General features: G+C 40.0%; 1 protein-coding gene across 1 annotated transcript; it reads left to right on the forward strand.

The window, feature by feature from the left end:
- The first annotated feature begins 633 nt into the window (after positions 1 to 633).
- Positions 634 to 50,975, forward strand: ephb4a (eph receptor B4a). Its single transcript, XM_028031516.1, has 17 exons — positions 634 to 1,548; positions 28,973 to 29,043; positions 31,599 to 31,886; positions 34,097 to 34,487; positions 37,352 to 37,504; positions 40,474 to 40,809; positions 40,916 to 41,040; positions 41,914 to 42,079; positions 42,359 to 42,458; positions 44,936 to 45,000; positions 45,138 to 45,251; positions 45,622 to 45,869; positions 45,961 to 46,176; positions 46,308 to 46,457; positions 47,340 to 47,533; positions 49,493 to 49,651; positions 49,765 to 50,975. The coding sequence occupies exons 1-17, from the start codon at positions 1,455 to 1,457 to the stop codon at positions 49,871 to 49,873; spliced, it is 2,979 nt and encodes a 992-aa protein (XP_027887317.1). The 5' UTR covers positions 634 to 1,454; the 3' UTR covers positions 49,874 to 50,975.
- The last annotated feature ends 557 nt before the right edge of the window (positions 50,976 to 51,532 follow it).

A 51,532-nucleotide genomic window follows, 5' to 3' on the forward strand; every position in this document is an offset into this window, starting at 1 on the left:
GTGTCTTTTTTTAATTATCATTTTTATTCCAGTAAGTTATGTTTCACGTAATAGAGGCCGTCAGTTACTTTGCATTCTACCTTGAAATGACCAAAAATGCAAATTTGCACTTGCGAAGAAGTGATTGTGTTTCCAGCGACTTCATTAGTGTAGGCGTGTACCTTATGGCCAAAATGCAGTGTTTATCATAAAGTAACTAATAAGTAATTAATTCATTAATTGATTAATAAATATGTATTTAGCTCAAAGTAACACGCCTGAAACAGAGCGATCAGCCAACATGCTGCTGTAGGACAGAAATGTTCAAATGCAGCGACCACCAAGGGAAGAATAAACTCAAACACAGTCCTCCATTCTGCCTTCTGCAATCATCCTTAAGTTTCTGTTTGCAATATTATTTCTAGAATACGTCCGGTTAGAGCTTAGATTACCCTGTTAAAACGTCAAATGTTAAAAATGCTCAATTCAGTGGGTATAGAATGAATAGTTCCGTCAGTCCCTGGGCCGTTTAACATTTCCCCTGTAGTTCCCCCGGTGTTGTGTTTTATTTTGAAGTAGCCGGACGGAAACGGAGCGTCACGTCGCGAGCTTGTGACTCTTGCTGTTATGGAAACCAGGGTGGGAGGGGCTAACTGATGCCAGTCGACTGGAGGTTTGATGCGGAGATGTCGTCCTCGGTGACCAGCTTAAAGCTCCCCGTCCTGCGAGCTACTTCAACATAAAACTTTTTGAATCTCGCTGCGGTGTAGCCTTTTTTGCCTTTTGATGAAACCAGACGTTTTCCATCGCGTCTTGTTTCATTTTCTCCTTAAAACTAGGCCAGGCTAAACCTGTCGCGCTGTATATCCCCCCCCCCACTTCTCTCCTTTAGATTTTCCCCCTCTCTCTGCTGAAGACAACAATTCTGGTGTTTAAGGGAACATTAAGAAGAAAAACACTCACTTTTCTGGACTTTTTTCTTCCTTTCTTCTCCAGAAGATGCGGAATAACCTGTAAGGCGATTGAAACTAATCTCTGCAACTATCAGACCCTGCGTTGATGTCCCCTGGTTGCGGCGTCTGGCTGCCCGGTCATTGGGCTGAGGGGCAGATTTTTGTGGTCAAGTCGTGTGGAGCACAAAGAGCTTTTTAATGCCGAGCAGTCAAGTTTTTCACCGTGTGTTGACAGAGGGACTGAGGTAGGAGTAGAGTTACAACGCTGGGGTTTGCTTTAAGACCTACACTGCAACACAAAGTTAGTCAACTTTTCAGTTACTAATAAAGTAACTACGTCCAGAAAGGTTTTTTACCAGCTTCCTTTGGTCCAGGGTTTATAAAAATCATCACCGTCTGATGATTTTTTTCAATCAGGAGGCCGATTTAAATGCAGACTGGTTTGCGATCACAGCCGATCTGCCAGTGCCGCTGGGATTTTAACCCACGTCCATTCATTTTTGACCACCCGGCTTCAACACTATGGAGGTGATATTAAGGAACATGCTGCTGCTGCTGCTGCTGCTGGGATGCATCTTATTCCTGGACTTGGCTCGTCTGGCTGATGCAGAAGAAGGTGAGTCTGTTTTTTTTTGTTTGTTTTTTTTATCTGCAGATTATGCGTGATAAAATGATTATGCTGTGTAGAAAATCTTCAGTAAAAAAAATACCGCAATCTCGTAGTATCACCACCAGCACCTAAAAGCGATGTGAGCCATGTAATCAGCCGCTTAAGGCCCTCCCGACCAGCAGAGGGCGACGAGGAGCGCTGTGTGTATTTAGATTTTTAGCAAAAAAGTTCGAACACTAAAAAAACTCTAAAATAAAACCAAGTGTGTGCTTCTTTCCACTCTTCTTCTTAAAGTTAAACCGAATCAACAAAGTCTGAGCTGTGTTCATGTTTCTTGCCTATTTCATAAATTTTTTCCTGCCCCCCCCCTAATATACACAGTAAATAAGATTTCTTTGGCAATAAAGCAAATAAGTTAATCAAATTTGGTTGCATCAGTCATGCCAAAACTTCAAAAGTTAACAAAAAAAGATAGAAAACATGACATTCAGTGTATCTTTACACTGAATATTGCTTTAAAAATAAAAAAGCAATCACGATAAAAAAAGAAAGCTCCTTTTGAGGGCTGCTAGCATAAACACATATCCAATAATTGGCTCAAAAGAGGCTCCATTCTCTCTCATAGTAACATAACTTAGCATGTTAGCAAGTGTTTTTATTTTGGTTTATATTCTAAATTATGAGATCAAACCATTTATTTTCATCCACTATAGCAACAGGTTGGGAAGGGGAAACTGTGCTCTGTGCTGCAAACTCTCACACTTTTCCAACAGGGTCTTAGTAGAAAAGAAAGTGGTAGACAGGAAATCTTTGCGGTTTTGAAACAGTAAATTAAAGAAGAAAAAGAAAAACCTAAGTATACCTTGTTACATATTACTGGCCCGTTTAAAAGGCTGCCATTTTTATACCGAAAGGTCCAGTAAAGAAAGAGCTGAGGCTACCATAGGATTTACGAGCATGTAGTGGTTACAACGCAAAAGTCATTTACCAAAATCTCAATGTAAAAGGACACAGGTGTGTCATAAATATCTGGCTATAAACTTCACAAGGTGGATTATATGTTTCATACCAGTTAGCACTGAAGCCAGAAATGCTTGGTTTTTGTACCCCTTTTAAATGTAACACAAAGGGCCTTTCTGAGTCCACTTAAACTGGATCCAATTCCACTTCCTGTGGGAATATTAGCCAGTCATACCCTAAAATCAATATTAAAACATTCAGGGGCAAATATTGGCCTGGTGAGATGTTTATTGGGCCAGTGCAGAGTGCTGCGGCAAGCAGTAAAACATCCAACCCTCTGTATCAAATGTGCAGTTTGCCTTGTAATTTATATTCATTTCTTGAAAGCTGCCTTGACATTAACAGAGAAATTGTCTCGGATCAGTTTCGTGAAGCATTTCTAATTACACTGGGGAAAATGCAATTTTTGGTTGACTACGCAGGTGTAGTCACGTTAGTGGCAGTTGTCAGATAATTTGCCTAACATGAGAGTGGATAGATGAGTACAAGTGACAAACAGCAAGACTAGTGGGATCATGCTTGTGTGTAATGCTATCGTATGATCCCAAGAGTAAACAGCTTGGAATAGTCTCAGGAATCAATTTTTATCTCCTGTTTGGCTTTGCTTCGTTTTGTTAATAGCTTAGTTTCTCTACATCTGTGCATTGGAGTGAGTAGAAACCTGCCTGGAGTCTGTTAAGAATGCAGCAGGATCACCTGTCTGCAAAAACCTTTGATATGAAATGATCTTTTGGAAATAATAGTCCTGTGTTTACTGCAGATCAGATAACCACTGCTGGGTTTTTTTTTTTGTTTTTTTTGTAGCTGCAGTGTTTTTTTTGGTTTGTTTTTTCTATTTTCTATAGAAAACCTACTGCTGTGTGAGCTGATTATGGTCCTTCAGATGGGAATGCCAGTTTATAAATTTTTTTTGTTTTGTGTGTAGATTTTCATCCCCATATGCCAATGCTTAGGCTGTAGAAGAAGTAACATGATCAGCCTTAGTAGCTACCTATAGCATACATTTCTGTGGTGATTTCCCTCCTCAAGGAAGCTTTTTCATTTGCCGAAAAAAAGAAACATTTTCCATGAAAACAATGTTCCCTTTAACAATGAATGTACAAAAAGTTACTGTAAACAGGAACACAGTGAACATGCATGACTTCACATCTTGCGTGGCAGGAACACAAATCTGTCAGCTGCGTCTGGTTAGGAGGATTCGGACCTTTCCTCTTCCACAGACTCGCATTTTGTTTTTTTCTGCTGCTGTGCGCTGTATAAACAGGCAGCACATGAGGCATTACCACTGGCTTCATTAAGTGCGTCTTTTAGGATGTGTGCATACACACCCACGAGAGAAGCGAGTTAAATTACGGTGGCTGAATTCTTGCGGGGAAGACTTGTTGACTTTGTAGTCCTAGAGAGAAGCTTGGGATTTTCCCAGACACTTAATTTTGGTCAGTTTTCTTAAATCTGGAATACAGGTTGTTAGAGGGGCTTCTTCTAAAGCTGGAGCTGGAGGCTCTGCAACTTAAGATTAGAGTTGTAGCTTTGAGGTTTTGTTCATTCGGCGTGAGACAAAAATGCTTAACCTGAGGCATTTGTGTGGATTCTTTGTCAGATATTAGAGATGCACTGATGAGAAATTTACAGCCAGTAGGCTTAAATAAATTTTAGCCTATTCATATTTCTACAAAAGTAACAAAAAAGCACTATTTGTACTTGTTGCATAAATTTAAAATTGAGTGGTTTAAACAGTAAAATGTTTATAGTTAAATTAAACTGCCAAAAGTAAAAAAAAAAAAAGATATCAAAAACCAAAACATACATTATTTTTGTCAAAGAAGATGGTCTTCTACTCGTTTTTTTGAAGTTTGTTTGCTACCAACTAGAAGCAGAAAGATATTTTTAAGTAATGTCTGATTTGTTTTACTGCTCGTTACATGTGTTTGTTTGGTTTTTTGTTCTGTTGTTGTGCTCCCACCAGCTGAAAGCACCTCATCTGATTCCGAGCCAATTTCTCGCTGCATCTCTAAAGAATACGAGCCGCTAGAAAATCACAAATTGTCACAGCTAATCTATTTCCCCCATTCTTTCAACGATCATAAGCTGGTTGTTCCTAACAGGTGCAGCCTTAAGTGGAAAACAGGGATTTAGGCGGCAGCCAAGGAGTCGGAGCACCTAGTCGACTGACTCCAGAACATCTGCGTTTTGCCAAGTGTGAACAAGATGTCTGGTTTTCGTTTCTTGGTCTGCGTCCCACTCCTCAGTCGGTGCACTCAGGATCATTCTCCCCCCACTTGTTCTCCACCTATTAGGGAATTCTGTAATGAACTGATGGGAGGGCAGATGAAGCTCTCAGCTGCCAAATCTCTCCTCCTTTTCCAACTAAAGGATAAATGAGTCACTTACACACACCGCTTGCTTGTTCATTGCTTGGATCTCTCACGCTTCTGTCTCTATGAAGATTAAAACACAGACCTCTTGATCAGATAATTACTTTGGCTGGAAATTAATAAGGCGCTTTGGGTGGAAAATTGTATCGGGTCCACACATTTCACCATTGCGCGCACACACCCTTGAAAACCACACTTTTCTCTGCTTCACTGTGCATATAAAAAATGTATAATGCACAGAATACTATAACCAACGCATTGAAGTAAAACTGCATATTCTTTTTAACCACTATTAATAATTTGTACCATCAGTGTAGACTTACTACGATTTTAAATCATGTTTGACTTTATGAATGTTAACTCTAAAGATCAAACTTAACCTAAAGTCCTCATCTTGTGAGTTTCTGTGCCTCGTTCATGCAGTTTTCCATAATGCAGCCAGTGGCACAAGCACTGCAGTCTTTCCCAACTGTTCAGATTCTTTTGCGACGCCGGCACTGTCATCAAAAGTAGTCTGTGCTATCAAATTCACGTGGCTCCAAGTCGTTTTTGGGAGCCCATGTCAAATTGGTCATTTGCTTAGCTGTATGAGGTGTAACAGGTTCGTAGAAAGCCGTGCCTCTTCGCAGTTTGTGCATTTATTCAGAGCAGATTTTATCTAAACAACCAGAAAATCAGGGGGAAAAAAACAAAATGCAAATTATTGTTTTCTATTCTCTACCTCAGTGCTGCAGTTCTCCTGTGGGGTGCCATTAAACTATAATTAAGTAATTAAAGAGCTCTTTCATCTGCAAACAAATGAAAACAATTTGGACAGAGTCGTGGAATAATGGCATTGTGGCTTTGTTTTTGTAATAGTTTATTTTTTTTCTTTTCTTTCTTACGGAAAAGTTATACTGATAAGGAACACAAGACTTTTTCTTTTCTTTTCCGAACACTTTTGAAACTATATTTGCTGGACACGTGGATACAAGCCTGCAGCTTGGCTTTGCATTCAAAATTAAAAAAACAAATTCAGCGCTTAGGGAAAACTTCCAGTTGTGAAAACATGTATCATCATGGCATAGAAAATATGGGAGGGAAGGTCAAATGCTAAATTATTGTTAATTTCACAATAAATATAAATTCAGCAGGTGTTTTACCTGTAGTTTTGCTTAGGTCACTGTATCAGAATCACATAGTAAATAAATGTTTTCAATAACATTAAAAATGTAGTAATTAGGTACGTACTAGATTTTTTTAAAACAGTAAGTACACGTACTTACACGTTCTTACACTTAAATGCTTGCCAGCACCGAGTACCAATACAAAATCTAAAAAATGTCTATATGGTCCTTATAATCAATTATTAAATAATTTTTTTTATTTTGTATTATTTAGCATTTATCTATTTTATTATTAAGTGTTTAACACTCGATTTTAGATATTCTGCTGTCAGTGTAGAATAATCTGTTCTAGTTTGAAGCGGCTACATATTTCATGTTTTAAAGCAAAAGCAGATTAAAAATATTTTTTAGAATCGCCCTTTAGCCATTCCCTAAATTGGAAACTGCAGTCAGAAGCCAACTTCGGCTTTGTTCAAGGTTGTCTGTAACGTGGTGGCAGCTAATGTCATCAATGCTGGATAATGTCTGGTCCAGAGCAGTGTGTTGGCTGAGAGCCTCTGTGATTTTCACTGCCTCTAGTTGTCTTCAGAGTTTGATCCAAAGTTGGTTGTTGCTTGTTTCCTGCTCCAGTGAGAAAACCGCTTGAACTCAACGTCATGTTGGTTTTTTAGACGTTCTATCCAATTATATCGGAAGTGATTGGTTTAGTTTTTCTCTTGACAACTTTGCTGAACATAATTTGCAGTTATCCTGGAAATACCTCCATACTGCGGACATGGCTCCTCCTCTACTAGCCGTCATGCTGCCGCTAAGTGGTTTGTTCATCTCAGTTGCCGTACGTTGTTGTGTTCTTCGTTTTATTTGGCTCCTATTCAGTTTATGGTGGGTTAGAGTGTTTATGTACAACATAATACTGTTTGCTAGAGGGGAAACAACACTAACATCATTCTGGTATCGGGTTCTGTGGTATCGGAGAACTTTTCTGAATACTAGTACACACATCGTACTGTTACCAGCATCCCTAATAATAGCCAGCAGAAGAGGAAAAAAATAGTTACTTTTCTGTTTTATAAATAAAAGCAAATAAATCATTTTAGTTGTACTTTCTTTGCGGTAACCGTTCTTTATCTGGGTCAATGTCCACCTGTAAGTCTGCCATTTTAGTGTTTGTATTTCTGAATGCAAATCCTTTCTTTACACATCGATACCTTGGATTATGCCCTGCAGCTGCTAAACCCATCAGTCTTCAGGTCATCTTTTTATTTTCTATGCAAGGAGAGAGTTGCAGCTGCCAGCAAAATTTGTTTAGCTAAGACCCGTCACGATGCAGTGATGAGAGACATCCACAGCATTTTTTAAGATGCTGCTGATGGATGGATGGATGGAGAGGTGAAATGTCATCCTGTTACATTTGCTCTTTGCACAGCTGTAGCGCTCTGCTCCACATTACTCTTACTTAGACCAAAGCAGCCACATGCACAAAAGAAGTGGCATTAACACGTTTTGTTTGGCTCCTGAAAAGGCGCATGTGCAGACTCATTGTGAACAATGAGCTCACAGAGCTCTCAGCTGGTGGACTAAAGGAAAACCAAGACAGGTTTTATACATACATTTTCCAAACTGTGTTTCGATATGTTAACACATTGTTAATGGACAGCTTTTATTGACCCATACGGCTTATTGTTCAAAAAGAATGTTGTGCTTTTTGCCTACATTTTTGCTAGAAATGCATCAAACAGGCCCTGACTGGCCAACACAGATTTCTGGATTCTTGTTTTTGTTCCAATTAAAACTTTAATTCATACAAACCAATAAATAGATGCTGAATAGCATCTATTTATTGGTAGTTTTAATTCAACAATTACATTAAAAACCCATTAAAAGAAGCAGTTTCACAGGTTCTTTGACAATTGTCGCAGTTTTAAAATCAAACAGAAAAGGAAGGGATTTCAATGTTATCCTCATTTATGCACGGAAGCATATGTCTTTATCAGAATCCTTTTCTAAGATCAGACAAGATGTACATGGAAGAAGTTTACAGCTTTATTTGCTATTATTTTAATATCAATTCCATAGGAAATTCAAAAGTGAGAAATTCTATAAACTGTACATGTACTGCTAAAATTTCAAAACATTAAGTACTAAATCTAATAACTGCAAAACGTTTTTTGGTTTTTTTTACCTCAACCCAAAAGCAGCTGCCCTGTCTGGAAAAGCAAAGATAAATCCACAGGCAACTGGAATCTAGATCTGCATTCGCCATCTTGTTCCTATCAGTGAACAGGCCAGGCAGAAGTACTGCCAGGTCTTTGGCGTAAATTAAGAATATAGTTATATAATACACAATACAGTCATATTTGACAAGTTAGAATATGCTTTCCGATGAGCCCCGTTTATCTGACTAAACGTACTAACAAACTTAACTAAGCTTATTTTTACTGTGAAGCCAACGTTTCTGCTTTAAAATGTTTTTTGTTGGTCTGGTGTATTATGCTAACCTTGAATGTCATGTTTTTATTATCTTTAAGTAAAAAAGTATCAGAATTAACAGAAATTAATGTTTGAAAACATAAGTCTTTGTGGCTTTAATATATTTAATGTGTTTCACCATATGGAATGAGTTACTGAAATAAATGAAGTTTTGAGTTCTATTTAGATTTATTAAATATCACTGGCGTATGGCGCGACGTCGCCTCTGCTTCTAAAAAGAAATGACCATTAATGAGCTCTTATGGCGGGAACATTGGAAGAGATATTGTGTGAAAAACAAAAGTGGTGGGTTCTTTTCACGTCCTAACTTTTAAAGAGGAATCAGTATTTCCCAAAATCTTTTTGGATCAAGTCAAGCAGAGATTCATCACAAAACTCTAATTAGACCATCTCTTGTTGCAACGTGTCTTCATGCTCACAGTGGCTTCTTGACAGATATTGTTTTTGAATTTCACTGAACCAACATGCCATAGCATGATTTTTATTCAGCATCTGCTTGCTCATAAATTCATCCTGAGAAAGTATCTGGTTTCTCTTGGCGCTCCAGAAACCATTCCAAATGTGCCTGGTGTAAGCAGGGAAATGTGCAGCTTAATGCCAGCTCCAGTAATATGCCGTAGCGCCACAAGGACCCGATGCACTGGAGGAGCGTTCCAGATGGAAACCATGCAGGGCGAGCGTGAACGTGACAGTTTTAGGTGAGGTTTACCATCTAAATCCGGATTCGCAGATGTTGTTTCTCAACATCACTCTTCCGTTTATCTTTTCACCTCCCGACACCGTCGTCACGCGGCCAACACGAAGACGCTATGCTGCTGATCGGTGCAAACTAAACCTCACTTAGCGCCACAGATGCAGAAAAGAGAGCTTTTATCTAAAGGACCTTACTTTAGCCTCAATCCTGTCTTTCACAGACGTGTACCCTTTTCATTTGCTACTCTTTCCACGTCCTTGGTCTCCTTGATGTTTGACTGGTGCTATTCTGTTTTCTCTTGCTGACTGTCTCCCCTACCATGGAAATGTGGATCGTTTCCCAGAAATCCTTTTAAATGGAACCGATTTTTATAAGAAAGGGATTTGCATTTAAAGCACCCTCCCCCCCCCCTCTCTCTCCCACTTCTGAAAGCCTGTAGCCCTATCATCCTCAGCACCTCAATCCGATGATTAGCTTCCTCAAGAGTTAAACAGGCATCCGAGTGCCACAAGTACTCTCAGCCCGTGTCTCTCTCTCCTTCTCTCTCCCCCTCTGAGAGGGGATGCATGTGGCAGCTGGGAGTTGCAGGTGGATGATAGCTCGACTCGGTGAGAGGATACACCCCGAGCCCATACATTCATGTCAGGCACTCACTTTGGAGAGCCAGTCTGTCTTCCACCCACACGCTCCTCTCTGAGAGCGGGACACAATGGGGACAGGCTGCAGTGGTGAGGGAATGAGGCCACAGCCTATCAGCCATAAGCACCAAGGAGAATGGCACTTTTAGAGGGATTGGGGAGGGAGTGAGGGGGTCCTCTTTGAAGTGAGTCAAGGAGAAACTGGGAGACTGGCACGAGTGAATGAAATAGGCAGAGGGTGCGAAGGTTGCACGCATGTGCACATCAGCACGCCGAATAACAAGCCAAACGTGCATGCCGTCGATTTGCAGTCTTTAGAAGGGCGCGCTGTGAGCCAGATAGATGAGCCACAATGTAATAAAGGGGCTAAAAAGGCCTTTAATTAGGAGACAACAACAGAGAGGAATGCATTTATCTCAGGTCCATCTTCCTCATTTATCTTCCACACACATCGCTGCTGTTATCAGAGGCACGCCGAACATTGTGTTGGGGGGTGGACGGGACACCCTTTGTGAGTTTTTTCTTTTTTTTTTTCCCTTTTAGCGATCTATTGTTGTGGTATGCCTGATGATTTCTATTTGTTGCTACATTCAAAAAGTAAAATGAAAGCCACACGAATGACGAGGCTGGTGTGCGAGGCTTTATGCAAAATAAAATAAAAAAATCTCTCAGCTGGAAGTGTTCGCCATCAGCAGGCTTGATTTGGGGTCTGGGAATATTTTTTCCTCCACGCGTCATCAGCTGACCTACATCTCGCTTTTGATATGGCCGTTTTTATGTTAAAACTGCAATTCATTCGGTTTCAACATCAGTCTGGAGGATCCGTGCATATTTGCATCTCCTCTCACCTTGAGGATGTCTCCCAGGGCCTGCGTTCATACGTCGGTCTGAACCACTCGGGCTCGGCTATAAACGGCATGACAGAGACATTCCCGAGCGCCGGCTGCCTTCCTGCAGCTTGCACGCAGCAAAGAGCTCCAAAATGGAGCGGGCCACTTCAATTAAAGCAGCATTAAACACCTTTTTGGCAGCTTGCTGTATATTCCTCTCCTTTTTGCCTTCCATCAAGCCTTTTAGATCACCAAGAGATTGCTGTCTAAAGTCAACCACTTCCTTTTCATTCTAAGATTGGACAAAAGTGAGATGCAGACATTCAAGCCATTTGTGAACTACTAAATCCAACCACCCGCTGAAAAGCAAATACGTCTGGGCTCTGAAGGCAAAATTATGCTCTTTGTTCTCTTGCAGGCGGCTTCATATCCGACAATGAGTTTATCTATATTCTAGATATATCGGTCACCGCCACACAGACACGCAATTGCAGGCTTGTAGAAGCAATGCATGGACCGATGAGGAGAATTAGCTCTCAGCTTGTATGTTGTCTGTTGAATATAAAGCAGTGTGCTGCCACAGAGTAAAGCAGGGGAAATTCTTGCACAGAGTCGGTCCTCTCGTGTCTTTACTTAGATGTGTCAATCCTTAGATGGTTTATTTAGCTGGAGTCTGCGTCGACTTCAAGCCGTCCACCTCCCACTGCAGATTAGTCACTGAAAGCTTTGGGTGTGTGTTTTCATTTGCCTTTGTACCCCAGAGTAAATTGCAGATTGGAAGTGCATAAGCATGACACTGTATGTTCGGGAGTCAATGTGAGATTGTATGGTGCATCGGTCCTGCGGTGCCTTTTTTTGGAGGGGAGGGATTTTATTTTATAAACCAGCACAACATCGTACGTAAATATAAGGTGGAAGGAAAAAGTTGCACCACTTTCAAAATTTTTTACAAATAAAAATGAGAAAACTGGGTCATGCATTTGTTTTCTTCGCCTTTTACACAGACTCCTTTTAATAGCATCCAGCTAAATCAATTACCTTCAGAATGCGATTTATTGCTGCTGAACGAAAACTGTAGGAGGTAACGTTTGCATTCTGCCAGAAGCCGTATAGAGGCCACAGCAAACATGTGGCATACATCACTCTGAACTAATCACTATCATGCTGAAAAATGGTGGTGGCAGTATCATGCTGTGCAGATGTTTTTCTTAGGGTCAGGAAAACTGGCCAGAGTTGATGGGAATTTGGGTAGAGTAAATGCAGCCCAATCCTAGGAGGAAACCTGTTAGAGACTGCAAAGCCAAAACTGTAACTGATGGTCTATCGCATTAAGTTTTAATAAAATTATTGAAGTCTGTGCTTTTATTGTGACGAAATGTGAAAAAACGCATATTGTGCAAGGCACTGCATGCATTTTCTAACAAGACAATTTTTAAATGGAGCACACCACGTCTCGGTTTTTATTCTGTCAACATTTTCCTTTGTAAATTCTAATTGAGCCATAGCTTAACTGGCCAGGTGTCTGCTCTAATTATTAAAAGACATAGGGAAGACAAGGTTGGAAGAGTTTCCTGCTGGGTAGGAAGATCATCCCAGATTTTAGCACTGTGTGACTCCAAAGTGTTTGCTCAGCAGGGAGTCCGGTTTTATGACTAACCGGTTTTATGACTTACCCAGACCTCAACCTTCCTGATGGAAGAAGACAAGTGGATAAATATCCTCTTCAGACTGAGAAAGTGTCTGAAAACAGGCGCATAACCTGCATTTTCTTTTATTGCCTCTGCCTTCAAGCTTTCTGTAAAGAGGATGGCTTAACTTAGGCTTTTCCAGTTTATGGAGTGCCTCAACGATCTTTGATTGCTCCGAGGTATAGTAGATAGTGAAATGTTCATATTAAGATATCAAATTTGTTTTTGAGAGGATTCGGCACTGAAGAAAGACGAGGCCAATGCAATTACTGATGATTTCTGTCCTAGCACATGTGTTAAATCTCTCCAGGATGGCAACGCGTTTAATTTTCTGTCATGTAACAATGTTGTGTGGATGATAAATCGATGAGTTAATCTCATGAACAGTGTTCATGAGTGGTAGAGATGTTGTTTAGCAAACTAAGATTTTAACATTTATGTCTTTACGTCAATTTTGATTGAAATTAAGTATACAGAAGAGAGGGAGAATTGGCCTTTAAAACTGTTCACTAATAGATCTGTTTTTAAATGCTGAGATGTCAAGGTGTAAGAAAATAATGTATGTTTTAATATGAGAAGAAAACATCAATCATGCGAACAATTGTTTGCATGAGTTTCCTATTTTTAAAAGTAAGGCATCCACGTTGACCCATCATTGCTTGTGTTTTCTGTTCAATAAAAATGTTAGTTGGAACAAGGTAACACCTGGATTCATTTTGGTTTGAAAAATATGTTTAATGTCAAGTTTAAAAAGCATTAAAGAAAACACAGTCCCTATAGAGCCCATCTAATGCATCTGAAGTGCGTAAATTTATAGGTATATTATTGTGGCATGTCTTTATGTTTGTTAAGCACAGTTTGTTAATGTTTAATTTGAAAAGTTGAAAACATGGCTCCTGGTCATTTTCTTCTCAGATAAGAAATTAAATTTTTGGCCAGTGTGCTTGTTTATTAATATTACCAAACACAGATTAGAAGCGGCTGTACACGTATTTGTAGTTTCTGATTGACTCAATTAAAAGGTAATGAACATTTTGAAAGTTAATTGTATATCTGGTTTGGAAAAGTCTTGAATTTCAAACTTTATAATTAAATTTTTGAATCAGTGAGTAACCTACTTAAATAATTACTGCAAAGTAGCTCCCCCCCCCCACAGTTTCCAGCACTATAACAAATGTTAAACTTGTTGATACCAGCAACATTTCTTGCAACCTGAGTGCACACAAACATTATATAGAGAGCCATTGCTTTCTAACATATAGTTAAGGCAAAAATATATAAACACAGCATAGGAAACACAAACTTTTTCTCCATTGTTTGACATTTAATCAGTCTAAACTTTTCTTGATTTAGGCCAGTTACCATAGTGTAAATATGCTAAATGCCAGAATAACTATGATTTACAAAATGCATTTCTTCTAATTCAGCGGTATGGCTTTAATCAATTTTTTAAAGCCCAAATGTTTTTGGGGATGAGTGTTTTTGGTGAAATGTATCAACCCAAGAACAATTCCTGAACAAATCCTAAATATTTTCTGGCGATGCTGGTAAGAGAGTCCTGAACCCCATGGGTTGAAATGCCACTGAGCATGGAAGAAGCCGATCTCAACAGCAAGATAAAAAGCTAGATCACAGTTTGCAAAGGCACTCAGAGATACGTCCACAATTTTTGGCCTAATTCAGAGCTGAGAAGGTGTGTGCCAGCAAAGTGGCCTAAATAATCTAACCCAGTTGCACCAGTTTTGCACCAGTTCTAGCTGCTGTGAGAGAGAAATCCAGAATGTTTGAACTAACTCATACGATTTGAAATGGAATTCCACCAAATACTAAAATATTTTACGTGAAATTTTGAATTTGAAGAAAGTAGAAAAATAATATTTTATTGTTCTACCATTTAGCAAATAAGCATAACCCTTACTGGCCTAACACGGGAAGAGATTAGTCTGATTTAATGGCAGACAGTGAAGTAACAGTGTGTGTTAACATGTGGTGTAAAATATTTAGATTTTTGTTTCTTGTTAGCTGTAGATGTCTTCAGACAATGTTTCTGAGAAACAAGCAGCCTTAGTTCAGATATCAGCTATACATTATTTAGGTGTCCTGTGGCCACGCTGAAACCCAAGAAAATTGCACTTTTCTTTAGAGTCGTTCTTATGAGACTACATGAATTAGAAAACTGACATTTTGATAACTAATGGTTATGGTTTCATTTTTCAACAGACGATTTAAAGCAAATTTAGAGATTTAGACTAAAGATATAAATGTTTCAGAAATGTGTATGTTAGATTATAAAATGGATTTTATTTTTCTGGTGTGGTTTTGTTTTGAAATAAGTTTTTATAATTCAAAAGAGTAGGTAGCTATATGAAATGACACCACGCTAACATTTACACTTCAGTTTAACTCTGCAGTTAGCTAAATATGCTACCTTTAACACTTACATTTTTAGAATGTAAAAATCTTGACAAATCAGGTTCCTAGTTTTATTTCCAAATATGTTTTGTGTATTTATTCTCTAAATTAAGTTGGAAAACAGCCTCCGAAGTTAAGTAGTGTTGAAGTCAGAGATGCTGTAAACTCCAATCTCATATGGCTTCCACACATATGAACTTTTATAACATACGGCAGGATTTCCCACAGTGTATTACAAGCCTGGCGGGCCACCAAGCTTTATTTGTTCTCCCATCAGGCTAAGCATTGTTTATTTATTTTAGGTTTTTTTTATTATTGCCTTTTTTAAGACTTTCTAGCTGGTGTTTAGGTATTAGACTTTCAGTCTTCCAATAACGCATCAGGTGATATTTTCAAACTTCCTGTCAACTTTAAACATTTCAACATGACTGTCCTTGCACCCCGAGCACCAGACTTAGCATGTTTTCTGGGGGAAACCCTGTACGAAATTAGTTTTTGAGCTTTTGATGGTTTGTACTGGAACATTTTTAATTAGTTGTATTTAGCACTGTACCACTGTTTTCTGACTTTCTACTGGGGTGCTGATAAGTTGGGCTTGTTGTCATTCAGAGATGTTGTGTGTAAATATTCTCTCAAAAGTTGCCTGACTCTGGTTCTGTTCCCAACAAGCTTGTTCCAGTGTTAAACTGGTGCTAGAACTTGCTTAGAGCAAGTTCTTCCTGTTTCTTCCACCACAAACACTGGATCTGAAATGAGTGTTTTAGTCAGTAGACCAACCACTAACTCAGGTGTTGTGAGCATCATCGTTAAAACTCTTGAGTTAGATTTACTTCTAATCTACCCTATTTGGGGCAACAATAGTTAAAACATTGAGCTTTGACATAATAATAGAAGAAGCAGAGCTTGATGTCTCTTCTTCTGCTGTTTCTGTTCATGCTGCCTGTCATGTGAAATAAAGTGATGTTTGAATCTAAAAGTATCTTTGTGACCCTGGTCATAAACACTGTTAGGTCCCTTCATACCACAAAGCAATGTTAATTATGTGAGATGTGTGTGTGTAGATCCCATTTGCATTACTATCATAAATACAGGTTTGGATGGAGCGTTCCCAAATACCAACTTTGATTTAAAACAGCCTTTATAAATGAAGTTGGCAACACTATGGGATCTCTTAACAGGCATGAGGCAAATACCTTCACTCTGATCCTCTCCAGAAATCCTCCCAGGGAGGATCTGGCAGTTACTCAAGGAGACGTTTTTAGTGAAGTAATGATGAGACACAGGGCTAGCTTTAAAACCAGACCAGTCATTTACCTTGTTTTTATAGAACCAGTTTAGAGCTTTGTCCTGCCCTGGTCCTTGGAAATTGCTTGAGTGAAACCTTACCTTTGGGGGATTATAGGAGACATTTGAAGAACTCCTGCAATGTGAGGAGACTGAAGGTTCTGAAAGAGCAAGAGTCATCAGAGTTAAAATGCCAGCGTCGCACCAGTTTTTGTATGTGAGATAGTGGTCACTTGAAATTGTGTGTGATTAAATTGCAAGGAAAGTTTATATTTTAAACTTGATGTGACAACAGCCTTGAGGAACAGAAATGGGAGGTGATATGTTTCGTGTTACTCTTACTCCCAGCCTTTCTGTAATGCTCTGAAAGTCTTGCTCTTTCTTTCACATCTACAAACTCAAGTTTTATTGTTACCATGACCTTGTAGCACAGGGGCAACACATTCACTGATCAGAAAAAGATTAAATTGTAGAAATTTCAACCTGTTGGTTGCCAATCATTGAAAGCCAACCTGAAAATCGTCCAGTTCCTTTCAGCAGGTAACTTCTTTGTGCATTTCCCGTTAGTTACTGTCACTTTTTTTCTAACAAACAAAAAATAAAAACTGAAAAAGGAATTGGCAATTTTATAAAACTTACTTATTGTGTTATTTCTTGTTTAATTGAGTTTTTAAGCTACATTGGAATTTAAAATCGGTAGTTTTGGGCAAGCCAATGGGCAAATTGGACACTAATTCATTTCACACTAGGACTTCACATTAAATTAATCAGTATCCTAAGAGATCTCTCTGCTTATCTGGTAGTGTATTTGATTGTGAATTTAAAAAAGTAATTGTAGAAAATCTAAATTAATTTAAAAAATAAAATTGAAATTCAGTTGTTTTTCACGTCTGAGGATTGTGTATCAATGAGCCACCAGGGAGCTGTTGCAGCCTGCAGCCATGTCCTCAAGAAGTCCCTGAGTTCAGTTTAGCTGTTTTTGAAGAAGAGTTGACAAAGGGATTTCATAATTGAAAGCAGCAGGAACTAAATTCTCTCAGTAGCCGATCAATATTCCAAAGAAGCACAAATTCACAGTAAGTCAAATCCGTTTAACTAATCATGATGTAGGAGACAGATACTGTGGGTTTAAGCCCAAAAGTTAAATTCCTGATTCATCTAGAAAGAAGAACATTTTCTTCTCTAATTATTTCCTTTCTGCTTATAATACATTTAAAAAAACCTTGCTCTTGCTTTTCCATGATGCACAAATGCGGTTCAGCAGCTGACACCATAGGTCAAAACTCATTATTGGTCGCGGCAATATAAATCGGCAGGGAACCAAGTTGAAGTCTCATAAGGAGACTTGAAGCCTTTTAACCTTAATTTCTTGTTTTATAGCAAGGTCAAAACTTTTTATATGTATGTAATAAGAAGCTGATATTCACTTTGGTCCGATGTGACTTGAGTAATGCAGCAGTTTTTCCCTCCGGTTTTCCACTGTTAATTAAAAGGCAATGTAAATACATCGTGGATGGCTCTAGCATTTATTCATCTCAAATTGTTTTGTGTGCCAATACCTCAGATAATCTATTAGTAAATCTTTGCTTGTCACTATGGGAAATTAAAACATATTTTTAGGAAAAAATAAACCAGAAATGAAAGCTGTTTTGATGGGGATTTTTTTCTGTAGCTCTGAAAGGCGAAAAGGATGAACTACTATAATTTCTCCTGGTTGAGACCTTTTAAAGAAAATGTACTTTTAACTGTAAATACCTAACATTATCGAAACATGTGTTGCCCAGAACATTTTTTCTGGAATATTATTGTTTTACCCTTTCCTGACTTGGCCACTTCAGAACATGTGAAGCTCCTTTGAGATCTTGACCATGTTTTTTGAGTCGTTGTCCTGCTGAAGACTGAAACGTCAGTCCGGTCTGAAGTCAGAGGACTGAGGGGCAAGTTTTCATCCAGGATATTTCTGTTCATTACTCCATTTGTCTTTTCCTTTATTCTGACTAGTCTGTCATCTGCTGCAGAGACAGTTATCCTTCTGGAAGCTTCACCTCTATCCACAGAAGATTGCTGGAGCTCTGACAGGGTGACCATCAGGTTCTTGATCACCACCCCGACTAAGGCCATTCCCTCTTCCGATCACTCAGTTTAGACGAGCCACCAGCTCTAGGAAGAGCCCTGTTGGTTCCAAACCAATGATGGAGAACCCTGAGCTCATTGGGACCTTCAAAGCAGCAGAAATATTTCTGTATCTTTCGCCAGATTTGTGCCTCAAGACCATCCTGTCTCAGAGGTCCACAGACAATTTTATGGATTTCATGCTTGGTGTTTCTGCTCTGACATGCACCGTCAACTGTGGTACACAGCTTCCCTCCCCATCTGGGGAGTTGGGATCAACTTCCATGTTTACACGCCTTTGAAGCAAAAGGACACGAGTTAAGATTACAACCCCGTGCCATAACCTTTATGATAATTCCCCAACTCTTACACACTGAAACTGAATTTAAATCACTCAGGTTTGAACATTACTACAGGTTTAAAATGGTTGAAACTAGAATGCAACAGTTAAATTATTTTTTTAGTTTACAACAAGATTAGCTAACTAGTGAATGTGATCAATGGAAAAAGTGATTAGGGTGAAATGTTGTACTTGCAAACCAAAATATCAGTCCTGTTTCATAATTTACAGTGAAAATACCTACTGTTGTTGATGAGTGTTAACCGTGTGATGAGTGAAACAAAATGGACCAAGAAATGGTCAGCGCTCTATTATGAAACTCCACTTTTGGTTCAGGTCACATACAAAAAGTGCTACCTCCCTCTGGGGTAACTTTCTGCCCTGCCAATCGGATTTAACCCTGCTAGTTCCTGCAATGGAAATGACATCGGTAAAGCTACCGTTGTTCTTCGAGAATGTTCCAGCCATGGAAATGCACCTTCGTTCTCCCAGTGTTGGCCTCCTTCCCATTCTAGTCGCACAACAAGCACATCATCATGAGGTCAACATTCTGGATCCTTCATGTTTTAATATCATCAAGGCAGTACACATCAAGGCTGAATGCCATGTGAGCATTCTGCTTATATTGCTGCAGTTGCCGATTTAAATGGCAGAGACTTGCAACTTGTAGCTTTTGGTTGTGGTGATTTCCCCAATGGGTTCTGTGTTGTGATGCTCTTGCAGGCTCACTGTCCAAATGAATTTAGTGTTTTAAATACAACCCAGCGTATGTGTGCGCCATCCTTAGCATGTTATTGTGCATCGAATTTTGCCGATGGACATTGGAGTATCATCTGATTTCTCACTTCTGTGCTCACCTGCAGACTGAACAGCTGCTGCAGCTGCTATCTTTGCTTGGTAATAAGTATGTGCTCTACAATCCAACATTACCCCTTACTGTTTATAGTGGTTACTGGTTTATTAATAACTCCTGAGATTGAGCGTGGTTGCAATATTAGTGGGCAGTTGTAAATCCCCGTTCATGCCTGGACCTTTCAGTTGGACAAAATGTAATAAACAAAAGGATGATCTCAAAACGGGGCTATTTAGAGGTCAAGGATCACAGACCGGGTCTCCATTGTCTTTAAAGCATCTGTTAGCTCTGTTGAGTGTGAAGCATCCTCCCTAACCAAGCCACATCCTGTCCTGGGAAAGATGCAAACCACAGCCCTTTTTTAAATGAGTCCCTACAGACCAGAAAAGCACGACGTGTCAAACATTAACACCTCTTTCTCATCACACCCTCATTCCTTTGATCTCACTTTTCCAAGACCTACACTTATAGTAGCTAAGGCCATCCACATGTACCCACAAGAAGCTTTTTGTCATGCAGCAGACAGGGAGGGCGTCCATGTCCCGCTTGCTACTGTGCATGTGAAAGATGTGTGTGCTGGCGGCCGGCCCCCACCAGACCAGGAGACAGGAAGGGGACAGGAACTACGGGAAGCCGAGGTCTAATCTCCCTAGACACAACTCTGTCAAAGACACACAAACACGAATTGCACTCACACATTCAGCTCTGTAGCTTCTTGGTATTTCTTTTTGTTCACCACACTGAAGAGCAAGCCCATTACGGAAATCACTTTTGCTTTTCATTTGCACTGAATGCTCAAAAATTAAGATTATCTTAAAGTGTTTTGCAGCACGCGGTTGGCAATATCGGAAGGATCTACTAACTCCTGAGCTGATTTTACTGTGCAGGCTTGATAAAAGTATAAATATTCCTTTCCAAGGATGGATTTGGTTCATCTGACATGCTTGTGGGGAGGTTGGTTACATTCAATAAGCTTCTTCACTTAAATCCTTAAAGTAGAGTGTCTGTGTCAATCATTATCTCTGTCTTTACAGAACCAGCAATCCTTCATTACACCCCCATCTCTCCAAAAACTCAGACTTACTCACCAAGAGAGAGCAGCTGCACTCACCATTCTTTATTTATTTGTAGCTCAACAATGTGTGGGACTTTTGATGTAACTTACTGAGTGCAAACTGTCGATGTGCACCTGGAGAGAGACTGTCTGAAATTGGGCGCCATCGTCCCCATCTTAATCAATATTTCAATGTCTTCCATTGAAAGCGGGCCTCTTGCTGTGAACGCCGACTGTACGCTCCACCTCCATGCAGCTCTGATATCTGGTATGCCCTAAATTGACGTCTGGATGTGGAGTGCTGGGAAAGCGTAACCTAGCCCTAAGTCTTGGCGAGAAAGCAGTTCAGAGCATTTTTCCAAACCCTGAATTATTGAACTACAGTCTATTCAACATAAAAACATAGAGTTGTCAAAATTGTGCAAGGTACTGGAAGATAGATACATGTTGTATTTTAAAGCATTGGAGAATTAGATTTGTTAGCAGGAATCCCAGATGAACAGGGAAGTCCGAGTTATAGCTGAAGGATAAATCTCTTATCAAGACATTACGAATTAATATGGTAAGCCAACTTGAGACATTCAATCACTAACCTGATGCAACGTATATGAGGACATATATCAGCGAATTGAAATATAAAAAACATAAAGGGAATAAGTTATTTGCAATGCAAGTAGGAGGGTTGACCTTTTTAAAAACCTTTTAAAATGTGGACGCAAGGTTATCCAGTTGCCAGAACCATGTTACACAAGGTTTTTTCAACGGTATTCAAAACCACCAAAAATTTCCATCATTCTATTCTGCTTTAAAATCCTTTCAATGAATTGCAAGTGGCAGAATTTAGTCCAGTTTTAAGGAAAACGCCGCTGCCCTCCCCCAGCTGTTGCTGCTCACTTCCATTTAGGTGTCCACTACTCTTGTTACACATTTCCCACTTACAAGCAAGACTAATTCAGTTGTCTGTAAACATTTCAAGTGCTTCTTAAAAAACACGACCATCAATTTTGGCAGTTCAAAAATGGCCAAAATAAAAGGTGTTTTATTCTGTTCAATAACCTCTTAGAAACCACTTTCAAACTCGGCAGGGATTTGTTCCATATTTTATGTTTAAGGCTATATATCAAAATCAAATACATTTTCTTTAAGGACTATATTATAAGAACAGCTTTGAAAATATATATTTTCAGCCTTCCTACTGTGACCTAATCTCATTAGCAGCAGAGGTGATGGCACACTGTGTGAGAGATCAGCTGCTAAAAACAAAGACACAGCTTTGCTTAAAAGAAAATCCAAATGATTGCAGGGTTGACATTTTAACTGACTTCAGCAGTCTATTTTAGCACATACCACAGCTAGCATTACGAAAACAACAGTCTCCCTGTGTGTTTCCCAGAGAATGTAGAGCCTTACATTACCTCAAACTTCTAAAAGGCTACACATATTTCCAAGTTGTGCATGTTTTATTGTAGGCAGATCTTAAAAGTCCAAAAGGATTAAAAGAGCAACTTTGCTGTAATACTTCAAGTACTTAACTCAGTTAGATTACAAATGTAGACTCTAAAAATGCTCACTAATATATTTCAGCCTTCCTGTTATGCTCTGAAAGTCATGCTCTCTCACAGGAAAAATAATCTGAATGGTTGTTATTCAGATCCCATCAACTTCAAAATCACTCATTTCCAATCACCAGTACATGCCTGTGCACCTCTAGTAGTAATCCATTTATTAAAGTATTCCTACAGCATTTTAATTTTCTGTTTTTAGATTATTTAAAACATTGTGCCTTTACCATGGTACCTTAAAAGCTGTGGTGCATTGAACTAAAACTTATCACACCATGAGAACGTGATATAGATGGACATTTTTAAGATTTCCATATGTTTTCAAAGGCTAAGCTAAGCCGCAGGTTGTAGTCGAGGAAGCAGTTTTCCAAACATTTTCTAGACATTTCATACAAAGGCCTGTGTAGCAGAATGCAAATGCCTGTATCAGTTTGAGGTTTACCTTTGAAGTGTAAAGTTCAGGTAGTTTCTAGTCAATCCCATGTGTGAACACAGCAGGTAATCCACCCGAGAATTCACGCTGAGCCAGTTTGCATGCCGATAATGGTTGCTGTTTTATATTCCGTCTCAGCTTCCCTGCGTGTTGATTTCCATTGCCTTCTTTGAAGAACAGCAGATGTATCAAAAAACATAAGGTGTTAATATCAAAACAAAAAACGGTAATCGTTACTAATAAGTTTTTCTCTTGTATGTTTTGTACAGGCGGCAGTCGTGAGAGCACAAAAAAATGTTATGAACGCAAATATGATCCTCGGATTCGTATTTCATCAGCCTTTCCCTGTGTGTGCCTTGTATTGATTATGGTCATTTGTGGGCAGAAATGGCACAAAAGCTTCTGTCAGTCACACATTTTCTGGGTAAATGTAAAATGAAAGGAAAGGAAAGTACAAGGTGTTCAGACATACGTGGTAGCAGCCTGGCTCTCCGTTAGTGGACCATACTCAATGTCGAGAGTAATATTGTTAAAACCCACTGCAGCTCATCAAGATTTTTTAACATTTTTCCTGTTATTTCCAAGTCCTCTGACATCTTTTTCCCTTCTTGAATTCCTCCTTGTTATTATCCCCCCGTCTCTATTTCTCTATAGGTGCATGAGGGTAATTGGCACTGTGTTTCTTTAATTAAAATGAGGTCTAATTGTAGCTGAAGCAGGCCAAATGTTCTTAGGCCTATAATTTCCCTATCACACTCCAGAGACACACAGAGAGTGGAAAACGGGGAGGAATAGAAGGCATGTCAAGAAGAAATTAACATGCAACTTAAGAACAGTAGATGTTATTAAAAGAAGAGTTTCATGTCAAATGGGTCAGGTTTTGCATTTCTGAAGAGATTTGTTTACTGCGTCTTCAGTGCTGGGGGAATTCCTTCTCACAGATTTCTTCTATTTTTGCTTTTTTTTAATGACACTTCACTGTTATCAACAAGAACATTTTAACACCAGACGAGACAGTCCAATTAAATGTGATAATCAATTTTTAAATTGTGATTTAGTTTTTTAATAAAGCTATTCAAACCAAACTCGTTGTGTGTTTAAATATAAATTTAAATACCTGTGATTAACCCAGTATCACCAGACCATATTCCTGGCAGTCATGGAAGTGATTTACAGATCTGTTTCTTGGTGATGTCTTTCTTTTTTTTTTTACATCTCAGACACTAAAGATTCATGTCTAAATTAGAAACAGGTTTTGATGCCAAGTCCAACCTGAAATGACAATTGTACACACCGATTAATACCCAAAGAAATGCATAACAGAATCATTAAACAATTCTAAGTAAATGTTCTTATTGCACACAATATTATATTTCTTTATATTTAAATAAGTATTAAATAAATAGCAGTAATAGCAGCAGGTCCTTTCTTACAGTGGTAGGAACTAAAGGAGTTTTCTTTGACATTTTAACGGTATTTTAAACTGTGAGAATGGTTTGATAGAAAATTTAGATTGTTTTATAGCTGTAACATTTTCAAAACTGAGACTAGTGACTGACCGTACTATGCAGACTTGTAAAAAAAAAAGTCTGCATAGTACACAAGTAGAACCTGTCTGACGGCTTGAAGTATGAACACTCTCAAAAAGCAATACCCAAAATGCCCTAATTGTTTGCCAAAAAACAATTTGCTTATCTATACCTTTTAAAAAATATATTCTCTTTCTGATTGGTGTACGTATGTGAAAGACTGAAGCCTTGTTCACATGGGAATGTTTTTTCTTACTAAACCAGGAAAGTTAATAACTGTTTATGCCACACATCCGCGCACAAACAACAGTGTATGTGATACAAAACTTCTTTTTTTTATTAAACAGATTCCAGAGTAAAAGTAGTTCCCTAAAATATTCATCTGGACAATGAAAATCCATCCTTTGTGAAAACACTGACTGATTAGTCCAACCTCTAACCAAGACATATAACCCCGAATACATTATACATAACAACAACAATGGCGGATTACATGTTTGTAATGTTGCATTAATCAACTTTAAGAAATCCTGTGTACACAGTGCCATTTAACTCACACTTTTTATTTTTTGCTTCACCTGTGTTCATCAAGAACCACTTGTGGATATAGGCATCTGGTGTCTATCTCCAGCGGTCATCAGGCGAGAGGCGGGGTACGCCCTGCGCAGGTCGCCAGTTTGTCGCAGGCAACACAGAGACAGACAGAACAACCAAACATGCACACACACACACCTAAAGACAATTTAGAGACACTCATTAACCTTAATGGTAATGGTTAACGTGGCTCAGGTGTAAAGCTCTGAGTGGTCACTGTACAGCATTTATTCAGTCCATTTAACATTTAAAACCCCTGGTGGTTTAGCGAGCTTTTTCTATTGTAAATGAACTTATTTGAAAAGTGCAAAACTCAGGTTTTCTTGTTTGATTCTGAGGGGAACATACTTTTTATATTCTTGTCTTGTAATGAAAACCCAATACTATTTCTCTTTGTTTTAAAATAATTAAAATAAAGCTATCTCTGCCAGCTGTGATATCAAACCCACCAACTTATCACTAGCTTCTCAGTTTCTCCTCTATTGAAAAAAAAAAAATGGCATGGGCCCACATGTAATAGTTTTCCACTATTGTAATTCCAAAGCTCCGACGTAGTCTCCTCACTTGCGCCTGTATCAGTTTAGACTTCTCGAGTGTCTCTTAATGTTGACAGTTGTCCTGTAATTACTGTACAATCGCTTGTTGTGGGTGTTAAATGCGGCCAGATGACGAGTTTCCATTGTTCCAACATTTTCTTGCACCCGGGGCAGTTTTCCGGCAGTGGGTGGCCGCCACCGTCGAAAGAATGCAGAGGGGAAAAGCCGGCTTCCTCTTACCAGGGCTTAACGCTGTTTTTGCTCCAGTGAAAGGCATGGCCGTGCAAGCACATAATAGAAGCCCTGGCTGCCTCATAGAAACACTCGCGCTCACGCATCCTGCCTCATAAAGCTTAATGATGGAGCAGTGATAAACAGTGATTACTGTACCTGCGGGGTGGGTTGTTTCTTTTCCACCCCTTAATGAACACCGAGGCAGGTGTGCATCCAAAGGCAGAGACGAGGGGTGTCCTCCCAGGAAGGTTTGAGGTGGTGAAGTGTAGTGTTTTGTTGTTTTTTTATAAGTATGCCGTAGCGACCTCAAAGTGGAGTATATGCAAGGAAAACACCGAACTGAAATCTGTCACCCAATTATCCTCTTTACCCACCTCGCTTTTTGCAGGCTCGCCTTTCTTCCTCTTCTGTGGCTGTTTTAAAGTAGTTGGGCTTCTGTGGTTTTGTAGAAAAGAGGCTTTAAGGCATGCATGTCGCTGTTCATAAAAAACAACACACACAGCGAGGAAAATCAGAGAAGCAGGTATTACAGAAGGAAGAAGTCAGTGATTAGAGTCCAATCTCATGTACTGTTTTACTCCGTGGTGTGATTCTGTGACAGACCTGCAGCACATGCAAGCCTATAAGCATGATTAGCGACTCTGTGTCATTGCTTTCATTTGCAGGGTACCTGAGACAGCTCAGTTAGATGGTGTAGATGGAAAAATGTCGCCAAGGTGGAATGCAGAAAGCTGGATGTACGTAATGCAGGCTGTGTGTGGCGGGGAGAGAGGAGTATAGAGATGGATTGCCTCTATTTTTGAAGTCTTGTTGTGAAAAATGCATGACACCAGAACAAGTACAATTATGATTTACTGTCAGAATTGAATAATCATTTCCCGTGTCCTTCACCGTTATTGACACGCCTGGTAAAGTCGTGCATAGACCTAAATTAACTTGTGTGTATGGAGTCTTTGTGATTTTAAAATGTCAGTCTGCTGCAGAGAGAGCAGCTTTTCGGATTTTTTTTTTTGGGATCTCTCTTCTGTTTTCCCAACTGTGTGTGGGAGGAAGATGTACCTGGGTATTTGTCCAGCCTTGTTTGGCAAATTTAAGCAGGTAGCAATTTTATTCTTGCCATTTCCTGACTCATGAAGACCAGCATTGCACGTATCTTGTTTACCTGCCTTTCTCAGTCTTTCACACTTTAAAGAGTGTAAGAGAAAATGGAACTCTGTCATGTAGAACTTGGACGTTTGACTGCATGATAATAGGAAAACATGATGCTACTAAATTGTGTTGATCAAGGATGGGTAGTCGTTTATCTTTATTGTGGAAATTTTCCTCATTCTGTGATAAAGATAATAAGCTCTAATTTATTATCCCCAAAATGCTCAGTTTTGTTGGGATTGTTACTTATGTGTATGTCCACTGTATTCAGTGCTAGCCTGAATAAACGCCACATTTATATTTAAAAATCAGATTAAATTTAACTATTGCTTACATCTTGGCAGTGCGCTTGCAGTTCCTAACATAATTATTATAGTGAGCCATCTTGGTAATTAAGTTTTATTCTAAAGCAATATTTGTTTTTGCGAGGCTGTTTTTGTGACACAACGCTGTGTGTTTGCCACATTTACAGATTTTTGTCTCACTTAAATGCTTCCTGTGCAGCTCTAACAGGAAGTCATGGATTAAAAAAAAGAAAAACCTTGGCTTACAAAAATAAAGTTGTAGTCCAGAAATGAATCATCATACAGGAATTCATTACCTATTGTCTGCTTAATACACTGCTGTTTTTCCTGGGAAATAGTTTAGTTGCTGCTGTGCAAGACAGCTTTATTTGATATATTGATTCATTTTTAATGACGCATTATCATTGCCTTGAAGGATGAGAAAAGTAAACAAGAGACCTGGATGTGTTTCTGTGTTTAGCCAGAACGCCAGAATCCCAGTATGCCTTTACATTTGTGTCGAGTCCAACCCCGAAGGCACTGTTCTCCACCCAAGCATGCAAACTCCTTGATATTGCAGCCGGATAATTAACTGACAGTTATTTTAATTATCAGCTTTAAACAGCATCTGTCTTGATCCAACTGCAACTGACAAATTAATCTGAGTGAAAAGTCATTTTCTGTTGTTTTTTTTTTTTATATTATTATTATTACTTCTACTTACCACGCTTCCAGTGTATTTTATTTGGGGTAAAGGTTTAAGTGCTGACTAAGGCTTCCTCCTACTTCACAAAGTACCACAAAGTTGCACGGTACGGGTGCTGCTGTTATTTTTATGAAGTGCTATTAATGGTTTTAGGTGAGAATGATTGTGCAAAATATTCTCAAGTACTGTATGCTCTCGGTGTATCCTCAGCTTAATACACTATGCAGGCATTAATGACTTTGGCAGCAGAGTTTATCACACTGGAAGTTGCAGCCATCCGTCTGTGAATGTGGCATGAAAAATATTTCACTTGCAAGTCATTTTCTATACTGTAGGCTGCAACTAATGATTCCCTTATTTTAATATTGTTTAATCTGTCATTTTGAAAATAAATGCACAGCACTGTAAGCAAGAGCCTAAAGCTATTTTTTTTTTTTTTTTTTACAAATTAGAATGTTTTTTATTAAAGAAGCAAAAAACCAAGAAGTGTTGTTGAGTTTAGGTTTTCTGCACATTTAATGTGGCAATAGAGGCCAAAACTGAAATAATATATCAAGAAAACTGTTTTTTTAAATACAGAGGTAGATTTAGTGTTTTATAGGAGTGTCTTTGTGCCGAGCGTTGTTTTGTGGGGTTATGAGATGCCAACTTCACTGTCGGGCCATATATACGTAACCTAATTCAACAAAGAACCCTAATAACCTCAATGATAAACCTGCAGCTCCCCCAGAATCAATTTTCATGGAGGTGCTCTCCTTGATCAGAAGCGCATTAAATCTTGTTTATTGGTTAAAAGCAAACTGCCCCGGCTTATGAAATAGGCTCCCTCGGAGAACAGGTAAGGTCCTAAAAGCCAGCGTGTGACAGAAACCTCTCCCCATCAGTGTAAATACAAGTCCGGGTGTGCCGACACGGCCGGGAGGAAAACAGATGAGAAGAACCATGCGCGTGGCTCACGTTACAGGCGGTTCAGGTCTCGGGTTTTATTGGGATACTGAATCTTTGCAGAGCAGCACAGACTGTTTGGGAACTGGCTGCATGCCTCTCAAAAGCAAACCCAAAAAAATCAATCCCATTGTAATCACAGATTGTGACCGGAAGGGCTTAAATCTTGGTACGTGTGTTTTGTGTGTGTGTGTGTGTTTGAATCTGCAGCTTTCCATGGAGAAACGCAGGCTCCTCACTCCGGGTTCAGTGCGACCACAAGCACAGCAGGCCACTGGGAACAGAGGGGGACGTAGGGGAATAAAAACAAACATTAGAGTAAAGACAATTTTGAGGCTAGTGGGAATGTTGTGTTGATGTAATTGACTGGTGAAACTCCATCTTCCGCCCTAATCCTAGTATAAGCCGCGACTCGTACTTGGCAGAGAACTTGGGACTTGAAATATGTTCCCTCTGTCGTTTTGATTTATTTCTCTGCATGTAAATCAGTTTTATACGTGTCATTTGTACATTTCACGCTGCTTATAGTTTTGTGGGGGGGTTTTCTTTCGTCCTTTCACAGAGGTCCTGATGAACACCAAGAGCGAGACGTCGGATCTCAAATGGACCATCTTCTCCCAAGACAAATCCGAGGTATGTAACCCTGCCGGCGCCCTGTTATGTATATTTCAACACGATCCCAGCGGTGAGTGCGGATCTTCGGCCTCCAGCGGTTTCTTTGTTACTTTCGGTCATAAACAAATTCCTTCTGCAGCCACTGACAGACTAAAGGAAACATCAGTCTGAATGTGCCGTTTTAGTATATGAAAAGCAGATGCTTTGATATATCCCATCAACCTTGGAGTCGCAGTGACTGGCTGCCCACAGTTTTGGATCCCCCCCCGCCAGAAAAAGACATATTTGTAATTCGATCAGTTGAAGAGTGGTTGCAGCGGTGCGCTTGCCAGCAGCGTCTGTGGCCATAACTGCTCGACTCGCTGATGTCTCTGAAGAAAACCAGCCAGATTTATGCTGGTGGATGGGGGGATGGAAAACGGGGTAAGCCTGTTCTTTTGATTGAGACGGAAACCAACAACACGCTGACAACCTCCAAATAGTTCACACAGTTATTATCATGTGAAGCGGCTCATCAAAAAGCCTCGTGTTGACAGAAAAATGGCAACTTTCTGTTCTTTTTTTATTTTTTTTAAGGTTGCATCAGCATTAAAGACTGCAAAACAGTGATTTAGGTAGTAATGACAAGCAGGAGCCAGAGATATGCCACACGTATCTGCATCAAAGGGTGTGGGCATCAAAGGGTTACCATATGGCTCTTTATTTTTAGTATTAAAGGAAAAGGAAAAGGATACTCTTCATTGTAGCAGATAGAGACATAATTCCATTTGTTTTATACGTTTTCTGTTGCTTTATTTGAAAAGTAATACCAAAGAAATTTGATTAGATTCAAGTGAATCTCCCATGCAACGACTTCATGGAAAAAGTAGTTTTAATCATATTATCAGTATAAATCCACTGTTTAACTCTGTAGTCTTCTATAATACGTCTAAACATAGTCAGTGAGTAATGTCTAATCCGTTGTTTTATTTGTCCCAGACCTTGGTTTACTCAAAGAAAACACATCAACAACCCCTATAGTGTTGCCACCTTTGGTTGCGTTAACAGTTTCTGATGTTCGCTCTTCACTTTTAGCTGTGAAAGTCTTAAAGAGTTTCTTGCATGTACAGCAAGTTTCATGTCTCCAGATCAAGATTTGGATATTTACTCAGTCCAGAACTTTCCATTTCTTAATTCTCAGCTATTGCTTGGTGCAGTTAAAGATGTTTTCAGCCATTGTCACATTGCACAGTTCAATATTTTCCAGATATTCTCAACAAACACAGTAGGGTTCATGGTGAATTTTGTCATGATGAGCTAGTGAGTCTTGCTGCAGCAAAGTGTCAAACCATGACACTTCCACATACATGCTTTACAGTTACTAAAAGGGTATTTTCAGGATGCGTTGTAGACCATTTCCATAAAATAAAAAGGGTAATTTCCAGTCACTTTTGAGACCTATTTAAATCCCTTACAAGACATAAGTTGCTACAATCTTCTTTCCTACGGCCTCGAACAGCTCGTTAAGTCTCAACGTTGTGCTCACTGTCACCTTAAATTTAGAAACTCACCTTACTAAACGTCTAAGCAAACTCCCTTCAAAATGCAGAGCAGCAGTCATTATGTGCTCTTGATGTGTATAATTTTCAGCCATTTCAAGCCTAAATTGTGAGGGTGTTCTCATTTTTTCATGTCTAAAAATCGCCTCTTTTAACTACACTTCATCATAAACAGATCATTCCTTTTAGTTTAAATTGTTTGGTTATGTTACTCTCTAAAGACATTTTAAAATTGACTTGCAGTCTTAATTTTTCGCATGACTATATTTCCTACAGTGTTTAGCTTTTTTTTTTTTTTTGATCTGGAGGGAGTTTCTTCCTTTAAGTGGTTTAGACCTGCCTGTGAGTGCTTTCCTTTCATTCAGACCAACATTCTGCCTCCCTCCGCAAATCATGTGCAAATGGATTTTTAAAGATTTACATATTTACATAACCGAATTTCTAAGCCTCGCGTTTAAGCAAATCTGCTAAATTTCGCCTCAAGTATGTTAATTTCTTTCTTGATTTGCGCTCCTGGGAACGCGGCGATGGTGAACATGTTTGCTGTTGTCTCAGAAGTCAAACATTAAAGCATTTCGCCGTTATGGCTGGCTCCCGAACAAATGACGACTTCTGAGGAGAGGTTTTGCCTGTTACACGCTCGTGATTAAGTTTTAGTCTATAAATGTGTTTGTGAAATCTCTGTCTTGGATGCTACGGGAAGCAGTGTGCCTTGTTTGACAAGTGAGACTTGGATTCCCACAAGCTGTGATGCAGCTCAGTGGGAAGAATGATTTAACAACCCAATTTCAAATTTAGGCTGCATCAACATCCACAGCAGGCCAGATTTTTTCCCTCAGGTCTCCGGCAGGTGTAGCACAGAGGAGCCAGAAAAGGTGTGCAGCCCGACTGGGATTAATGTAGATTTTATTATGACCAGTTATGTAAACACCTGAGCGATTTTAAACCTGCTCACTGGTTTTCTGGGTCAGATCATGTTGTTTTTTTATTAAATTTTTTCTAACACTGTGTTTGACAACCTTTTGTTCTCTTCAGTCTCAGTGGGAGGAAGTGAGCGGTTTGGATGAGGAGAACAACAGCGTGAGGACCTTTCAGATCTGCCAGCTGGAAAGCTCGTCCAGCCAGTGGCTGCGCAGCGGCTTCATCCAACGACGAAGCGCCTCTCAGGTTTACGTGGAGCTGCGTTTCACCATGATGGAGTGTTCGTCCAGGAGCACGCACCACCGCAGCTGTAAAGAGACTTTTAACCTTTACTACTACCAGGCGGACTCCAACGAGGCCACGGCCACGTACCCACCCTGGATGGAGAACCCTTACACTAAGGTACAAAGTTTCATTTTCAGAAAACTAAAAATTCCTGGTTTCCTGTAGAAAAGGCGTTACAGAAAAATCTGTGACCAGTTCAAACCTGGATTGAGTTTGAACTGGTGAGCTTCTTGCTGATAATGGTATTTCTCAAACAATGTAAAGGTTTTTTTTATTTCAAAAATGTGTTTTGTAATCGTTCATTACAGGATAACACAACACCCAGCTTGACTCGACTATGCATTTTAGATTTTGAAGTTGGATGATAAATGTGAGGATTCCTTTTACACTTTTTCTTAACTCCCAGTGGGAAATAAAATAAGAACAGTTCAGACAGTGAAAGTGATAGCTCTCCCAGCTGTCACGAGTTCAGTATCCAATATGGCTGCCACACTTATAAAAGGCTATTAAAGTTGTAGATACAAAACTATTTATTATCACTTCTCCCATATTAGATCTTATTAAACCAGAAGAATGGCACTGTTCATCCTCTATGGATGAACAGGGAGAGTTTGATTGCAGAATGTGGAAAGAAATACAACTGGGATTGGCTCTTATTACTAGAAGTTGGCAGCAAAATGGGAACCAAATCATTCCCAGCTCTGAGCTCTGAACCTGAATGCGCCAAACACTCAGTCAGGTTTTTTTTAAAACTTTGAAGTAGACCTTTAGTTTGGCACCAACGTTGGACCCTCCAAAGTGTGCACCAGGGTCACAATTTACAAACCAGAAGAAGCAGCATTATTTGTAAATGATAATATAACACGTTAGAATTAGGTGCTTGTATAAGCACCTAATTTGTATTAGTATAGTGGTGATCATATTGTCACGCGGGAGACCGGGGTTCGATTCCCCGATGGGGAGTGAAGTTTGTTTCAGGTCCCTCTTGAAAATGAGATCTATATCTCAACGGGGTTTACCTGATTAAATAAAAAAAGGAATAATGCCAGTGGGTAGGATGTTCTCTTTCTAAGTTTCTTCAGCTGATTGGATCGTTGACTTTTCGTCCTTAGTAAGCATGTTGCAACAGTACAAAGGAATGACTCCCTTTTTGTGGTACAAAATCTAATTACATCCCGGAGATGCACATTTTAACTAATAATAATTTAAACACGCCATTCCTGTGTTTCCTCGAGATCCAATCATATTAATTTGTGGAATCAATGAAGCCCACAGCAGTTTGTTTAACTGGCTTTTATTACCAAGCACCAGTGGAGGACTTTAGCATCTTTTAGCTTGCCAGCCAATCCATAAAACGTTTTATATTTTAAAAGCATATACATGAATATTTGACATTCATAAGGAGAAGACAGAAACTATTGATTGCTATTAAATCACTAAGAGCATTTTCCAGTCTCGAAACAAGTTGTACTTGAAGCTTAATATAACAAAGACAAAGCCAGGCAATGAGGTGCTAACAACAACTCAGTGACTCAGTTGCATAATGCTAGCTATTATCCTAACAGAGTCAAAAAAAAGAGGCTAAAAAATATAATGGTTTGTTTTTACTCTTAAATCATAGTGAACAAAAATGTTTCCAACTCTGGACAGCTGATGATTTATACATTTCTTTGTGTTTTTGTATCTTTTTTTTTCTTGAGTAATACGCAGTGTGCTTATTATAAATGATTGCTTTTTATTTTCAGAAAAACATGTTCTTAGACAAATTCCTTTTGTTTCTGTATCTATTTGGCTTAGTTTTGTTTATTTTACAGGGCATGAACCAGTTTGTAGAAATAAAAGAAACTTCCTGTACTTATATAATTCATTTCTTTAGACATTTGGTCACTTTTATTCCTTGTCCAAACTGAGTTATTGCCCTAAGGGAACAAGCACTGTTTTAAGTCCCTCCTTGTCTCCGTGTTTAATCTGTTTCCCATCTTTCCTAATTTTTCAAACATCTACAGTCTTACTCAAAAGTATTTTTACTCCTTGAACCTTTCACAAACTTCACTGCGTTTCTGATGACATATTAATTATGATTAATTACTTCCAAGTCTGCAGGTTCAGCCTCAAAGTGTATTGTAACATGTACAGGAGGGCTATGAATCAATCTAAAATCTCTGTGGTCTGTTTGGGAAAATCTTCACTCATTTGAATGATTTACGACGTCTGTTTAATCGGCTAAACAGACTGACACGTGCGAAGTTACCAGTGGTTGGTTTTTCAGCTTCGCTCTCTGGAATCCGGCCCTTACGTAATACCTTTTCTCCTTCTTCCTGCCTTAGGTGGACACAGTGGCTGCAGACTTTCTCCTGAGGAAGGGTGGGGAGCGGAAATTCAATGTGAAGACCCTGAGGCTGGGCCCGCTAACCAAGAGGGGTTTCTACTTGGCCTTTCAGTCTCAGGGTGCCTGCATGGCTCTGCTCTCTGTCAGGGTGTTCTTCAAGAAGTGTCCTCCCCTCGTCAGCGTGCTCTCATCTTTCCCGGAGACAGTCCCCCGTTATTTAGTGCAGGAGGCGCAGGGTTCGTGCGTGGAGCACGCCTCCCTGCAGGGGCCCCGACCCCGACCCCCTAAGCTGTTCTGCGGCGAAGACGGCCAGTGGGTGGGGCAGCCGACAACTTCCTGCGCTTGTCTACCTGGATTTGAGCCGGTGGAGATGCAGACCCGCTGCGCAGGTGAGACACCAGATAAAAAATTTAAAAAAACATGCATATTCTGGCAGACAAAACAATGAGATTTGAGAGGTGGGGGGCATACATGTTTGAGAGGAAATAAGAGACGAAGGAAGTTAATGAGGCAGGAGAGCGACTGTGACACTGTGGAGACGGTGGGAAAGGTCAACTTGAGCTTCACTCATCTCTGAAAAGGAAGAGCAGGGTCAAAGGCGTCCTGCTGCGGCAGCTCTGGGTTCAGCTCAGATAGAAGGAGCTCATAAGGAGCTCAGAAGTTGGGGGCGGGGGAGGCGACGTGTGAAGGTGGCGCTCCGGGTAAAGATTGTATCAGTTTGAGAACATCAAAGCAAAGCACACAAGAAAAGAAGGAAGAAGCAGAGTAATTCTCTGAGGAGCTGTGCAGCAGCCTCCGTCTAATGAGTCCAATTAACATGCCTCGTGCGCAAACACTCCCGACGTGCGCGCTTAGCACATCCCACCACCGCGGACAAACGCACAGCGCGACGAACAAAGAAGCACAAGAAGGAGCGGCACATTTTCTCCAGAAAAGCGTGCTCCTTGCTGCATGCTTGTGAAAGCAGGATTCAGCTTGATCTCGGTGGGAGGTATAATGATTTCATTAAAAAAAAAAAGGAATAACTTCTAACATTATGTTTCTGGTGAAGTGCCATTTGCAGCATTCTGTCACAGAGGAAAGCTGTGAGGGAAAAACACTCGCTAGGCCATAAAAGGAAATTGCCTCCATGGAGAGATTGGACAGTTAATTTGCTTCATACGTGGGTCATTTTCTCAAAATGAAATTGACACCTAGCTTTGAAATCATAATCGTTTTGCTGTTCCCGGGACAATACGTATAGATTTAAGCTCAATTCAACGTCAAGAACTTAAGAATGCTGTCAAAATGATTTAGTGTTATCAGGAAGCTTGAGCAGAGTGTTTAAGCTTTGTCTTGGAAGTGAGCCTTTCACCGTGTTTTTATACGACTTCTTCGGACCGTTACGTGGCCCTAAAGGCTGGTGTAGCCATGCCACAGTGCAAATAAATGGATTGAAAATCCTCACTCTGTTGAAATTCACCAGCTGCACACACTTTTTCAATAAACGCTATGTCCTCTAACTGATTCTCCAATCTTTCTGCTATTTTATTCTTGCAGAAATCAAAAATGTTCACCTCTTTCATGAGATGAAACCTCTGCCTCTTGCTCTTTTTTCCCCACCACTTTAAGCTGGAAACATCAGTCAAACTTTAAACATGTCACAAAGCATAATGTACACCGAAAGCTTCAGCAGTTGGATGTTTTTTTATGGGTTGTATAAAATCACAGTGTTATTTTTCAAGTATTTGATCAAATACAGCTTTTTTCCACCTAAAACATCATCATGACACGACCCACTCTACCGCTAAGCTACATTACCACAGTCCACAATTTCTGCTTATAGCCTTTTGCTACTGCTACACCCTTAACAATACACCAAACGTTTATATGTCAGAAGGAAGAGAAATGAATAACGGGAACAGTGTCGAAGGGAATTTGAACAAAATGCGTCAGAAGTAAGTAAATCAATTCCTAATAGCCTAGTTTTGCGAAAAGCATATAATTATTTATTGCTGTTATTTGCTGCTGTGCTTGTATTTTCATTTAAAACTTTATTTTTTCCCATTAAGAGGAGTCAACTTTCTCAGCTAACTTGACACATACATTCAATCAATAAACTTACGTAGCTAAAGTTAGTCTCTTCTAAACAATGTCAGTCAACTAATTTCTTTTCCTAGGACTTTTGGCTGCACACTGGTGTTAGAACAGTTTTAATTGAATACGTTAAACACTGCATGCATCTCTGGAGTCGCGGCATTCTCACACTTAAAAAATTGTTCTCACATGTGGGAAAGTTCCTGCGGCAGAATGTCGGTCAGAGGCCCGTCGACCCCCGGGAGTCACGTCACTTCTCATCGGAAACAATGTCATAATTGGTGTGAACGTTTATTGTTTTAAATCTTCTGTACTTGAGCTGCCACTCTTGAGTGTAAACACAGTGACTGTGTGTGGCGTCACGGTGACAGCTGACATTCACATGCCGGCCGAGGCGCCGCTAGCTCGCTGAATGCGACGCTGTCTGCGGCAGGGGTTCAAACTCCTGCATCAACTGTTGGTGATCATCACAATTTTTCTGCATAGTTTTGAAAGGAACAGAAAAGGAAGTCTTATTTTTCTTATTGTCTTATGTAATAGATTTATAAAGGTAAGATGCTGCATGTATCCATTCCTCCTTCCACGCATTCACTGTTGAAAAATCCACTTGGATAAATGGCGAGAGCAGGCACCTCCTCTAATCTTAGATTCAGTTTCTTTGACACAATACATTTGGCTCAGTTCTGTGTTGTTGTTTTTTTAGGAGCACAGAATAGTTTTTTATTTATGTAAAAAAAACAGACTCAACAATATGTGAATCAGTAAACACAGGTGTTTTCTTTTCTTTGTTTTGCTCTCACATAGACTCTAAAAATATGTGGTGTCACTATTAGAACACAGACCAGGTAAACCCGGTGATAGGCAGATGTCAGAGACAGACAGGTTATTTGCAATAAATTGACTATTAGCATCAGCCTCATTACGGTGATTGTCTCAATTTATGACTCTCATTACACAATTGTCTATCAATCTGAAACCATCTGCCACCGTGAGTACAGTGGGAGGAAAAAAAAATAACGGATGTGTTGGCAAATTGAGTTTGACCGAGGTCCGTCGAGGACACGGTGAATGTGACAATTTTGCATAATGCACTTTGATGATGAAAGTCATGTCTGAAGTTGGTGGAGGAAAAATTTATAATCTCTTCTCATTTAATCTCCCACTCTGTCATCTTCAGCCTGTCCCGTGGGTCAGTTCAAGTCGGGCACAGAGGGACGCTGCAGAGACTGTCCAGAATACAGCCAGGCCCCCATCAGGGGGTCGGCGACGTGTGCGTGTCGCTCCGGATACCTACGTGCGGAGTCCGACCCTGCAGAAAGCCCTTGCTCCAGTAAGTCCACATTAATCAGTCATTAATCCACGCTGTAGTGTCGGTGCTAAGCAACCGCGTCATCTACACCCTTGTTCTTGCCGTTTAACTTCCCCTGCCAGTCCTCACTTTGTTTTTTGTTTTTTTGACACCTCTGGGTGTTATTTCCCTCTTTTCTCTGGTTTTCTTCAGCCAGCCTTCCCTAAGCTTCTCAGTGGGCTTTCAGATACATGTCTTTTGTGACAGGCGGCTGGGGGTTGGGGTTTTTCTGCTTAAGTGAGGTACTGATAGTCTGAAGTGACACCTCCGTGTCGATTCAGGAATTTCAATTCAGACAGGTTTTGGATGTGTGAATGGGAAGCACTTTTAGTAATTAGGTGCACTGTGTGGAGATGACCAGGAAGAGGATGTGGGAGAGAAATGAGCTCTGTTTTCTGCAGGTGTGAAGTAAATTCCCACCAAATAAATACACACTAAATTTTATACCAGCAGCGATAAACTTAATTACAAAAGCCCTTATCTCACTTATTTATCATTTCATTTAGCTGTTTATAATATATTCTATTTTTTGCACTTGATTGCCTGCAAATCTTTATTACATATTTTTTAATTTGTATGCTAAATTCCTAGCCAGCCATTTTATCCCGCTGAAAATGCAGCGCTGTAGAAAAGTATTTGCCTCCTCTTCCTTTACAGATTTTTTCTTTTTTTGCTTTACTACCCTAAAGCGTTTCATACCATCAGATTTTATTATGGTAAGCTGAGTAAATACAAATTACAGTTTTCAAATGGGAGAAAAAACCATTCGAACCAATCTGGTCCTATGGGAAAGAGGAACTGTCCCGTAACCCTGACTACTTGTTGTGGCAACAAGTAAACCTTTTATGATGCTTATACTTCTGTTCATCATTTCCAGAATATTTTTTTGGGATATCATCAAGATGTTTTTCTCTCTTCTTTTTTTTGGCCGGCAGTGATTTTTACCATCTACCATCTCTGCCTTTGATGCCTTTATTGTGTTTACCTTAACCAAGGTAAGAGAGTTCTTCAGAGCTTTAGGCGCCGTACTGGGTTCATCCTGGATCAGTAGCAGATTGGTTTTTCCTCCCTGATCCATGTTTTCTCCATATGTGCATAATGACTCTTACTGTGGTCCACTGCAATCCCAAAGCATTAGAAAAAAATATTTTTAACTTTTTTTCCCAGATTGCTAAATATTTAATGATGTAGTTTCTCTTTTGTTACTGAATTTCTTAGGTCAGGGTCTGATGTTTTGGTTTTTGACATCTTTTAATCTACTTCCTGTTTCAACCAAGGTTTTATTTTAATGATTTCTCTGTTCTAAACCTCTGACAGTGGTCAGACCTGAGTTTAACTTATAAAAATGTAACCAAAAATTGAAGGTAATCACGGATAATAGATCATTTAACAAAATGAAGGGAATTACGTTTTCCTCATTGGGCTTAGTTGGTCGAACATCTTTATTTCCTGATTATTTCAAATTATCAGTTAAAAATACATTGATTATGTCCTCAGATTATCCTTGTCCGATTGTTTGGTTGACAAATGTTAAGTTTTGTTTTACAGTCTTTCATTAAAACAACTGCCAAATATGAAGAAATGTGTCAATCGAATGTATTCCAAGTTCCTACAATCCCTTATTGGGTGTGATGTTGTCCCACTTTGGTTTTTAATGAAGAGCACTATTAGCACTGAAATCACCCGCAGACTCAGTGACAAAGCTCTGTCTCTTTGGCAGGAAGTGATACTGATTCACAGAGCCTGAGTGGTCTCTCTGTTTAGTTATGCTTGGCTTGAGGCAGTAGCTATCTCCTTACAATTTTCAGACGGCGATCATTATCGCCGCGCCTTAGATGAACCTAATTGCACCAGTTGAGTTCTGCAAAACACGCTCCCGCTGTGATGCAAAGTCACTGCAAGAATATTGTTCAGCTTCGTGACTGAATGGAAATGTTGCCAGTTTTTAATGCAATAAAATGTAAAAAAAAAATTCTCGTGACCCTTGTGTGGGTCACGAGAAATTTTTGAGCAGAGTACATGAGTGCACTCCTGTTGTTTCAATGGCATTCAGTGGCACTTAAAAATTAAATATGATTTTGACCTTTTTGTAAAACAATGCAGTATGCAGAATAAGTACTTGTGTTTTGCAAAGATTTGTTATTGAGAGCCAAATGAACAGTCACAATGCTTCATTTTTATAGGATGGAGAACAGTGACATCCAAAAGTCCTTTAAACGTTTCCACATTTTGAAATATTACAACCAGAAATTTTCTGTATTTCAGCACAAAGTTGTGCTTAGATATGAAGTGGAAGGAAATGGTACAAGGTTTGCATAGCTTCCGAATAAAATACAACTAACTTCAGAGTCCAATCGACTGATTTAATCTCAGTATAAATTCAGCTGTTCTGTGAAGGTTTGTCAGACAACATTAGTAAACAAACAGCATAAGGACGAAGGAACCAAGCAGACAGGTCAGAGATAAAATTATGTTTAAATCAAAACGACATCTCAAGACCCTAGAAACTCACTGTTGAAATAGAAAACCTACCAGGACATGATCATTCACCTAACCTACAGTGAACGGTTGCAGCTATAATGGCAGCAAACATTGCTTCTACAAAGTATCGACTCAGAGGGCTGAATCCAAATGCAGACCACACATTTTTGTTTTTAATATTAAGATATTTCCTTCTGCTTCAATCATGCACAACTCTGAGTTTGTCTGTCACATAAAATTCCCATAACATGAACTGAAGTCTGTGGTTGTGTCATGACAAAATGTGAAAAAATTTAAAAGGTATGAATATGTTTTGCAATTTGAAATATTGTCAAAAAGGAATAAATTGGCCTTTTTTCTTCTCAATGTGGTAAATATACAACTCCGACTTTGGAAAAATTAGTCAATCCTATCTCACAATAAAGCCAATTAGCAAAATTGCTCACTTCTATATATCTCCGCTCCTGTAGAGCCTCCGTCGGCTCCTCGCAGCGTCATCCCCCAGATCAACGACACCACGCTCACGCTGGAGTGGAACGAGCCTCTGGACAGAGGCTACAGAGAGGACTTGAGCTACTCCATCAGGTGCTCTGTATGCAGGTCACCCAGGGGAACCTGTCTCCCCTGCGGAGACAACGTCAGCTACCGTCCGGCTCACGAAGGCCTGCAGGGTCGCAGGGTGGAGGTGTGGGGTCTGCTGCCTCACACAACGTACACCTTCACCGTCCTGGCGCTCAACGGGGTGTCTCCGCTCAGCACCAAGGAGCCTGCTGGTGAAAGCATCAATATCACCACCAACCATGAAGGTGAGAGACAAAAGCACTGAAGTAAAAAAAAAAAAAAAAAGAGAGAGAAGAGTTTAAATAGTCTGTATTTCGGTCGATATCTATAATCCTGCTGCTATATGTGCAGTGCCATCGCTTGTGTCTGCGATTCGGAAGAGTGACTCCACAGAGAGCAGCCTGACTCTGCAGTGGTCGGTCCCAGATCAGCCGCACTACAACGTGCTGATGTATCAGCTGCGCTACTGCGAGAAGGTAAACGCCGCCTAACCAGCGAGTGGCCATTCAGGTTCAGTCATTTATCTAGTTTGCTCATGGTTAGACTCTTCTACAGCTCTTTTAATAAACTTAATCTGGGTCCTGATCTGCTGGGTCATAAGATTAACCAGGAAGTTTTAAATTGTTAATGAAGCTTGTTGGTTTCATTAAAACCAAGCTTGGATACTCCAAAGTTCTGTACAGACAGATTTAAAGAAAACGTGAACATTATAACGGTGGCATGTTGATGATTATGATAAAGAAAGGAAAAATTAGGAAAGTCTGGTTATCATCATTGCAATATTCTACAAGAATCTTATCTGATGATTTCCTGATGTTATTTTAGAAACTGAACTAAATGGGCAAAAAGATTCCCAGTGAAGCAATGGGAGGTGTCTTCTGATTGGTTGATCCCAGTGAAAACAATGCAAACAATATGAGGCCTAAAACAAATCCCTGAGGCTCTCCCCAGCTACTAATCCTCCATCATTGGCCCCCTGCAAACCTCAAACCCTTAACTTAAAGAAATTGAACCCCAAACCTAAATAGATAATAAAGAATACTGCTAGAAGATAGAGTTCCTGTGTGACAAAAAGGACAGAAACCTTTCAGTTACAACCTGGACAGAACTGCAGCTGAGATCAAAACCTCAACCTATTTAACATCCCCAGGTTAAGACTATTTTAATGTGTCATGTTTGGAGAGTAAGAAAATCCAGGGTTACTTCAGGCCAGTTTCATTAAACATATTAAGATGCCAACGGTTTGCTTCTTTAGAAGTCTTTTTGGCTTGACCCAGCTATTTCTTTTCACGTTTTACTCCATATTCATACTTTGTTCTCGTCCAGCTTACTTCGGTTTTCTTTGGCAGGAGAGACGCAGTGAAAATCCGTGCTCATACACAGAGACGAAGAGAAACCAGGCTGTGCTAACAGACCTCCGCAGGGCCACTCAGTATGAAGTGCAGGTTCGGGCGCGCACCCAGGCTGGGTACGGCAGCTTCAGTCCTGCAATCGTCTTCCGCACCCTACCTGATGGTAAAATGTTCTTGTTTGCTCTTGCAAAAAAAACTCTCACTTCTTTTTTTTCCATTTCCACTGTGATTTTTTTTTTCTTCTTATCAGCATTCTCAATCCCTGGACTGTGTTTGCTATGCATTCATCGCCTGTGAGATAGTGTCCTTGTTATTAACGCAGATTCTTGTAATGTCCCATTTGCTACATCGGGATAAACTCTGTGGTTTGGCTTTTGCACCCATAACTTTCTGAGTAAATGTCTCTTTTTTCTTTCTTCTTTTTTTTTTTCCCCACCTTCAGGATATGACTCTGCCTCCCAGTTCTTGGTGCCTGGCATCCTTATCGCAGTCGGGATGCTGCTGCTAGTCATTTTTGTCGTCTTAGCCGTCTTCTGCCTACGGTGAGAACAAGGGGACAAAGGAAAAGAGGCTGAGAAGAAGACAAATTTGCATGGGAAAAAACCCCTGCTAAAACAACAGGAAATGTGAAAGAAAAGGGCTGGGGAAACCGAAAACCTAAAACAACCGTGACCCCCATTTTACAGTTTGGCACCACTTTGTTCTTTTGTTTATACCTATTATATCTTATCAGCGATAGATTTGCTCTGTGCTATCCTCACTTTTTTTTCCTTCTTTTTTCTACGTCTGTGAAACAGTTCAGACACAAAGCAGCGTTTGTGATTTCTTTCGCTTACGCAGCTAAAAGCTATCCTGCTCATTAGAACGTTTTCCTGAGGCTTCATTGTTTGAGTAAATAGTGTTGGATGCCACCATGGAGGGGGAGCAAGAGAGAAAGTGCATAGATCTGGTTAAGGGATAGAGACGACGGTAGAGGTAGAGGGCAGGGAAAGACAGGATGCAGTCGTCCCAGCCCTGTTTCCACAGGACAGGAGAACAATAGCTGTGACCTTGTGGCACATTCACACACACATACACCCCCCCAAACCAGCTACTGAGGCCCAGATCTGCCTCAAACTGAGGGTGGTGCTTTACTGCTATTTTAGGCTTTTGAAGTGGGAAAGAGAGAGAGAGAGACAGGAGCGGTGGAAGGCGGTGATCCAGGAGCCACAGGCTCGTTACGGTCTTGTAGGGATGAGTCCGCGCCGCCGGAATCCTAATGGAGCCGCTTGTGTCAAAGAGCGGGACCGTAGGGGTCGGCTCGGACAACAAGTCATCTTGTATTGTGCCTTTAAGGTTTCCGAGGATTGTTGAGGCCAGGCGAAGGCCTTTCAAACCGGGCCAGTTGTTGTATCAAAGAATACACAAAGTATAATTGATGGAGGTGGTTTTTTGTAAACAGAGCGCATTTTACCTGGAGAGACGTGTTTTCATTTTTTTTTTTACACTTTTCTTGTTGAAGAGTATATGTTTTATCACAATCAAAGAAACTGTTTCAAAAAGATTTTATGTGATAGACCAAACTAAAGTGGCATGTAATTGTTAAATATAAGGGAAAAAATACAAAAAATGTATACAGATAAAAAGATGTGGCATGAATTTGTAATGATTAGGTCATTAAAATGTTCCTGCATGTTGAATTGTCCCAGACGTTATCACAATAAACAACATTGTTCTGAGGCCATTTTCAAGTAATGCAGTGGCAATATAATGCAAGAACACTTTCTCAAAGATCTCTAAACTTTAAATTCTAATAAACATTGAACACTGAACTGGGAAACATTTTAAATATCCAAAATAAAGAAATAAATAAAACAAATACAATGAATTATGTAAGTAAAACTTTTCTTTTTTTTTTGTAATCCAGTTTTTAGTAGAAAGTGGAAAAAGAGAAAGACACTAAATCACGCAAATGGAAATTACTGAACTTGTTTTAATTTATTAGTGTTTAATAGATTTATTGCTTATTGTGGCAGGGCTAGTAATGATGCCCCTAAATGAAACCCAGTGCATTCTGAAAGTTCCTATTTACAACATGAAGTCCATCTTTGTGTAATTTATTCTTTATGTAAATATCAAAGTCATGAAGATGAACGAACAAATCAGACAGTTCAGGGGGAAAGTTTATTATAATTATAAAACAATCTCCAAAACATCAAAGTCCCACGGAAGAGCTGCAGTGATCCTCGGCTCAGATAGGAGAATCTGCAGATAGTCATCTCCTAGTTGCCATAAAGCATACTGCTAGAAGTCTGCCAGAAGTGGGGTATTTGACACAACAATCATGTTTAAAAGCGCTTAGACAATCGGTGTCCTCATGGACCCACTGAAATTCATGTAAATGTTTTTGTGCTGACGGCTAATGGACTGAAAAGGTGCTGCGGTCAGATGAAACCAAAATTAAACTGGCCAATCTCTAATGTAGATGATGAGTCAGACTGTACTCAGCATCCTGAAACACGGCGATGGCAGCATCATAATGTGGGTTTTGTTTACTCTTCAAAGAGAAGATTTCTTTTTTTAAAACAACGTTCCCAGATCTCCATCCAGTCCAATTGGTCTTGAGATATTTTGCAAAGAATAATGGGGAGAAATTTCAATCTCTAGATATGCAGAAATAGTGGATACTGACTACAAATGTGGGCCACACATTTCAGATTTTTCTTTTTATGAAACATTAAAAAATATATATATAACTTTTCTTATTATTCACTTCTTTATACACACAAAATCCCAGTAAAATACTGTGAGTTGTGGTTGTACGACAAAGTGTGAAAAGTTCGACTTCTTTAAGGAGCTTTTGCTGTTAACTTTGGTGTTCTTATTTCCATTTTTGATCCGTTAGCATCTACTGAAATAATCCTAACAACAGTAGCTTGAAAAAGTCTTTAAAAAAACTTGAAATACTTATTTATTCTTTGGGAAACTATGCTTGTGCCATAATCTTGTTACATTTATGCTTCTCTGTTTCCCGCTGCAGCCGACACAGCCGAGTTAAAGATCCCGAGCTGAGCGACAAAAACAGCCAGTACCTCATTGGCCAAGGTAAGCCGTTACGGACGCCGGACCTCGGCTGATTTATAACCTGTTCACGTCACAGAAACCATTCCTAATGCTGCTCATAGTTCTTGAACATTTCTTTTCTTTCCTTTCCCACGACTCTGTTTGTCCGTTTCTTGCAGGGGTCAAGGTTTACATCGACCCTTTCACCTACGAGGACCCTAATGAGGCGGTGCGAGAGTTTGCCAAGGAAATCGATGTTTCCTTTGTCAAGATAGAGGAGGTTATCGGCGCCGGTACGCTCCACTCAGGCTTTTCCCACTATTACTACATGTGTAAACCTAGTTACCTTTCTGTGAATTCATTTGGTTTGTGGCTTTCCTTTTGCCTGATTGTCCACTTAAAAAAGAATATTATTAGTCTTTATCTAATTTAGCCTTTAAAATTGATTCATAGGCATTGTCTGGGCTTCTTATTTTAAAGTCCAAATTCAATATAGTTGCACCAATAAAGCAATTAACTGATAAATATGTGGCCAACATTATTGGCCCTCATTTAAACAAAAGGACACCACTTGCTGCGAGCGAGCTTTACATTGGCTAGATAATGCGCTGATACTCATAATGTGGAAAACAGCCGCTCTAATGGGTGTTTATGTGTCTGCAGGCGAGTTTGGGGAGGTGTGTCGAGGACGGCTGAAAATCCCAGGGAAGAAAGAAAACTACGTGGCGATCAAGACCCTCAAAGGCGGCTACACCGAGAAGCAGAGGAGGGACTTCCTGTCCGAGGCGTCCATCATGGGGCAGTTCCAGCACCCCAACATCATCCACCTGGAGGGCATCATAACAGCCAGCTGTCCAGTGATGATCCTCACCGAGTTCATGGAGAACGGCGCGCTGGACTCCTTCCTGCGGGTCAGTGTGACAACAGGCGCTGTCACGCCGTCTCCCGGGCCGACACGTCCACACAGCGTCACGTCTAAAGCGTCTCTGTCCTCCCCCGCAGCTCAACGACAGCCAGTTCACTCCCATTCAGCTAGTGGGGATGCTGCGCGGCATCGCCTCGGGCATGAAGTACCTGGCAGAGATGAGCTACGTCCACAGAGACTTGGCTGCCCGCAACATCCTGATCAACAGCAACCTGGTGTGCAAGGTGTCCGACTTTGGCTTGTCACGCTTCCTGCAGGAGAACTCCTCCGACCCGACTTACACCAGCTCTCTGGTGAGGCAGCAGCCAGGACTGATTTACTCTTTACTCACAGTTCTGTTTGCCGGGGAAAGTCTCGGTGTATGTACGTGACGATTTTTAGACTTAATTGTTTGCTTTTTCTTTTTCTTTTTTTTTAAATGCAGGGAGGCAAGATTCCCATCCGCTGGACAGCACCTGAGGCGATAGCCTTCAGAAAGTTTACCTCTGCCTCAGACGTGTGGAGCTACGGCATTGTTATGTGGGAGGTCATGTCTTTTGGAGAGAGACCGTACTGGGACATGAGTAACCAGGATGTAAGTTTCAGCAAAAAACTCACATGTTGCTGCAGCTGGGTGATTTGCCCTGAAAATAAAATCTCTGATTTTTTTTTTTTTTATATTGGATCTGATTTCCGATTTTTTTGGAGGTTTTTTTTGCTTACTTTCTGTTATTAAAAAGAAATTACAGAAATATTTTTCAAAAAAGTGGCTTTTGTTTGAATCATCCCTTCTGTAGTTGAACAATGGAGTATATGAGAATTTCTGCTTAATTACAAAAATACAGCCAAAATATTAGCAAATAGGATGCAATTTTACCAGAAATAACTTACAATTATGAGAAAAAAAGTCGTTTTAATGGGAAAATAACTTAGTTATCAGGATCTAATGTGTGCATCTCAGTCTGCAGGTGTGTTTTTTTCTTCAAAATTCGTTTGGACAAAGTCTGCTTATAATAATTTGATGCTGATGTGTTGTGTCCTAATATTACAACTTTATTCTTGTAATTTAAAAAACAGTAAAAAAATCAAAGTCCAAGTAAACAGAAGCTGTTAAACAAGATGGCGCCTCACAGTGTGCTGACATCACTGTGAGCTATGGAAACCCAAAGAGAAAACTGGTGACAAAAAAAAAAAAACATTTATTCCAAAAATTTAATCTCCAAAACCCCAAAATTTAATTAATCGATAAAATCTATTTATCGCTACATCGAGCCAGTTGTAATAATCAGTTTCTGAATTTGTGCAAATTACTTACGTCACTACTTGGGTATTAAAAACTGAATTCTAGTCATCATGTTGCTAATTATATACGCCGTGTTTGCGCCCTCACTAAACTCCTTGCATCTCCGAATCGATGCGAACATCATTTAGTCGAAACACTTTGTTTGAACAGCAGCTGTTTGTCTCCCATTGTCAGGTAATCAATGCCATCGAGCAAGACTACCGGCTGCCCCCGCCGCCCGACTGCCCCTCCCACCTGCACCAGCTCATGCTGGACTGCTGGCAGAAGGACCGCTCCGCGCGTCCCCGCTTCGCAGACCTCGTCAGCGCTCTGGACAAACTCATCCGCAACCCGGCCTCGCTGAAAATAGTCGCTCAAGAAGCAGGAGGGTAAGAGTGAAAACACGCAGCTGTAGAAAATGTTGCATTTTTTCCGTTGTTCGGTGATCTAAGACTTTTGTTGTAGATGTGATGATGAGTCACTGTTTTTGTCTGTGGCTTGTCCACATGGTTTGGAGAAAACTACGCTGAAAGCTCTCCTTACTATTTTGGCTTCAGCTACGGTCAAGCAGCAACCTCTCCTCTGTTGGACACAAATCTGTTTGGTTTCATGCACAAAGAGGTGAAAGCGTCTTTCATGCCACAGAAAACCTGTAAAATTCTGTCATGATACCTGCATGAAGACAGACTAAATTTGGAAACTCCAGCGCTGATGACGTTTGCATATTTTGTCGCACTTGTTTTGCATTGTGCAGCCCTGTGTTTCAGAACGATACATTACAGCACCAACATTGAATTTATGCCAAGGTTTGTTTCAAGCTAAGGAATTATGTTGGCCATTCAACATAAAGCTTTAATATTTCATGAGTTACATTGAATTACTGTACCTTGGGCATGATTCTTTATCGTAATAAACGGCTCAAAATAAAAGCATCTGGTCAAATAAAAATGCCCTTTCAAAAAAGCTCACATATGATCATCAAAATAAAAGTCTGTCCTTTTCATTGGGAAGGTTCTAAATTGCTAATGGAGGTAAGCTAGTCATGAAAAGGAGATTATGCAAGGCCTTAAAAATAGAGTTCATAGGTGACCTTTAAAATAATTGTCTTGCTCTTTCATGGGTTAAATCATTAAACCTGCTTCAAAAATTACAGGTCTTGAAAGAGCAACCGTTTCTTATGTTGGTTCTCTGTAATGTGCCGTTATTTAGAAGCGAATGATCAAAAAGCAGTCTGGTTTTGGATGGTGCTAGTTTCTTCATAAATAGCCTTTTTTTCTTAAACTTTATTCTCCAGATATGTTGTAATCTTCACATCTTTCTTTTGTTTGTTTTTCTTTGGATTTTAGCTGCTGTTTTCGCTGATGTTTTTGTTTTCTACGCTGCTTAACTCTGACCTTTGAATCACTTAGGCATAAAAACTCCTAAATTCAAAAGATGGAATGGTGCTGTATCTGCAGAAAAAAGACTTGGCAAGGAATCTATTTTTAATTGAATATAGAGGCACTTTACTGTCAGACGAAAACATAAGTTTTCATTTGTCTTGTTTACATTTTGTAAAATCAAGTAATTTAACACAAGCAGACATAAAGTATTTACGCACCAACAATGTGAATCTCAACAAACCTCAAGCTAAAATGGAAAGAAATAGGATATCACTTCTTTAATCTTTTGGATTAAACTATTACCTATATGCTGTTGTTGTCAGACACAAAGTCTGGTCTGAAAATGAGTAACAATAAAGTCCACAAAGAAACTTGGGAAGACATTTAGTAGATTTTTGTTGAACTTTTGCTCAAAAGCTTTGTAAAACATAGGATAAAACTCAACTTTTCCACATGCTAAGCACTCTAAAACAGCTAGTTTAAAACCATCACAGTACGTATGTCTTAATGACATCAACGCAGAGGCGGACTGATCTGTTTCTGATTGACTGACTGTCGCGGTAACACACAGATAAAGTCAGCAGCATGTGTATTCCCTGATTGAAAGGGCTGCCAATGTCTCTTTCTGGGGTCATTTCACAGTCCTGACAGTAGCAGGACAGCCATTACCCTCCTACTGCCCACTCCGAGATGCCACCTCAGAGTCCTGCTGTGAACTGTCAGCCACTTGCTGTGCCCATTTCCCTTCCTTCGCATTCTGCCTGTCAGCTGGTTACATACCGCTGAAGACGCTCCACCCCTGACAAATCCCATTGTTTGTAGCCGTCAGTCAGCGCGCCTCAGATTATACCTCTCCCCACCAGCCCAACATTGCTGCAGGACGCGTGGAAGCTCCTCGCGGCTGTTTTGGTGACAGTGAATGTAAGTCATTCTTTTGTTTGTCGGCTTTCTCCACCCCCTCTACAGGCCGTCCTACCCCCTGCTGGACCAGCGCGCACCTTTGGCTCTCTCGCCGTGTTCTTCAGTCGGCGATTGGCTGAGGGCTATCAAGATGGAGCGCTATGAGGACAGCTTCCTGCAGGCTGGCTTCAACTCAGTAGATCAGCTGGCCCAAATCACTGCACAGTTAGTTTCTTCTGATCCCAACTGACTCATCTAATGTAGCTTTTAATTTTGATTGGAAGTATTTTCAGGTGCTTCAAATGCCTTTACCATCCTCCTTTTTCTGTCTGTTTCAGGGATCTGCTGCACATGGGTGTGACTTTAGCTGGACATCAGAGGAAAATCCTCTCTAGCATTCAGACAATGACCTTGCAAAACAAGAGCACGGCGACTGTGACATTCTAGCTGCTCTGCCCTTCTTCATCCTGGACGTGAACACAGCGCACAGGTGTGTGCCGCCGTGTCCTAGAGCACTCTGGATCCTTTCCTGTGACCCACTTTGAACACAAACTGAGGAAGGAGGAAGATTGTATTCACAACCAGGGAAAAGAACAAAAATGAAGAGAAAAAAATAGCAGATAAAGATGACTGGTGAGACTCGAACCAGTCACCTGGAGTAACCAGGTGGTAAAGTCATCTAGACTTTCTGTCAGATTTTTAAAAGTTTGCAGTCAGTATTTTTTACATCTAGCAAGTATAGAACCAAGTGCATCTGCCAAACCACGATGAGTGACAAATCAGTGTTTACACAGTTTCTAAAGTTTCATTCTCAAAGTGTCGTTTACTTATATTGTCCCCCCCTCTCCTCCCTCCCCAAAAGGTTCTGCTTTTAACCAAAGGAGACAAAAAAAAATGCTAATCTAAAAGTTATCCTTTGTTTCCAGTTTGCTTTTATGATTAGGAATGAGAATTTTTTTGTTTGATTCTGGCTGTCTTTTTATTAATCCTTCTGGATCACCTTTCATGTCAGTACTGCACAGTCTAATTACGGGAATAGTTTGCTTCCATTATATTTCAGAACGACCTCGTCTTTACTCAGGTGTGATGTGTAATACAGACTTCAAGGAACGCTGTACATGCCCCTAATCAGAAGCCTCATCTTCCTCAAGTCTGGCTCCCCCTTCGCCTGCTACAAAAAAATACAAGAGGAAAAATGAGGCACAAAAGAGACATTTCAGCACTTTTGTCATTTCAGAGTGATTTGTAATCTTGTGCGATTTGATGCGTTTATCCTGAGCTGTGTTTCTGTTGGATGTTTTCTGCTGGCAGCTCATTTTTGTTCTAATAAGCCAGAACAAGGACCAAGTGGACTCAAGAGACCAGAGAACACTGTAGAATTGGATTTTCCATGTTATCTGGCCTCCAAACATGCTTTTAATCGATATTAGTGATAATGTACATTTTTAATACTCTTATTCTGTATTCTCCGTCATCTCCCAGTGCCATTTATATGTCTATATGTGGTCTTAAATGACTGTTTTATAAAGCAGATATCTTTCCTGTGGGATTCAGTGTGTCTTGTTTTTTTTATACCGTGAAGTTGAAACTCCTGCTTGAAAATAAGCTAACCAGCTAACCAATAGCTGCACTAGGTTTCCATGTTAAATGCTAACCAGTAGCCAGGCAACGAGGCGTCAAGGTAACGGCTAATCTCACGAGCGCTAGCTAGTTGCAGTTAGCATGACTTCGCCTGATGAATTTGTAAGATACCCGAACAACTAAACTTAAATCATTTCGTTGGCAGCATTTTGGGTTTCCAGTAGGAATGATAAATGGCAACAGAGTGGCAGACAAGAGATAAACAATATATAATAAACACTGCAAGTTGTTCAGATGGTGAAATAGGCGGAAAACGTCGCTATAGCAACAGAGAGCTGGACTTCTAGAGGTGCGTTTAGCTACGTCGCTATCAGCCCGTCCATCAAAAGCGAAATGGTGAATGTAGTGCAGAACAGTCACAGTTGAAGCACTCTCCTAAGGTTTGACGAAAATAAAAGAAATAATCGTTTTTTAAAAATATCAATTTGATGGAATTGTGATAAAAATTACTAAAACAAAATATAA

The sequence above is a fragment of the Xiphophorus couchianus genome, chromosome 11, assembly GCF_001444195.1.
Source record: "Xiphophorus couchianus chromosome 11, X_couchianus-1.0, whole genome shotgun sequence".
NCBI classification, from domain to species: domain Eukaryota; kingdom Metazoa; phylum Chordata; class Actinopteri; order Cyprinodontiformes; family Poeciliidae; genus Xiphophorus; species Xiphophorus couchianus.

Bases quoted from the DNA above. Each gene is read 5' to 3' on its own strand.
- ephb4a (XM_028031516.1), top strand. From the start codon at position 1,455: ATGGAGGTGATATTAAGGAACATGCTGCTGCTGCTGCTGCTGCTGGGA. The intron at 31,887-34,096 runs GTACAAAGTTTC...TTCCTGCCTTAG, and splicing joins TGGAGAACCCTTACACTAAG to GTGGACACAGTGGCTGCAGA. The intron at 46,458-47,339 runs GTAAGTTTCAGC...TCCCATTGTCAG, and splicing joins GGGACATGAGTAACCAGGAT to GTAATCAATGCCATCGAGCA.